At 34.9% G+C, this 72089-nt stretch overlaps 2 protein-coding genes across 2 annotated transcripts; one reads left to right on the top strand and one right to left on the bottom strand.

The window, feature by feature from the left end:
- Positions 1 to 36820: 36820 nt before the first annotated feature.
- On the bottom strand, positions 36821 to 38628 carry LOC131048241 (allene oxide synthase 1, chloroplastic). The gene has a single exon (XM_057982131.2). The coding sequence runs from the start codon at positions 38533 to 38535 to the stop codon at positions 37111 to 37113; it is 1425 nt and encodes a 474-aa protein (XP_057838114.2). The 5' UTR covers positions 38536 to 38628; the 3' UTR covers positions 36821 to 37110.
- An 18237-nt stretch (positions 38629 to 56865) lies between these two features.
- Positions 56866 to 60556, top strand: LOC131048240 (linoleate 9S-lipoxygenase). The gene is made up of 9 exons (XM_057982130.2): positions 56866 to 57197; positions 57342 to 57628; positions 57723 to 57963; positions 58055 to 58384; positions 58495 to 58580; positions 58695 to 58802; positions 58915 to 59219; positions 59314 to 59577; positions 59747 to 60556. The coding sequence occupies exons 1-9, from the start codon at positions 56966 to 56968 to the stop codon at positions 60519 to 60521; spliced, it is 2628 nt and encodes an 875-aa protein (XP_057838113.2). The 5' UTR covers positions 56866 to 56965; the 3' UTR covers positions 60522 to 60556.
- Positions 60557 to 72089: the final 11533 nt, after the last annotated feature.

The following is a 72089-nucleotide window of genomic DNA, read 5'->3' as shown; positions in this document are numbered from 1 at the left end:
CTCGAGGAAAGGGAAACTACCTTGTACCCCATGTTTTGTGTTCATTATCCTTGGAGTTATTCCTCGATTGGGGGCTAAATCCTTACGATAACATGCTTTCACTCTTCTCTCTCTCTTGGGTGTATCCTACCTTACAGAAATCACTCCCGATAAGGCGCGCACAATCGCTTTAACGTGGGGGCATACACTCCGCTCATATTTTCCTTCTTGATACTTAAAATTACTTAGTGAACTGTGTTTTTCTTTGTAATCTTTAGTATCCTTGCTTTCATGACTCATAGTGAGGGGAACTTTGCTACTTTCAATCATGGTTCTTCCCTTCCCTATCTTCCCCTTTACTTTGTCAATCGAAGTCATAAGATCCTAAGTCCACTGGGGGCTTGGTGCATCTTGCCTCCTTTACGTGGTAAAATTCTTTCAATCTTGTTTCCTTGTACTTTATTGGCAGTATTGGCGTACGCTCATACTCCCGCTAAAGTGGGGGATAAATGTAGTTTCATAAAATTGTGACCCTAGCAATTTTTGACCGCATTAGGGTCCTCACGCACTCGAGATTGAATCCCCTAGCCTGATCGGAGACTAGAGACTTCTCAACCCTCAGAATCTGCTTCTCCCTTGGCCTCTGCACCACCTTGTCTGTAGTCTACCCTAGAGAAATGGGCAGAATAGGGGTGTGGCACCCCTATCCCTCCTAGGATAGGGGTGTGGCGCCCCTATCCCTTCCCTATTTTGGGGTAGGACCTTTCCTAAAGCATGCATTGTAGGTTGTGCAGTGAGCATGAAACCTTCCCCGATGTCGGCTTGTGACTTCCCTTGATGTGATTTACATTTCGGTCTTTCATTTACATCTACTTGCAAGTACTTTCTTTCATTACTTGGTTAATTCTAAAATTGGGGTTTGACCTGAAGGCAAACCCCCAATTCCAACCCATTTTCCTCTCTTTTTTGTGTGTAGGTTGCAGACGCGCAGTTGTACTTTCAGATTTGGGCTCCATTTGCAGAGGCAAAAAAACCCTTTTCATTTCGCAGATTTTTTGGAGGATCGTGTACATTCCCGCCACGATCCGGATGACTTTTCCTCAAATTCGCAGGGCAACTTCATCTTGACATATTACTGCCAGATCCATGTGCAGAGCTTCATCCCATACTCTGATCTTGAGTTATAATCAGTTCTTTGTCACTTTTGCACTACACAATTCAATCAATTCCTTTCCATTTCAAATAGGAAGAGGGGATTAGCTTATCATTCCCATTTCACTCAAAATTCCATCTTCTTCTTTGGAGATTGAATTTAGTGAATTTTCCTCTCCTCTTCCAATGTAATTAGATGAAAAGTGTTTTAAGGGAAATCCGTAGTGAAACTCTCATCTCTCCTTGGAGGGAAAGGGTAGTTTTCCTCTTGATCTCTCATTCACACATTTTTCACCCACCATTACATTTTGGTGACATTACAGTATCTTTGCAACTAATTTCCCATCCTTCATATCTTAGACAATGTTTTATTTGATATTATGTTCATTATGAAGGTAGATCCCGATAAGGAGGCATGTAATATTATTGTCATATTTGATCATTAAGTAGGAATTAAGGAAAAATATAGACACAACTTCACACTGTCAATCCTAAATTTAATTCTAAATCATTATGTATCTGATTTAACCAACAAATGTTCTTGCTTATCTGCCTTATTTTTCTCGAAGAGCCTAATTGTCTTTCTACCCATTTTGTATCCTTCGATATCTTAATTTTAGTATCGAGGCAAGCCCTTTTGTTAGTTCCTATTGGCAACTATAGTGGATGCTTCCCCTCATAACTTCTAATTAAACAAATTGCAATAAGCCAATTAGAACTTTTTTTTCAAATATTTTTTTATTCCCTTATGTGCATCCTTAAAGTTGTGAATTGCTTATGCTAAATATTGATGTCAGTATTCTTGGCGCCTATTGATTGGGGTTGTTGGCAGTTTATAGAGGTCTGCTCAGTTCTCAATAGGAGAGAATGCAATAAAAACTAGGTCTCTATTAGTGCATTGTAGGGTTATTATTCCAACCACAAGTTGACACTTTTCTTGACTATGCTTCCACATTTTGTGTACCCATCTAGAAATGGTGAGGGGTTGTGCTTTCTAAGTAGAATGTGAAGTGCTTCCTTCAACCAATCCTCTCTACACAATTTTGTTTGATTCAGATGGATTGTCGATGATATTGTTCGCTTATAATGTGTGTTGATATTCATTCTACTTTTCCCAAACTCAATCACTATCATCGATTTTGTCCTCAAACATGGTACAATAGCCATTTATTTTTCTTTCTCTATATAATATGACTCATACATGGCTTTCCAGATTCAAAATCGTTTTACTACCTTGGTGGAGTATTTCACCTCCCAATTCTGAGATTCAACTCCTCCGTGATTAACATCTTCTCAATTTTAGAGCTAATGAAAAAGGGGAATTTGAGTAATTATACTCATAGGTTTCTCTTCAAGGTTCTAACCCATTTTAGTGGTCATTTACAGTCCCCAAAGCTTTGAAAATTTCTACATCTAATCCACTTGTCTTGTTTTCAAGCTTGTATTCCTTTGTGTGAACTTTGTGAGTGGGTTTGTGGTGAGATTCAAGCCTCTATAATCATGGACAAAGTTGTTTCTTATGGTTCTTTTCTTTTCAGCAGTATGTCTCATGTGCTAGACATGAGCTTTGAGCTTGTCCCTATCCATTTAACTATTTTTCTAGGACTTGAGGATTTTTTCGGTGGAGTTTTTCTATGATATTGAATGCCTTTCTCTCTTTTTTGGGTTCGCTTGAATAAATTATCCCTTTCAGAGGCAGTCTATGGCTTAGATGCCACAACTAGGTGGTATCACATCTATTAAAGTTACCTAGGGAATCTACATGGTATCATTTGTTGGATGCATTGCATCTAGCTTGTTAGAGCGTTATTCTTCTCTATCTAGTTGCTACCTACACTACACCAAATCCAAACACAACGAGGACAATAGAGATGGATTTGCCAAGATGTCATGCTTTAAATATTTGGAAGAATTTCTTAGAAAAAGAACCAAAAACACTCCTTACATAAGCCTTGACAAGGTGGTGGTGGCACCTCTACCTCTCCATGACCATTCTTATGCTCATTTTTCACCCAAGAGTATGAATTTTGATTCCCTTTTTATGTACCAATTTGATAAATAGGCCCAAGAATGTAAAACATCATATGGGGTTTATCAACTTTTTTTGAAAGAGACCATTTACAATTTAAATTAAAAAAATTCTAAACATATTTTGATTTCTCACACAATAGTTTGATTAGCATTGAATTTTATCATGATTGTTGTTATTCTTGTTATTGGCCTTATGGCTACGTTTTGACAAGCATTTTGTAATAGAAAAGATTTTTCTATTTAACTACATATGAGATCAATTTTTCTTAAAATTTCCTAAGCAGTTAGGGTTTGTCTCTTGATGTGTTGTCAACATAATCCTTAGGAACAACACCAGTATCTATCCAACACTGTATCTACAAGTACTTTTTGCAGTTAATATATGCTTCCATATTTTGTACACATGTCTAAAATGGTAGTTGCAAATACACTAGACAAAATTCCTCTATTATTTATGGTATGTTCAATGTTAATATCTTGCTCTAGAGCCCCCAGTTTACATAAGCAGAAACTACAAAGGGGAGATTACCAAGTAATAACCTTTTTTTTGAGGGATTTTTCCAAATAGTTCACGTGCCCTATTTATGCTTTCGTATTTTGTATAGATATCTACTTGGGCAATCACAACTATAACATTTAACAACAATCCCATTTACATTATGTTTTGATGTATATCAATAACTTGTTCTAAAGGTCCCATTTTAGCACATGCTGGAATTATATTGAGAGGTGTTGTCAACTCTGGCTTTACATCTACCACTTGAATTTGTTTAAAAAATTCTAGGGCCTTTCAACAAATCTATTTTGTAGGCTTTAGAGGTATATGACTTTTTGTTGCTGTTTTGAGTGTGTGGACTTTGGTGCATCATTTATTTTGTGTCAAAATGATGTTCATAATTTATGATTCACAAGCCTATGCTTTATGCTATTTTTTTTAATCTTTTGATCAAAGACTTTGGATGCTCTATGCTTGAAATTAATTATGACTAGTGAAATCAGGTCATGTTTTGTTGAGAGGGTTTGTGTATACATTTTCTAATATTGGGTTCTCTGCTTTGGTCTAAATATATGTACACCTTTGTTTCTTTAATGCCATGCAAGTGTATTTACATATATACAAGCACTAAAAAATGTAAGAGTGTACCTCACCAAAGAATCTTGTTTAGTCTTAAAGGTTGGGGATCTACATCCCATGAATAGATTGACACATTTGCATCATATATTTATCCCCCCTATGCATTGTATTTCATTGGTTATTTAGTTTTTTCTTTTCCACTCAGTTCATTTCAATATACTTTCAAATTTAACTGTAATACATCAGTCTGTGCCATGAAATCTTTTCTTGTAGTCAGCCTTAAATTATCTGCAATCATTGCATATTTAATGGATCTATTTCACAATGGTTTCATCTTAAGTGCACCCATTCCCCTTAAAGATTTAGACACAATTTTTGTAAACTCAGTCCTTGCATTCTTCAATAGGAACCTTGTTGCTTTGCTGTTGTTAAATTGGGCTTTTACTTATAGGCTTCTATCATCACTCAACCAATATTAATTTAGACTACTTCGATAATAACTTAGTATCGAATTTTCATGCATTCACTAACCATTCTTTAAACAATGTATTTTTCAATCCTAACCATCTCATATCATACAATAATTAGATCATTGACAAAGGACTCTATGAATTATGTGAGTGGCCCACATGCCGGAAACCTAATTACCAAGTCTCTACTAGTTTGCACTGAAAAAAGTCCTCTTTTTTGGTGAAGTTTTTTTTATTAAAAGCATTGGTTTTCGTAGAGAGCTCATATATACCCTAATTCTCTTAAAATATATTTGGTTGTTACTTTGATGTAATCACTTCCAAACCTTACCATCTATTGATATTCGAGTCCATAATTGTGTCTTCCTTCTATGTAATGCCATGTTTTACCAAGTTGCTATTAGCCATTTTGGCCTCACAAAATATAAGACATATGGTGAAATATCCTATATAGCTCAGATGATCCCATGCCAAATTGACCCAGCTTGAATCTTGCATACCTTTTCTAATTATGAATTGAACACATAGTTGTGAATCACCTTCAAAATCCATATTTTTTAGATTTTTTTCTTTACACAAACGTAGCCCTAAAATGAGTGCTTCCATTTTAGCTTCATTGTTAGTGACACTACCAACCATTTTTGAAAGTGCCCACAAATGTTTGTCATTAGTGTCTCTTATAATGCAACCCAATCTAGCCAAGCCAGGGTTCCCCTTTGTAGTGCCATCAAAGTCAAGCTTGAACCTCTCTAAGCCAAGAACGATCCAATTTGCTTCAATTATTTTTTATATTTTGTCCCTTATTTCCCCTTCACCATTTAAGATCCTTCCACTTGTCATGTACCTCCTTATCCTTGTCCCATTTGGTAAAGAACATTCATAATTTCACCTTACATTTTGTGTTTGCTACTTCACATATGCTTTCTTTTATTGTTCTAATTACCTCCTCAACTAACTTGTACATATTGTTAGAGACTCTTGTGTTCCTTTCCTTCTAGATCTACTAGACAAGAAGAGAAGGTGAGATAATGCATACATCCACCCATAAGGCATGTGTTTTAATCCTGGACAACTTCTCATGACCTCCATAATATTCCCTTTTCGAGGCCCATACCAACCTAGTGAAGGTTGTACCCAACCGCAACACATATATGCAAATGGATATTCAAGTAGAAGATGGTTAGGGGCACCTCGATGGACCACAAATATCAATTGAGGCAAGTCTTTCAGCTGTTAATATTCTTTTGTGTACTACTATATAGAATAAAGCCCCATCTTTGGTCAAAATCGAGGTATGCTAACACAAAACTAAAGGCCAATCCTTATCAGTTTGGATTGCATGTTGAATTGCATAGCCACACTGTATTATCCCATTGCTTTGGTTGTTCAAGAGTATCTTTCTTTGAGATAATCCTGATTGTAAAGTACGCATGATGTCATCAAGCATCGATAGGTTTGCCACATTGATCCATTCATACTTCTCACCCAGACAGTTGGAAGCCATAACAACATAGTCTGCTACCTTTGACCCAAACATGCTTGTGCATTTTCAACATGGCTTGCCACCCCTTCCAATTACCTAAGAGGATTATGACCATTCCAAGAATCAGTTCAGAAGTCTTCTCGTCTACCATTGACAATCTTGCACCTAAGGTGATTACTGATATAACTCCTGCTTTCCCACAAAAATATCCATATTGCTGAGACACAATTAGAGTTTCCAATTGTTAAAATCCTACTAGGATCAGTTCCATCCATATACATTATTTAAAAAACATTGCACCAGAGCTGATGTGGTTCTCTATACATTTTCCATGAAATATTAGCACCTAGGGCTAAGTTTTGATACTTCATGCATCTCATCCAAGAGCCACCCATACATTTTGGAGCACAATCCTTTTCCCAATAAATTAGAGGTATTTAAAAAAAAAAAAATCTCTTTTAACGCCTGCTAGAGAAATTTCTTGAGAAAGCTTTCCAGATTGGATTCTATCTTGTGTGTGATTTGGTAGCATGACACGAAGTAAATGGGAACATTGAACAAAATAGATGTAATCATTGTTATGCTTCCTGCAAGAGAGAGCCATTTTCTTTTCCACACAACTATTTTGCTTCTGCAATTTTCCATGACCTCCTCTGAGTGGCTTGATCTACAAGTCCTAGGAGAGATTGGTGCACCGAGGTATTTGATCGGGAGAGAGGAAATAAGGAAATCAAACAGGTTGGTAATTCTTTTTTGTACCACATTCTTAGTGTTGAAGAAAAATATTTCTGACTTTTCTCTATTCATGGTTTGGATAAATAGTTTTGAATATTCTTCCAAGGAATCCTTGATAGCTTTTACCTCCTTTATATTGGCTTTGCCAAACAAGATAACATCATCAACAAATTGGTCATCACTTATAGGATCAACGTTGTTAGCAAGCTTTGTACCTTTCCGTAACCCACCATCGCTGCATTTTCTAAAAGATCTCCTTATTGCTTTTGCCAAGATCACAAATAGAAAGGGGGTAAAAGGGTCATCTTGCCTCAGCCCATTTGTAGCCTCAAAGTAGCCACAAAGAGACACATTAACCAATAGTGAGTATCTTATTGTAGATATACATTAATATATCAGTTCCAACCATTGATCATTAAAACCAAACTTACTCATGACTGATCTCAAAAAAATCCTAGTCAGCTCCGTCATAGGCCTTCTTTACATCCAACTTCACCATCATTCCTTTTATCCTCTGTCTTCCCATTGGGTGAATTATCTCAGTAGTCACAACAATATTTTCGATGATTTATTTAGTTGGTATAAATCCATTATGATCCAATACCTTAGAAATAATTTTATAAATTACACAGCAGAGTGAGATGGCTCTATATTCATCGAAAGAATTAGAGTTCATTTTTTTTGGTATGAGGGCAATTGCCATGTTATTGATATCTTTGACAAATTTCTTCTTGCTTCTAATTTCCTTCACAGTATTCCACAGATCAATGCCAGTAAAAGACCAACACTTATGATAGAATTTCACTAGAAATTCGTAAGGTCCAGATGACTTGTCGGAATTCAACTAAAATGCAACAATTCTGACCTCCTCCATTGTGATTGATGCATTCAGCATTTCTTTATCTGCCTTCAAAATAAGCTTTGAGATGTAGTCTAAAATCTGGTCAATGGTACCCTCTATACGGCGAATCTTGTTTCCCAACAGCCCCTGAAAATAATCCATGGCTTCTTCCTTGATTTAAAAACCAACTTGATATCAGTGTTCAGTCTGATTTCTTTATAATTTGATCAATCTTGTTCTGTGCCCTCTTGGCTTTGGTTGGTGCATGGAAAAATTTCGTGTTCCTGTCACCAGACTTTAACCAAACATCCCTTGCCTTGTCTCGTTGATAGATCTTTTCGCACACAAAAATATTCTTGTGCTCTTGCTTCAGTATTTGTTGTTGCTCGAAGTCAGCTTTGTACATACCATGGGTGCAATCACTTTATTGTTTAGCATCGCTAAATATTGTTCAATTCGTTCCTTATTTTCGAAAATATTTTTAAAGACTTCTTTATTCCACTTCTTCAGTTTCATTTTTAAGTATTGCAATTTTTTGGTAAATCTATAACTGATTGTTCTTGTCACCTAGTTTAGTATATTCTCATCTCACGACCACATGCATTTGAGTTTGAAGTATAGTTCCTTGGCTTCTCTTCCATTTTGATTTCAAGGGAGATTGGGAAATGGTCTGACACTTACATGGAAAGAATCTTTCCCTCTATACTCATTGTTTTTCTTAACCAATTTGATGAAATCAAGAACCTATCAAGTTTTTCCAAAATGTTAGTGAATCCAGCTCGCCTATTAGTCCAGGTAATTATTTCATTCATTATAGAATAGTTAATCACCCCCACATCCTCAATAAAGTTCCTGAAGTCTTGGATTGATCTATTTAACTTGTTAATGTTCTCACTCTTTTCACTTAGGCTGAGAATTGCCATAAAGTCAGCATCATGTATGTAGGGGAGATCATGCACATCCTTTATTTTGTTTTTAAGTGGCCATTTTATTCTCCGTTTTGGTTGGACCATAGATATTCAACAAAAGGAAATGAATGTTCGAATTGATACATTTTATCTGACACATCATCCAATTCGTATGTGTTTCTATCATTTTGATCGAAAAACTATTTCCTCTCCATAAGACACCGAGACCACCAGCTGAGCCACATGCCGTTTGAAACATCCCCGACAAAGTTTGGCTATATTTAACGAATTTTGTTGCTTCTCTATTTCCAATTTTGTTTTCTTGTAGGATAGCAATGTCAACTAGTAATTTCTCAAGGTGACGCTTAACTAAGCATCTTTTGTCAAAGGTCATTTACACCCTTGACATTCCATGTTACACACTCTGTTTATTTCCAAGGGAGGCCTCTCCTCCCTTGGATTTGTTCATAAATTTCTTAATGTTGGCGAAGCCCTTCTCTACTGCTTCTTCTTCTCTATTTTGTTCTTTGACTTCTGCCCTTTGACTTTCCTAGGTTTTGATGCTCCCAAAGCTTTTGATGCAGATTGGTTGATGCACCTTTGTTATATGATTGCCAAATCATCATGGTCTGATTCATCCTAGCCATTCGAATCATCTTCTTCCTCAAACATTCTTGCTTCCTCAACTAGTTTACTCTTTTATTTGATATATTCCATTCTACTGATCACCTTTGGAGTAAGATTTATCTTCATTTAATCTTCATCTGATCCATGATTTATAATCTTTTGTATATAGTTAATGGGCGCAGATCACCATCTATTAGTGCATCTTCCTCTTTAGGATTGTCTTGTGCCACTCTGCAATCACCACAGATTTCATCTGTGTAGGAATGATCGCTACATGAATTGGGATTCCCTACAACAACATATTCAAAATTTTCAGAGCCAATGGAACTCTCGTATTCTTACTCTACATTTTGAGAACCTACTTGTTAATTGCTCTAGGTTTGATTTCGAAATCTTTCTCCATATGTTCTTGCCTTTCATAATGCATACAAAACAATTTCTTCTCTTCGATTACTATCTATTGAGTTAGTGATCCCCATCCCCACAAAGTCAATTTTCTTTTGGTATCTGTCTAATAGCTAATATTTTTAATCATGCGAATCGGTATAAATCTCCCTCAACAATGTCTACATCGATATCTATCATAGTTCTTAATTATCAAGCGATCTTCTCAAGACAATCTTCTGGCCAGTACTTGATAGCAAGATTATAAAGTCGAATTCACAATGGCCTATAATATGAGTTTAGTTTAGCAGAATTAAAATTGGGATACCATCTTTGCATGCATGACAGACTCTTCTCCATCATCCAGAGTCCACATTGCAGCACTTTCCCTTTCCTCCAGTGAGAAAAAAATGGCAGTGAAAAACTGTTTGGCCATGAATTTAATGATCTCTCAAGTTTTCCAAAATTTCGTGATCCAAACCCTAATTCTTTCTCTGTCCATCCTCGGCCCAATAAAATGGAAAATGCTACTAGTTCTTCTAGCATTCCGACATCATTTGTGGTCTAAGTCAACATCAAAAGTTTATAATTCTTTGTGTTCCTCTGTTTTGCCCTTGTTCTAGCATTCAAGTTCTTATATTTTGAATTTCCTTGCGAATTTAGATTCACATTTTCGCCAGCTTTCCTCTGCTCCGCCATTTCTATCTTTCTTTTTTAATTAATAAAATTTAAATTATAATATATATTAAATATTTAAATTGATTATAGTATATAAATAATTGTATAATAATATATGAATAATATTATTTAATTTAATTAATTATTATATTACATTATATTAATTAATTTATTTATAGATTTATTAAAGTATAATAATTAAATTTAAAGGAAATATTAATTCAAACAATATATAAAATTTAAATTTAACATATATATATTTTTTTGACCGATGATGCTCGCACAACACGCCCTCCGGCTTGTGAGCACAGTGGCCCAGCAAGGATTTGAACCTTGGTGGCCGCTTCACCAACGAAGTGTTTTAACCGCGACACTACATGTCCAAAGACAAATTTAACATATATATTAAATAATCTATTTAATTTAAGTATAATTTTTAAATATTATTCAGAATACATATAATTTTAAAAATATATAAGTTAACTAAATCATTAATATATCTTATAATATTGGTCTATGTCAAAAGTATGATGTACAAAAAATTGCCTCTATTTTAAATCCACAATCGATAATCGATATAAAAAATTAATGTAAGAAAATTTAATTAATATATATATATATATATATAATAAAAGCCGAGAGATATCAATTGGGAATATTTTATTTACCTTAAGATTATTTTATTTTACTTTAAATTATATTTACTACATAGAAGGACATTTAAATTCTATTGTATAGATACATTGTTTATTTTTTTCCTAATACAATTTTTTTTATTTTAATTTCTAATTCCATTTTAATCTTTTATATTTAAAATTTAAACTTCTTGTCATTATTTAAAAAAATCATTGAAAAATAATAATTTCTAAAATATATTTTTAAACAAAATTAAGTATTCCTCATATTTATTAATATTTTTTAAAAAAAATTCCTATACATTGCAATTATGAAATGGTTGATTTTTTTTAATATAATTTTTTTTTTATTCTATATTTATACATCTATCTAAAACTTATAATTTGATGTAGTCTTTATTTTGAAAATATTATTTTAATATTTAATATTAATATTTTGATATATAAATGGTTAACAAATTTAAGATAAAATGTAAGAGTTTTTGTTAGCACACTCACATTCACATGCTCATGCCATTACACTCCACCCCTTGGTACCATCACAAAATACCTGTCGACATTAACAAGAAAATTTGAGTGAATTTAATTGAATTGATTTGAATCTTACATGATTTCATATTTGCGAGAATTGAAATTGATTGAATGAATAGATACAAGCTTACACTAAATTAATTAACATCAAAAGTCACTCATATAATAGATCTCACATAGGCCATTTAGTTGTCCAATATGGTCAACAAATGAGTTGAAATGAACCTTCTAGGATTAATTTTGTTTCTTTTCAATAGGAGTGGACAATCTTCATTCACTTAGAGTTATCTATGCTAATCCCACCATCAACATATTGAATTCGTATTTAGTAGGATTGGGTGGAGATGTAATCTGATTCTAGGGGGTTCTTTATGATTGAATTTAATTTTCCTAGGGATATGGATTCTATTCTAGATGTTGGGCCACCATTGTAATGCCTTGCTAGGAAACCCCGAAGGGATAAAGCTAAAACACACAAATGGAGTGCAAATAATTAAAAACAAATAAAATAAGATAACATAATGATACAATGAGTTATCAAAAGCTCAGATAACACAGCAGAAGACTAAACAATACCTAAGGAGTTTCCCAACGTGATTACTTAATTTAACATCTAACTCAACTCACGACATTTGGTCCAATTAAGCAAGTTAACTTAATTTCATGTTATTACTTTAAACCAAGATATAATTTGTTTAGTACATTAAAATTATAGATAATAGGATGTGTTTGTCCATTATGCTTGAAGATGTAGCTAACATGAGGAAATTCACCCATTAAAATTAAAATTAGATTACATGATGAGTTTATCCATTAAGGTTAAAATATAGATGGAACAATGAGGTTCATCCATTAGAGTTAAAGCTATGGATAACATGACTAAGTTCATCCAATAACTTTTAACCATTCATTATGTTCAATCTTACATTAAACACATCCCATGCATCTAGTTCCATAACGTACTTTAACTTCATCATAAACTAATGAATACTTTCCATGCATACTTAATTGCGCTATCAATAACTGAATATATTCCAATCAAATCTAAATTTTTTTATGATCCCTATTACTGCATTTAATAAAATGACTACATGCATTTATGATTAATTTCATCTAATCCCCATTATACATTTTAACATAAAGCATCCATACATGACAAATTAAAAGGTAACATAAGAATGGAAAAACACCACATAACAACGAAATGATCTCAGAGTTCACCCCTAGTTGGCTACATCTTCGGGTCTGCTCAACTGCAAGACCCCTCTGATACTTAATTAATAGTGAAGAATACATAAGGTTCACATCATTTACAATCCTACCATCAAGGCGAACATAACCAATAATACATACGACCACATTGGTCAAATAAATACATGAATGATCCTTGAATAGGAAAGGATCCAACTGAACATAATAAGAAGCAATTATAAAAGATCAACTGGAGCATCCACGAAACTAAATCTTTGCAACCCATCATAAGCATCCCATGGTCTCACATGAATATCAAGTTCTGATTAGGGCAATAAACATCAGGACAACTCCACAACCGTGCTCCTATCAAAGGAAACACAACAACACAATAGCAAACATATTCAAGCAAACTCCTAAAACCCAAGAATACACAAGGTCAAGAAAACGGAGTTCAATATGGTAGGATTACCCACTTGGTCAAACTAAACTTTATACGGGGTGCACTGACTGACAATACTCTAACTAGAGACGTGACCAGCTCTGGTCTACAACAAATCAATATTAAACACTCGCACAAAGGACATGATCGAATACAAACCATCACATAAAAACAATCAAGATTCAGGATCAAAGACTTAAACCAGTACCCAAACCGACAAACGACAATAACCAACAATTACAAACAAGGACTTGCCATTCCCTAAGCAAATGCAAAAACATAAATTTAAATATGCACAGGCATAACCCAGAGAAGACAATTTTTTTACACATTGGTTAAACATTACAATCGATCCAGTTTTCTAGAGGATCTAAGTTTGATTGCAGTAATCTACCTTGTCTAGGAATAGGCGTTGATGGGTTTCTAACTCCCTAAAGTTTGATTACATCGTACAATAACATAAATACGTCATCATGAGTTTTCAAACCATAAATACATTAATATAGTAAGCAGAGCACCGAGTGATATAAAATCAATTATTCTTTAATCACACAAACATATGATATTCATTTTCAAAATAAAACATCATTTTTATTTTAACTTGACACAGTTTATCTATACTTATTGTTTTAAAAAAAAAACATAAAAGTAATACATAATTTCAAAAATCACTAATTATTCTATTTAACTTGCAAAACAATGACAGTTACATCCATACGACATATACAAGAAAATTTACTCTTTTACACAAAATTGAACCAAATAGCTTTCAATTCACAATTGAATGAAGAAATGTGCATAAGCATTATGATTTCCAAACAACCATTTTTTTTCAAAAAAAATAAAAATAATAATAGTCAAATGCCATAAATTAATCTAATTAAAGATTTTGGTTTCCCAACAAACTCATATTGACTAAATTGCCTATAAATGCAAAATTAAATATAAGATCCATATATCATTATAAATTTCAAACAAATCATATCAACTTAAATTTCATTTTCTATCAGCCATATAAAAATCTCAAGTCCTTATATATAGAAAAATATATATAAATAAACACAGTCACACGGTTTCTATCATTTATCAAAAACCCAGAACTTGATTTTTATGCAATTTATACAGAAGTTAGAATGCAAAGTCACTAACAAACCCAAAACGTTTCGTAGAAACCCCGTTTATAAATTTGGAGATATTATTGACATTCTGAAACAACATAATAAAAACTTCTACGGGGGTTTCTTTTTGGAACAAAATTTGGCAGCATAACAACATGCCAGGGAAGAATTTTTAAACCAAAATAATTCCTTTTGGCTTAAGTTTAATAATAGAAATAAAATATGAATCAAAACTATATTCAACCAGAAATTGGAAATCAAATAACAAAATCATGAAAAGTTTTCCTGTCCATTTCATTTTTTGCCTGATTTTAAAAAAATGGAAACTGATTAAATTTAAACACCCAAATATGTTATATCAGTTAGATTTATTTATTTATTTTTATTCTCAGGCAGATTTAATGAACAAATTCAAACAATCAAAACAATGAAACAAACAAGAATTCACAGAGAATATTTCATTTTCCATTTTTATTTATTTTTATTAAACAAAACAACAGATCAAATAATCCGACCTGGTTAAGCTTTCCTGGATGAAAGTTTGGGAAGAGCTACCAATTTTCCAAACTGTAGAAATCCTTCAACCAAATTGGTTAATCTATCCTGGATAAAAATTTCGAAAGAGCTACCAATTTTCCCAACTGTAAAAATCCTTCAACCAAACTAAAAAAAAATAACAAATTTTGGAATGCAAAATTTTCCTCCAAAAGTCCTTCTCCAAAAAAAATCCCCCAAAATATTTTCAAACCTAGGTTAAAATGGAAGAATATTTGACCTAATCTCTTATCTTTGAATTTAAAACACTTTCTTTTAAATAAAATGAAAAATCATTCTTTTCAAACTATTCAAATATTCTAAACTTGCTTTTCTAATTAGAAAAATCAAAATGCTTTATCTTCCTCATTTAATTTTTAATTTTCTCAATATTAACAAAACTAACTTTTATATTTCAAAATATTAATGAGGGTAAAATATTTTTCATTAAACTATAATCCCCAAATTCATTTTTTTCCAACTTTATCAAATAAATATATATTAAACTTGCTTTTCTAATTAAAATTGATTTTCTTTAATAATTGAAATCAACTTTTCTATTTTTAAAAGGGCAAAGAGATTAAATTAATTCTATTAAAATTAAATTTAAATCTTTCCTTTCCAAAAGCATAAACAAAATAAATTAATCAATTAAAATTAATGATTTAATCAAACTTGCTATCAACTTGAATTGAGAAATTCTAATTAACGATTAATCGCATAAAGGGAACTTATTTAATTTAGTCAGGCTTAATTACTAATGTGTAAACACACATTAAATCAAATTAAATATTAAGGATTAATTACTCAATTTAACCACACACAAACATGCAACCCAAGAAGAGCAAAGAGACAGATGACCTGCATACCCAACCAAAGGGAATATCGACGATGACTGATGACGCTCACTTGAGCATGACTAGGGTCAAATGAGGGTCTTACGACCACCTAATCCAAAATCTAAGGACCAAAGAGGTACACTCAAACCTATGAATCCAGGTGGAGACGAACCTCGCACCCATGCGGTACTATACCTAAAATCTCCTACAACCAAGAGTCATACATGCATATATATTTAATGAAAGTGTTAGCCCGAGATTAATAACATGAATCAGGAGACCTAATAAGCTTACATACAAATTGATGAGAAAATCACATTAACCAGTACACACAATAATCAAAACATCTGACTATAACATTATAACATGATAAACTAACCAAGGTCAAACCAAAATTAGAATCTGATTAGGGCAGGGGTACTACAACCATTCTCTATTAGTTTGGACATAAACTCAATTAAATTCTTTGATCAATTTTACTAAAATTATGCCAATTTGGGTTAGATTATCTTTTCTACCCCTTCAATTTTGGTGTAACTTTTCATTTGACACTATCAACAATGTCCTTGGTTTGTTTCTAAATTTTGACATAGTGTAGCGTCATAAAATTGTGACCCTTTTAATTTTTTACTGCATTTGGGTCTTTGCATTGGCAGATGAATCCCTAAGCCTGATCGGAGACCCAAAACATGCTCATGCCATCAAAAACTTGCATTTTCCATCATTCTGCATTGTCTCTTAGTTGTTGCCTATCCTAAATTAGGGCAGGACAGGGGCGTGAAGCCCTTGTCCTAGCCCTATTTTGGGCCCCCCTTTGGTCCTATCTTGCATTGATCTTGTCAATTATTGAGCAGGGAAAGTTTCTCTATGTCGGCCTAAGGTGGGAAATTATCTAAACACCCTTAATTGGCAAGTATATAAGGAGCACTTCCTCTCCTATTTGCATAAGTTCAATAAGTGGATCATAAGTTGATAAGCGAAGTCGATCATAAGCAATCAAGAATTCATTCAAACATTGAGAATTTCAAGTCTCCTTTCAAGGCTAGGTATTGCATTGAAGTCAAGGATTCAACCATTGAAGATGAGATTTCTATCAACACTCAAGACATCCTATTTCACATATCCTTTCAAGAAAATTCATCAACGTTTCAATTACATCCCCTTCTTGAGGTGGATTTTACTTCAGACGTTTCCTTTCATTTACTTGCAACATAATTTCCAAGCACTTGGTTAATTCCAAAATGGGGTTTGACCTAAAGGTAAATCCCCAATCCCAACAACATTTTCCTCTCTTTTATGTCTGTAGGTTGCAGGCGTGCAACTATAATTGTAGGTTTAGGCTTCATTTCTAGAGACGGAAAAACCCTTTTCAGTGCGTGGATTTTTCGGAGGACCATGTGCAACTTCAACATGGTCCCTGCAACTTTTGCTCAGATTTGTAGGGAAGCTTCGTCTCGACATTCTACTGCTAATTCCAGGTGCACAACTTTGTCCCGCATCTCTATCTCAAGATATAATTGCTTCTTTGTCATTTCTACACTTAGTCTCAATTTGCTTAATTCAACTAGTCTATTATAAAAGAGGGTTAATTTACTTTCCTAATACATCCCAAATTTCCTACAATTCACTTAGTATTCAACTCTTTCCATTGGGATTAGATCTAGTGAATTCAACCCCTCTTTTAAATGTAATGTGTGTGAAAAATTGAAGGGAATCCTTTGTGAAACTTTCATCCCTCTTTTTAGGGGAGTAAAGCTTTCCACTTGATCTTCCCTCATCACTTTTCACCATATTACACATAACCACTTGAAGCTATTCTCAAACTGTTTTTACTTGTATCTTGGGGGGCACTGACCTTGTGTTCAACCTCTTCCTAGGGATCTTATATTACAAATGGGAGATAGGCCTTACACTTCGTATATCAATTATGAGGGTATCCTTTTCTACTATAGAAATTATGTTACAACAAGGAGTTTGGATTTTAATTATCATCATTTATTTATAAGTTAACCTATCCTACATGGTGGATAAATTACCACCACCTTATAGTTTTTCCTAAGAGTTTAGACTTTAACTTAGAGGATTTAAATCATTTTAAGCCCATCTCAATGATTTTGATGTGTGGGAAAAGTAATCTTATACTAACATGTGTATAAACCTAGGTTAATACTTCACATTCACACAACATTAGATATGCGAGTAAGCTTGGTTTCTTTCCTCATGGAGGAGCCAAACTATCCCACACTCACACTTGTATTGATTGTATATGATATAGATTGGCTAAGTATGTGAAATGAAATAGGATAAAGAAGGGTCAATTGAACAAATTTAACATAATGCAAGAAAAAAAAGATTAAAAGATGGAAAAGGATCTAGAAATGAAATATAGAGAGTAACCCAATGCTAAAATTTTGAGCTAACTAGGAAAGAATCTATCATTTGGCACTAGTAACATGAAGCTATGAAAATAGGAGCCAATTTTAGAAAAGATATGAATATAAATCTAGTCAAATATCCTAAAAAATCAAGCCAAATTGGAAGGACAAAAGCATTGGGTACTGATGTCCTCAAGTTTTGTGTTGTTTTGAAAGGACCACCATAATCTCAAATTAATATAATTCAAAAAATACACAAAAAAACATAAATCATTTTCACGTGTTCAAATATACAAGGTTAGAGACATGAAATTAGATTTTTCCATAATTCTAAGTACATAAGTTAATAAAAAGGAAAAATATAAGGAAACATATTCCTTTATAATAGACCACAAGACCGAATACAAATAATACATAAGGAACAAATCATGAAGACCACCATGTTAGGAACTCCCAACATCTGTCTCCCTTACGCATGCCACAAAAAAAAACATTGTCAAAGCAGTTATCTACCCAATCACAAATTATTTACACTTACCTATAATTCTTCTTGACATGAAGAATACCTAACCTAGCACGAGGATGCCTAAGAATGCGATATTGACAAGAGTAATGAAATTTGTGCAATATGATATACCTACATGTAACACTAAAGTAACTATATGATGAGCACACAAGATCCATATAGCATAACATACAAATACAAAAGAAACAATATTTGCTTAGCTATCTAAAATAATTTTGAGATCTTAGTTCCATTTTAACCATATTTATTCCAAGAGTTAAACATAACATTATTTTATCTCAAACATGGAGAAAACACATGAATGCCTTCATGCATACATAAGCATATAGAAACCACATGAGTATTAATAGTGGACCTATTTCTTTGTAGGTTGCATTTTCTCTACATAGTGGTTATGTTAGTAGTAGTGGTTTTATTACTAGCCTAAACACCTATTTCCTTTTGTCATATGTTGAAGTTGTGAAATATAATAAATTTCTACAAAGATAATTTTAGATTGTCAACAATCCTCCTTGTAAGTGTCAGAGATTCCAATCTAGAGTAAACATACCTTCATTATTATCTAATTTTAAGATTCGAATTTCATGTCCATTTTATCCACTTACCTTTATAGATAATTATGATTTTACATGTTTTTGTTGAATATATAATCAAGGATTTTAAAATAATGAGTTTCTAGATAATTATTATACATATTTCATTAATTGAGAACTTTTAATTTTTATTTTTTCCATGATCTATTTATTGTTATTTATCTCTTAGTTGTTTATCTTGTGCTTATTATTGCCTAGAAAAGGTGAATGATGTGTTACATCTAGGTGCATGATATCATAAGGTGATGAATTTTTTTTCAGTATTTCTTAGGTTATTAGAAATCTTTTTTATGTTTTTTTTCATATTCATTCTTATGAACATTATCTAGATATCATTTTGAATATTTGGGGAAGATGGAAAGTGTCAGCATATTTATATATATTTCATATTGAACCAAATATTTTAGGTCTTTATATTCAATCTATTCCTTCTAAATGGTGTTTAATCTTATTAAAAAAATTATTTATGTGTCCACGCCCTTTATATATATCCTCCAATTATGTGTTTTAACAAAAATACAAAATATTAGGATATCACACATTTTGTCATGCTCACATAGAACTCATATGACTTTCCATATTTTTTTCTTACCCATATCTCTTGTTTCTTCCTATGTGTTTGTTTAGGATTTATGGTTTTGTGTTTAATATTTAGGATTTTTTTGGTGTATGGTGTTTAGGTTTCAAGATTTAAATGTAGACTAGTTCATTATTGATTTCATTTATAAATCATAAAATATAACAACCCTAAAAATTTAAAACTAAAATATAAACTTTGATATCTAAAAGTAAACCTAAAGCAAGCAAAAAAAGAAAAGAAAAGAAAGAAACCCTACTTGAAGGTCTTCACAATCAATAAGGCTGGGAGGAGGAGTTAAAAAGTGTACAATGTTGATGGCAGGGGCACATAATCAGGGGCACATTCATCCTTTCCATCGGATTATGTTTCTTGTAAGAAAAATGACTTCATAATCATTTTTATAAATAAATAGGTTTGAAAATGGGTAACCATTTCGGCTAGGATCTTGAGTATAAATGAGTAACTATTTTTATTTTTGGCTCAAGTACTCAAATTAAAATGAGTATCCATTATTTTAAAATGGATACTTATTCTTGTTAGATTTTTTACTAAACACTCCCCCTCTATGTGGACATAACTTCTTGCAAATACCCTTTGATATTTTCCTTATTGCAAACTATACCTTTGCATAGTGTTTCCAAATATTGGTGTCACAATATATAAATATGTGATAGTTTGGAAAATAAAGATATACACCTTAAATAATAGATAATTTATCAAACATAAGTTCTAATGAAATAGATATATTTGGACAACTTTGCTAGTATATCGTAAACTTAAATATTATAAAATATACCAAATCATAACTAAACGAAAGTGTTTCTATTTTATTTATTTTTTGGTATTAGGGTGACGACAAGTGAATTTTTCATATTGGTGTTGATTCATGTAGGACAACAAAGTCATGTTTTCATTCAAATATGTAGTTTACCAAAATGTCAAAGGGAAAACTTAATGAAAATTCAACTGAAAACTATATTTCCTTTAGTACATAAAAAAACAAGGTTCTACACATAATTTATTAAAATAATTAAATTTTTAGAATATTAGTCTAGGAGTTAACTTAGCAATGCATAGACCAACCTACACAACTCTTTGCAAGGTTTTTACTCATTTAGCTAGGCAACTGATCACAAAAAAATCTTGAAACAAACACAATGTTAATGGAGACACCCAAACAAGGTTTATTATATTGTAAGTGAATTGTCTCTCCACGAGGTTACAACATTTATCTTGTACACAATTTATATAAACACATCATTAAATTACAATAAGCGTGTCTTTTGCTTCACTAAAATGGAAACCCTAGGTTTCTATAGTTGATTTTTGTCCCTTGTTCCTTTCCAACCGAATTTTGAATCCTTTGGAAAAAAAAATCCAATGAGTATATACTCCTCTTTAGGTCACCCAAAATCTAGGAGACATGTAAACTTGAGCATGGGTTTTAAAAACTGACTACTTTTGGATTTGCAAGTAGTGATCTTGTTTGACTATGAGGGGTTTCCATCATTTTAGTACCTAAAATTAGGTCAAATCATATTTTTATGTACCTATGGAGTATGGGAAATAATCATACTCCATGTGAGTGCCACTTCTAGCCATTAAAGGTTCTCAAGGATGGAGGGATAGTTGGTGGGTAAAATTTTGCTAGTAGGTGGGTGAGTGAAAACACCCAAAACCTGTAGCATTGCATCTGGTGCTCAAACTATTTTTAGCAAATAATCAATCATCTTATATCACTTTCTCGTTGATCTAAATTAGGCCTTCATCTTAATTACAAACTTACAATGATTTTGGAAGCCAAACCTAAAAATAGCATGCTATGGGTGTCATTCTTTCTTTATTGCATGCATTCATCCCTACTTTGTGGAGTTATAAATGAATAGCATTATTTTACATCCTTTTGATAATTCCATAGATTTAGAGAACCATGTCCAACTTTTTCCTTACACAAAATTCCACCCTATTTACCATTTCATATGTTGACATTTTCCATTGGCAAAAAAGAATATGTTAGGAATCATGGGTGGATAAGAAACTACCTCAATCCTTTCTGCATAATTTTTTTGTTGACTTAGCTTGTTGACTGAAACCAATATTGGGAACCTATGGTAGTTCCAAAATCACTAGAAAGTTCCAAAAACCACCAAACCATCACAATCTTTGCAAGTTATAAGAATTTTATCAAGACGATAAGGTTGCAAAAACCTTGTTGGCTCCCAACAAAGGTTATAAAACCAATCCAACTGACCAATGTTTTTTTACACCAACTTTTTCATCTTCAATTTTGATTTTTCTAGAAATCCCATTGGAAGAAGAATCCACTTTTGTAAATAAATTTGTTCTATTACCACTAAAAAAATATTATCTAAGATCCCCAATTTTGCCACCTTTAAAAGTTATAAAGAGCCTATTGGGCTCCAACAATGTTATTTAATCCTTGCTAGAAGACAATAAAGGTTTCAAAAGCTTGGCAAAATGTGATGCTCAGCTTAGCCAAATTTTGGCAAACAAAAGGAGGTTAGGAAAATAGTGTTTGGTGCCAATAAGGTTCTAAAAAGCCTTCCTAGCTCCCAACACAAGTTTTAGGACCTCCTTTTTAAGCCAAAATAAAGGATTCTAAATTGAGAGTAAAATTCAGCAACTAAAAAAAAATTCAAATAACAAAAATTGCAGACAAACAAATGAGGTAAGAAAACAAGTAACAATTTATAGAGAAAAATAACTCATAGATACATGACATATGGGGTCCCAACATCCTCTTAAACTAAAGCTACCTAGATACTTTGAGATATATTAGACTATGTAGTTCCAAAGACAAGAATAGTCTTGGTATAAACACCTATAGGGGGGCAAGGATATATGGAGCAAAACTAGCATAATTAGACATAGAGGTATTAGGGCAAGAGTCAATAGTTCCAAAATCGCATCTGCATGAACAAAGTCATACGAAGCAACATTAGTTTTAGTTCTTCATATTGTTGATTGAGATCACGACTTTCCAATCACCAAGTATCTAGTTGTGAAAGCTAAAGTAATTTCTTAAGTTGTAGATGGAGCAAAAGTTTATATGGGTGTTTATGACTAGACTATATATAGATCGTCACACTTTCTATCCATTAGTCCAAACAATCTTATTTCTTACCTCACTTATAGACAACTAATAAAATTATTGGGTCAAAAATGATTGACCTGACTAATTAAATACTCAACTCAACAATTCGTTATGTTAATTCACCAATTTATTCTATTGTTGATCCATATGTCCAAATGCATGAAACATATCATTTAAAGTTACCAGAAGATCTCACAAGAAAAACAGCTCAACAATAAAATAGATCATAAAATCAAATAACGCAGAAGACAAATTTAGTGGGTACGACCTTTCATTAACTAATCTGCTTGTACAGTTATGGTTTATTTCTACATTTATATTTTGTTTTGCTGTACAATATGAGGGGTTTTCTTGGCATCTGTTTGGAGAAAAACAATATAAACACCATTCAAATAAATGTGTGTCATAGTTTTAAGTTAGATAATGAATTCTTGTCTATCACATGTAATATGATTCACTGAAAATGATTTCTTAACCAATCAAATATGATATGATTGACTGCCAGGTTAAATAAAAGATTATAAATTATAAAACATTTCCTGTGCTTGTTTACAGACAGTTTTCAACTGCAGATGACCAAGTCGGTGGCGTTTTAGACTAGATATGTTGTTTAATCCCCAGTCGTATAGGAAACACTTCAACGTTCACTTGGGAAAAAAAGAAGTTCCCAAGCTGTACAACATAACGTGCTGCCCAAGATGCTTCACCTTCCCACACTCTGCACATGGGAAACCCTAAACCTTATACCATTAATATTATGAAGACATTTCTCCAGCCAGACCCTTCACCGGGTATGTCTCCACATCCTGTCTTTTCTGAAACATACTCCACACACATATCACGGGTTGAAAATTTAGTACTTACTACTTCCAAAATATTTCCATTACAAATCCCCTACAGAGGCTCGAACGATTCCTGCACGAGACAATGGTGTACATGCAATCCAAGCTATGACAGAATTGGTAGGACAAAAGATAATCCGAGGCGAATATTTGCAGAATTGTCGCCATTATTCATTATATTCCTGAGTGGGGTAAGCACTGTATACATCAGGAGACAGTACAAGTTACAAGATAGGCTGGAAGTTGCAGTTTGAGAGCTTATCCATAGCGAATATTGGTCAGAAGTGACGCCATTTTTCACTAAAAATGGTCTTGTCGGTTTGTTTTTCTATACGTTGTTCAATCGCTTGTTAACATCTGGTAGAGTTTTATTCATCAAAAATCATGGTTGCAGTAGCAAAGCGGTGACACAGTTAAGCTGTAAGAGCGCAGTAGCGAGCCTAACGCCGTGTCTGAAGAGCGTGAGGTTTAAGAAGCCCAGGACGAGATAAAACAGAAAGCCATTGGCTTCCTTAATGACCGCGTCTTTTTCGTTGTACTCTGTTTTTTAATTTCTTATTTTAATAACAGTGTCTTAAAAATAAGTGTTATTCTTAAAATACGATCATTAGCTGATAGACTTTAGTGTGGTCTTTCTAGCCTTGGAAAATTGTCATATCCCAGAAACCAGAGATTGGAAATCCTGTCCAGCTTACGTGCTTGCTTTTATATGTTTTATCATTTATTACCCAGCAATGGAACTGTACGATGCCAGTTGTCCTCTGCCATCCCTGAGAACCTTATTTCTGTGGCTGTTAATTATTATAATTAATGCTGAAAATCGTAATTCCTTCTTGAACTTGATCATGCCCAAACCAAAAGAAGATTTGGTTTTGCGTTTTCTAAGATCCTCGAACAAAATCATCACCAAGGTAAAGTTCCATGTTTTTTTAGTCTAAATCTGCCAGATAAAAATTTCTTTTGTTGCATAGGTTAAAGCTGAACTACAACCACAGATTTCAGAGGGTTACTCTGTCTCGGTGGTTCCATTTTTTTTCTTTCTTTAAGGTCAGTTAGAATTGCATGGTTTGTGAATACAATAATATGGCCTTTTTTTTTTTTTTTTTAAATTAACAATTGGAAGTTTATGTTGAGCTTTTCTCCTCTTTTAGATTGGATTTTCTGCATGCTAATGAGGTAACATTGTTGAATCTCTTACTAAATTGCAGAAGGTGATTCAAATGGAGCACTTCCGTCATTCAAAAGATAGCGCCAACACAAGCGAGGGCGTTGTCTGCTTATGCTCACTCCTTGAGCCCTATATCATGATACCCTCTCTCAGAATAATCCGAAGGCAAGCGAGATAATTACAATTCTAATTATAATTACCTCTCAATTTTGCCACCAGTAGTTCCCTATATAATGGGAGGGCCCCTCCATCAAAATGCACATTGGCATACATGACGCATCAGCCCACCCAACGAGATCTACGAGGTATACCCCTCATAAGAGGTTTTCTATTATTTTTTCAATTTTTCTCTAGAGAAGAGGAAATGGGTGTCCCTTCATTTTACAAATTTTACTAATGGTTGGCAGACAAAAATCCATTGATCGTGGTGGATGTTATAGAAGAAGAGAAATAGGAAATCAATGGTGTTGATGTTCCAGTTGATACCAGTAAGCCAAACCTTAATAAAATGTAGTTCGATAATCTCAACTTGGACATGAATGGCATCATTCATCCCTGCTTTCACCTTGAAGATTGGGTATTTATTCTAAGCTCTTATTGATTTTTAATTTTTTTTCTTTGATGGGTTTTCTTATGCCGATGGCCATAATTCCTACTATTAAAATAGAAACATATTTTAATGTTATATTTGTGCTGGATGCAATGTAAAAAATATGTAGTTTTATCTGGTGAGTTTTGTGCTTTGGAGCCAAAAATACAGTAGTTATGTAATATTTATAAATTCAAGGATAGGATAGAATACTTATTCGACAACCAAGTGTAGTGTATAGGGAGATAGGATACAATTGTAAGTGTAAGTTGCAACTTGAAACAATGATCGAAATCAACAAGTCAGGGTTTTGGTGTAAAGATTCACAAAAACTCAAAAATGTGTGGTATTTTTTGTATGCTTGCTATAAATGAGTAAGAGTTTTGCTTAGTTTGTTGACGTGTTTTATTTTGGGTTTTTTATTTCTTCTTTTCTTTTCTCTCATATTCCCTTCATTTTATGTGTCTTCATTTCGGTAACTTAGTTTAAGTCGTTATTATTGTGAGCAGTTTCATTGATTTCGTTGAACACTTTTTGTTGCTATAAGGTTTGAGTGAACCAAATTTTTTGAGTGGAAGTGATTTCTTAGAAATTTTCTAGAATTTATTTGTGAAAGAATTTTGTTGAGGTAATGGATCTTACTGTCATATCTTTAGAATTTTTTATTTTTATAAATCTTTTTTGTTAATATTAATGCTAAATGATTTAGATTACTTAACACGGACCATGAAATTTGATATGCATTTTGAGTTTTAGTTATTAGTGAGAGCTTTTAGGGCAAATGTTTGATACTTATAGAAGCACCTATTAATATTCTACAAACCTAGCTTTTAGAACACAATGAATAATTTTCTTGAAGACAGTAACGTAAATTTTTGTTCTCTTTTTCGTTTTTTAAATAGTTTCTCACTGAATGTAAGTGATAATTTAGAGCCTTTAAATATTTAGTAAATCCTTGGAAGTTTAGAGGATTATTGTAATTTTTTAAAGGATTTTTTAAATATTGTTGTGTATTTTCAGGCTTTAAATTTTTTTGTGAACATCTTGCAAATCTTTGAATTTTTTTACATAAAATCTTATGCATGTCATTTATTTTGTTCTTGTCACATAAACCATGCAAAAAAACTACAAATGTAACACCATCTAGTAGAAAACCTATTGTGGACATTTTTTCTTTCAATTTGAGAGCCAAATGTGATTATTTCTTAACACAAAGACCCATGATAACTATATTATAAGTTGCAATCTTATAATCCTAATCATTATGCAACATTGTGATTTTTCAAGGCTTGGCTAAATATTGTAGTGTATATTCAAGATTTTAAGTCTTAGTGAACATCTTGTAAATCTCTATATTTTTTACGTAAAATCTTATCCACATCATTTAGTTTATTCTTGTCACATAAACCATGCAACAAAGATGCAAATGTAACTTAATCTGGTAGAGAACCTTCTGTGAACATTTTGTCTTTCAATTTGAGAACTGGTTGTGATTTTTTCCTAGCACAACGACCCATGATAATATATTATAAGTTGTAGCCTTATAATCCCAATCATCATACAACATTATATAAGAGATGGTTGGAAATTTTGTGTGCACACTTTGTTCCAAGTGTCCTAACTACATGTTGTTGGCCTTCCAGAGTCCATAAATAAGTATATTATATGTCACTTCATTATGTATAAAACCCTTCTACAACATTTCATCAAAAAGTTCTATTGCTCCCACAATATTGCTATCCTTGTAGTACCCTTGTATGACAATGCTATAAGCAACCTCATTTAGGTCCAGTCCATTTTTTTGCATGTTCTCAAACAACACATGTGTTTCTTGCATTTTTTCTTCTTTATAGTACTCTTAAATTGGTGCATTGTAAGGGATAGCATCCTCCTTACACCCTCTCCTTGCCATTTGATTAAACAATTTCACATCCTTAGGTGTTTTTAAGTTTGCAATATCCATCTATGGGAGCAGTGAAGGTGAAATTATCATGAACCAGTCATTACTTCATATTTTGTACAACACATGAACATACATGTTTCATTATACCTAACTTACTATAGCCTTTTATCGTTTCATTATAACCAACAATTCTTGATCCGATGCCCTTTCCAAACATAAAATGAAATATCTTGATGTCTTCACTCTTTTTACCCTCCCTACAATACCCATCTATTACTATAACTTAAGTAAAGTTATTTGCAAGTCAACCTTTCTCCAAAATTTCAATCATGATTTTTTTGCATCAGCCAGAAGAGCTTCCTTACAAAGTTCACTAGTCAATGCATTGTAAAGTGTAGCATCCGAGACTTTTTGCCACTATTTTATCTCAAATAAAGAAGGCCTTATGAACCTTGCCCAATACAAATAATCCAATGATAAGAGAACAATAAGTGACCACATTAGGCTGATGCCCCTTCTACAACATTCTAATCAAGATATTAGTTTCTTTTGACATGTTTCCCTACTTGAAATATCCATGGATTAGATAGGTATAAGTAAACTTGTTGGGCACCAAACCTTGACACAACAGCTCATTCACAAGTTTCTTTGACTCCTCTGTCTTCCCACACTCAAAGAGTGCAATGATAAATGAATTATATGTAATAAAATCAAGCAAAGCACCCATATCAAGCATTGTATTCAACACCTTATATCCCTCAACCAAGTTACCTTCCTTGTTGTACCCATCAATAACAACATTGAAAACAAACTCATTAGGCCTTAGCCCACTTTTATCATTCTAGTCAAAAGCCCCTTTGTCTCATCAAAATTCTGCTCCTTAGATTATTTCACTCATTGTGGGCCTTTTGGGTATGACCTTTTTTGTAAAAAAAATAATATAAAAATAACTGGGAAACATAGGCTGCATTTTTTGTTTTTAGTGGAACCTCAAAGCATTTAGAGTCATGTATCACAGTTGTGTTGTCACTATTGTCATAATAAATTTAATTGTTGTTAGACTATTATCATGATATATTTATTGCTGCTATTATAATGTTGGCATGATATATTTAATGATCTTCTTTTGTGTTATGATGAACAAATGTTGTTTTGCAAAACATTATAAAACTTTTCTTTGTTGTATGGGGTGCTTGGTCATTCTTAGGACAGCTTGGGTGGATGTCTGGGACATCTCTAGCTACCTTGGGGACAACCGAGTGTTCCCTTAAAATGGGGGTGCATTTCTAGAATTTGTTTGTTCGGAGGGAATTGCCAGAGGACTTAACCTACTCTTCCATCTCCCTGAAATGCCTAAGGGGAAAGGGATGAGCGTTTAAGGGGTGGTTTTGCATTCCTATGTAACACATATTATTGCAAGAGATATAGATCCATATGAATTATATTTTATTTGTGAAGAGTTTATCTTTGATATCTTCTTCATTCTAAGATCAAAACAAAGAATTAACACATTAAAAAAAATCCAATTGAAAATAATTGTTCTAAAAACAATGAATTAGTTCACTTATTTATAACTAATCTAAATCAGGTTTATTCATATTTTAAATTAGGAGTATTGTATTTCACCCACTATATTTACCTAGGATGCATATGATGGAGGGGAATGGGAACAATGGTGGGGTTCATCCTTTACATATTGGAGTCTTACAAATAACATCCAAGGGTATGCCTTAGGTGTTCAAAGGAAGTCAAGATTTTAGTGATTTTTTCAGTTACTGTAAAGGGGAAATTTTGATTTTGCAATTTGCAACATAGAAGGAGAAATCACCAAATCAATTTTTTCTTTGGGTAGGAATTCCTTTACATTCAAAAGAGGGGAGGAATCCACTAGATTCAGCCACAAATCAAATAAGGATTGAATACTAAGTGGATTGATTGATTATTATGTGTTTTTCCCTTTTTTGTAAGTTGAAATGCTAATTTAGGGTAAAGTGCTGAAATCGAAAACAAAACTAAGAAAATAATGAGCTACAGGTTAGAGATTTTGTTGTGCACCTTGATCTGAGTAATATAATCTGATTCGGATCTACCTTGCAAAAATGTCTCGAAAAAGCAGGGAACGTGATACAACAACACGGTCCTCCAAATTTCACTAAAAAAGGGTTGTTTTGTCTCTGTGTCTGAATCTTATTCTAAGAAGTATAGCTACACACCTATTTCCTACACATCGAAAGAAAGGAAAATAGGTTGGGAATAGGGTCTTGCCTTAGCTCAAGCCTTGGTTTTAAACTTAACCATGAAATTGAGATAAATGTAATTGAAACGACTAAAAGGAAAGGTTCTCCTTTTGAGGGAGATGATGAATTGTGAATGAAAAATTGAATGATTATACCTCCTTGTAAAGTTTTACTTGCCTCCACATGGAATTAGGGTTTCATGAAATCGGATGTAGATCTCCACTTCAATGCTTGAATCTTGACTTTATTTTTGCTCCAAGGCTTGAAGGAAGATTGAAGATGCTCAATTGCTCTTGAATGCTTGAATAATTTATCTCTTGTGATTGTCGGATTCTTGATAGATATATCACATGTATATGGATGTTCAAATGAGAAGGGAAATCCTCAAAAATATACTTGCCCATTGAGAAAACAAATTAATTTTCTAACATGAGTTGACACAGAGAGGGGAGTCTCGCTCAAATTTGAAATGTGAAAATGGGTTTAAAGAGGGCCCAATTTAGGGAGGACCATGACACCACGCCCTGGTCTCGGTGAGGACCAAGGCATGACACCCTGGTTCTACACTATTTTGGATCAGGACCAAGGTGCCCAAGGGGGTGCCAATCAAGTTTTTTGATGTTTGAGATGTGCATGAGCATAATCAAGTCTTTAATTAGGCCAAGGGGCACAAACACTAAGGTGAAGACCCAAATAGGGTCAAAATTTCAAGGATTACAATTTTAGGATGCTACAGTTACCAACTTTGGTTGCGTTATAGTAATGAGAAATGAATATGATAGTAACATATTTACTTAAGAAGCAAGATAGTTTCGATCTACTAATTTTGCTTTATTTATCATTGCTGATATTTTAAAGACAATGATTGATTGAACATGCATAATTTCAGTGAACTTTGAAAGAATTCAATTCCTTTGATAGATGGCATATTAGGCCTTAATGCTAAAATAGACATAATTTTAGGTAGTGTCAATTAAAAATGATTAGATATGACATCATTTATGGGATCATGATGTAAGGAATGGATTTTTTATGGTGGTAGCATCTTATAGATTTTTTTTGTTCCTTGTAGAATTGAGGACAATGAGCCATGATCACAGGCTTCATCATTGTGATTACAATTGAACACTTGCCAAAATACTTGTGGAATATGCTTCTGCACTAATATGGATCTACATTGCATCTACTTTATGTAGTAAGCTAGTTCATTGAAATTTTTGAAATATCTTTTCAAGAGATTCTATGATATTTTAAATGTGTTGAAATAGATTGTTTTAGTCTGTCCAAAATATATTTGATGCACCTTGACATCAAGGTTTTTGTTAGAATTATCAATACAAACTTTGCATATATTATTACTTTTAAAATTTGATATTTGCATAAATTTATACAATCTAATGAAATAAGACTGGGAAGGGAGTCCAATAATCAGTCATTTGACAAATTACAATATCCTGCAATAGGAGTTTCACAAAGTCCAACAAGTAATAGAAAGTATTGATTGAAAAATTATGTAGGAGAAATACATTAGACTTCTTACACTCAACAAGATCACTTTCAGAATCATAGGCCTAGGTTCTTTTCCATCTAGCTGATAGCATGGAAGATATCTTATCCCTGTGAAATTTGATTACAATTTGGAAGAATAAAATGTTTGTTGTGATTAACTCTTTTATTGATTGAAATGGTTGATGATTGTAAGGTAAGGCTTGACTACATAGTACATTTATATACCTTCAATAATATATTAAGTTTATATAACATTTCATTCCTAATTATGCAATAAATATAGTGTTTGTAGATAATAAACGGGGCATATCCTAACTACTACTAACAGCATACAACAATAACCCAATGCATGTATGAACAACACTATGGTAGGGTGGAGCAACCTATATTAAATATAATACATTATCAATAAATACTCCCTTGACACAAATATAGAGCATCTCACCAAAACCTGATCATGGAACATATACAAAGAACAAAGCATGTGGACACTATGATAAAGGAGATAAGCTTCATTGAGCCATCCCTGATGTAGGTAGTGCTTTCAATCACCTATCATAGGCTCTGCAATGCAGTCCGTTCTCCTAAACCAAAACTAATTCAACCATTGGAACCACTCGACCCAATGTAGGGTCTTAAAGCTTACAAATTTATCTTTCCATTTTGAAACCCCTTCTAAAATTGCTTTGAGCTTCCAATTGGGGCAGTAGTCCATATTAACTACATTCGACATTATTTACAAATCCCCTTCAATCACCCAATTCATCTGACCAACTAGATGGATAAGTTGAATCCTTGCTATAAGGGCCTCCTATTTTGCTTCATGATTGGTTTTGACAGCTAAATTTAGTGCTTCAAATTTAAATGATTACATTTTTGCACGTGACAATGGATATCTATATTATGTTGAACCTTTTGTTGAGGCTTTTCATTAAAAAGAACAAGCACATAATAAGTAATTTAATGTTTTAGGAATAAAAAGTATTTTACTACTATATCACCAAAAGACCAAACAAATACCACTTTATAAGGTGCTACAGATAATCTTTTATATTGTTGCTTATACATGTGCATGTTCAAATATGATGTCATACTACTCATTGCAAGGCCCTTTTAAACTCGATAAAGCTACCCTTTTTTCTTCGTTCATTGTCCACTAAGAGATTTAACTCTTAAAAGGGTGCATCCATTTTATAGATTATACAACATTAAGTTGGACAAAGTTGATACTAAACAATAGATACTATGCACACAAGACAAATTTAATGCCATATACACTCAATTTTATTGATCTAATCCACAATCAGTATATAAATTATACATAGAAACCATGAAATATGCCTACAATCTACTGATTGATTATTGAACAAACATGATGAATATGTCAAGCAATGAACAACTTGGAGTAATGTTTAGAGGAAGGATTTAGCATGTAGAATGAGTAATGGTTATGATATTCTTAGAAAGCTAATTCACCCAATGTTGGGAAAATCCTTAGTAGTTAGTAATAAGAGCAATCAACTTAAACAACGTAATTTTCCCTAGATGCACCACAACTGTATCAATGTAGGCAATAAATTTGAGGGTTATCTCAGACAACCTTCAAAGAAACACCACAACCCATTGAAAATGAAAACAAAACATTACCTGTCAAGAGCCTCGTAGACTCAAACACCACACAACCAATCTCATGTCATGCAGGTTTACGTGGCTATAGGTAGCTCTCGCACAGTACAATAAACCTAGCGCTAATAAATCACGTGGCACAAATGTATCTTACAAGCAACATCACAACTCTATAGTATTTTTGTGTTTATTTGCGCCACTTAGATATTTGCTCAAAAATATATGGAAATTTGCAGTTCTCGGCCTTATTTTTGTATGCTTCCCCATTCATTCCTTTGACTACTAAAATTCATGTGTGTATACATATGTATGTATATTTTGTGCTTGTATGTGCTTGTTTACATATCTCGATATATGTGTGTCTATGTGTGTGTGTGTGTATAATGTATATGGAAGTACATTCACACACACACACACACACACACACACACACACAAAAATTAAAACCTCCAAATAAAAAAACAACAACCAGGTGAGATGGAATTAGCAAACAGATTTTATAAACATTGCATTGCGTACCAGAGCAAGAACACCAACACAAACATAGGTGAACATAGCAACCGCATTTAATGTTTTTGGCTTTCATTTATTTACCTAAACATATTTCACCTAACCATATTCTAACAATTTCATTTCTTCTATTGCAGATAAATACATTTGGCTATCCACATATGCACCTCTCAACTGGTTGCTATATTCAGCTGTGTTCGTGTTGGTTTAATTCAGGAAGAAAAAAAGAAAACCAATAGCCATCCCAACTGCTTGATGTAACATTCTGCTACTTAAGGTTACTTAAGGTTTCAACACGACACACCATATAACAAAATCTATTTTGGCATTCATCCCAATCCAAAGAGTTTTGAGAAGAAGTTGTTTCAAATGACTGATTTGTTTCAAGTATTATAACAAATCTGATATTTTTTGGGCTGGGTAGGGTATCACTATACTGGGCATTGGAAATCAAATAGAAGGTTTATAAAACCTGTTTCATGTGACTTATTTGCAAATAAGATAACAAAATTTCTTCAAATTCAAATCTCTTATACATGTAAATGTGTGTATATATTTTGATGTGCCAATTTTAATTTCATATGATTTTCATATTTTGCTAAGGGCTCTTTACACACAACTCTCATTTGCTCGTGGAAGCACACGCCATATATATATTCGAAGCACACGAGGAGATCTAAGGGAGGAGGGTTAACCCGGTCCCCCCATCTATTCGAGGTTAGGTCCCCTTCATTAACGATGTTAGGTCCGGAAGTTCAGTTATCCTTCCCGGGTAAGCTTCAATAAACGGTTTGTGAGGAGGATAAATAGCAGTAAAGGAGAGGCCTATCGGGGACCCTACTATAGAGAAGTGAACTGTCCATTTATCCGGTTGCTACTTACCCGGTTCTCCCATTCGAATCGAATCGGTAGGCATATTTATCTATCCTTCCATTGGTTCAAATCCCAGTACAGAAAAGAACCTGATCAGCCGGTCGCGCCGAAACCAGGACCATTATAGAGTAGGGGCCAACCCCACCAACCATCAAACTAAGCGGTGGTGACTTCTATGCTGCTCCCGTGTATTCTGTGCAGAAATACCACATGGCGTCGAATGAATGCTGACACCAATTACAAGGTGCTCCACCGATGAACTGCTTGCACTGCTCTAGTGTTCTGTATGTTCAAAATGACATCTGAATCGACCGCTCGCCCTATGGACCTTCCGCCCACCCACCCCGAGGGTTGCGGGATAGTTCTATAAGCAAATCCCTCCCACCCAATGAGAAGAGTTAACAATTCAATCTCCTCCGGAAGTCCAGTTCTGAGAAGAGAAGCAGGACAGGAAACAAAGAGAAGAAAGCAACATCACTATCACCCGGTCAACTATTTTGTGTTGGAGTATTGTTAACTCCAACTAAGGTTGTCTTAGCGCATGCAATTCAATTTTTTGTTTGACTATCTATTGTTCTGTTCTGCAGTAGTAATCTACAGAGAAGATGGTGCATATGCATTTGTGCACATGTTAAGTCTAACCAAGGTGAACAGTAGATTAATATTGTTATCTCTACCCTTTTTACTGCATGCAGGCTTAGTTCAATGTAATTGTCACCTCCATGATTTACACTGATTGGGTTTAAGCTAACAAAGGAAGAGTGCATGTTCAACTAATGCATGTCCTCTTTAATTTCCTATTCCACCGTAATTTCTTTGATTATATGGTGGTTCTCTTTCTATAAATATGTATTTGCATAATGTAATTACATAATGAATTAATATAATTTCATTCTCACAGTTCTGTTTTTTTTCTCTTTTGCTCTGCAAGTTTGTTTTCTTTTTCCAGCTAGATCTGTATTCTGCTATGCAGAAATTTTAACCTTTTGAAGGTAGGGCGGATCTTTTCTATACGTAACATGCCAACTATCATCCACCCACCCACCCATGGGAAGATAGGGCTCTGCCTTTCTTCTCCAATTTCTGGCACGCTCAATTAATATGCAACTTCTATCTCCCCTCGGTTCCAGAGCAAGCAATTGATTCCAAATCAACTGCTGCTATGGTAGTCGCTTCCTCTACTCCCCATGCCCTTACCCCTTGCTACTAAAACCTTTGTTTGATCAACCCGACATGGTGGCTCAATGAGATCAATAGCTTCAACTGTTATATATATAAAATATATTCTAACAATTTTGTTTCCTTTGTTGCAAATAAATAGAATTGGATGTCCACATTTGCACCTTACAGAATTACACATCTTATTCATATAAATGTATGTAGTTATGTATACATGTACGTATATGTTTTTTTAGATACACACAAAAACAAAGATTAAAAATACACATTATAAGACTCTCTGTGTATTGCAAAAAAGATTAAATTCTTATTGTAATCTGCAATAGAAAATATATGTGGGAAATTTGTATTCAATATCATATTAAAAAAAGAATCATGACATTTTGAAATTTGCATTCAATTTAAAATCGCTTATTGATTGGGACCCATTGATGATTCCACCCTCGAAGATGTTTTGGGAAAACCAAATGATAAAGATCTTCGTTTGTTAGTAGTTGCTTTAGCTCAATTTCTATTAGACTCGGCATGTAGTTTTTGTTTACATGTTCTTAAAACTAAACCCTTATGTTAAGAATTGTAAATTTATCTCTCTAATATATATATATATTTTTTTTATGGAGGTCCAGACTTAGAAGTACAACAGCCCAGCAAAAGGGGCACAATACCGGCTTCATCTCTTATGATGTTGGATCCTTTACACTCAATAAGACTTGATTTTTGGTGGGTTCATTTGGAGCCATTCAACTTCATCAATAGACCAAGGACCCATTCGTTCTATTAATTTTTTAACGAATATTATACTATTTTTTTAATTAATGCAAAATTATTCATTTCCCCACACATTTGGCTATAGCATTTCAACCAACTCCTAACTTTAAATTGAAGAATGTATGTCGTTAGATTTGTTTAGCTTTTAATAAGCCCAATAGCAATGCTTTCAAAAAAAATGAATATGTGTTCTTATGCATTGCGACTCAATTAGATAGGTGAGAAAGTGGATTTATATTGGTACATGCTATACGGACGGAATGAAATAGTGTCGTATGGTCCACTAGCAGATGAGGCGAATATAGATTGGGGACATTCATTCCTTGTTTGGTTATGTGTTCTTATGCATTGTGACTCAATTAGATAGGCGAGAAAGTGGATTTATATTGGTGCATGCTATACGGACGGAATGAACTAGTGTCGTATGGTCCACTAGCAGATGAGGCGAATATCGATTGGGGACATTTATTCCTTGTTTGGTTATGTGTTCTTATGCATTGTGACTCAATTAGATGGGCGAGAAAGTGGATTTATATTGGTGCATGCTATACGGACGGAATGAAATAGTGTCGTATGGTCCACTTTTGGTAAGTCGCACGAGGTTTGTATGGGTTGTGTAGTATTTGCTGAGCCATTTTTTCAACGTGCAAAACGTCAGCAACCGACTCAAATGGTTTGCAATAGTGCAAGCCACGTGCCATGAGACGACAAAGGTGGCGAACTACTCGAAGGACTAATATTTTGGGCTTCAATTTCTACTGTTGAATGCAAGTGTAAGTGGTGGTATTCGTTTCTTATTACTCCGTGGAGAAACGTCAAAAGATAGAAGGTTACGAAGATTTGAATAGCGCCACAAATTGTTTGCTTTCACATACAAAGAAAGATACATTAACTTGGAAATGAAACTATCGGTCACTATCACCGAATATTAAAATGCAAGTGGTCACCCATTCTGTCCTATCCCGGTCCATATTGATTGACATCAGGTACGTCTTTATTAAGTAAACCGATACAGAAAGACTAGACAGACATCCGTGACGTTGAAGACAGTGACAGATGGGAAATTAAGAAGTGGCCTTCTGCAGGGAGGTAAAAACAACTTCGGTGGTTTTGTTCGTGTCGATCTCAAAGGAGTCGTAATGAGCGAACAGATGCGCCACCAGCAGCCGTGATATCATCACCACGAAGTTCTTCCCTGCACACTGCTTGTTATGCGCCGTTGTCTGCTCGGTCTCCGGCCCATTCGACCACAGCACATATTTCAACAATTTCTCCCCTTCCTCTCCCATGAAACGTCGGGGAACAAAATCCTCGGGATTGTCAAACACCTTGGGATCTCTGGTGGCAAACGGCTGATACCCACCAAGCATCTCTCCCTTCTTCACCGCATATTTCCCATCGTGCGACTCCACCACTAAGTCCTCTTTCGCATGTCCATACTGAAACGGCACGGGCGGCTCGATCCTCAGCGCTTCATACACCGTCGACCGGACCAACGCCATGCTCTCCAGTGCTCTCATGTTCATTCCTCCGTTATCTTTAATGGCAGCTCTTACTTCTTCTGCCAGATCTGCGTGCAGCTGCTTGCCCGCCGCCGCAAGGTGTTCTATGAGGCTCGGGAAAAAAACGAACATTCCTCCGAAGGTGTTGAAGCATATGTTGAACACCAAATTATGACACGCCTCGTCTCGCTTCAGGCCGAACTGCTGCTCCGCCGCGTCCAGCGCCTCTTTTCCATACGTCCAGAAGAAATCGTACACTTTGTTGTAATCCCCACGCACAAGCAAGGACGGTAGAGGGACCGCGTGGATTGTGACCTCCTCCAAGATCTTGGGAAGCACGCCAGTGCTTGCAATGGGAGCGAGCTGAAGCCCAATCCACTTCTGAACATAAGTAGGCCCATTCGTTCCCAGACTGGCAGGCCCCGAATCTGCGGGATTTCTGTTCAACACCGACCTGCACAGAAAATTAAAACACATTTGCAAATTCTCGCTGCTGAATTCGGCCTTGTTTGACTCGGCAAATTGTTTGTCAAGCTTAGCCCACAGCTCTCCCGTGGCCCGTTCGAACTCCGGAAACCATTTAGTTGCGTTGCTCTTGAGTACATGGAAGCAGAAATTCTTGAGCTTGGTATGATTTTCTTCAGAAGGGTCCAAATACGAGAGCACCCGATAGCCTCCCGTAAAGTTAGTGCTGGGCATGTAGACGCCCGTGAAGACGTTCTTCTTTTCCACTTTATTTACATCGAAGAGTATGGGAAAACTCTTGGCGTCCAGCAGAATTATGACGCGAGGATCGGGAAACAAAGGCGGACCAGGCGGCATATTTACTCTGAATACAGTGCTCTTATATTTCTCAATGCGGTTTTTAAAGAAAGTATCTACACCTTCCTTCACGAAATAGTCGAAACGATCTGCAATGGCTCCGAGGATAGGCAGGCCATAGCTTCCAGGGACCTCTTGTACTCCTTCATTGCTCGAAGAAGCCATTCTTAGCCTTCTCTCAAATTTCAAATCAAACAATAACTTTGGAATCAGAATGCTACAATAAGAGAAAATGGCTTGGATAGATTGGAAGACCAACACAAGTATTTATATAGCTTGAGAAGTTGTCCGGGTTAAAAAGTCTGAAAGGGTGGTAATTCGCCGATTCACCTCTAGTACACTCCATTATTGAGTTTCAGATGCCGACCGGTGAACCGGAAATGAATATATTAATCGTCTGAGTCTCTATTATTGAGAGAGGTGGGACATGCTGAAAATTTGCGCACGTTATGATCGATCTTCCTTCGATTTCCACGATTTTATTTGGTCATTTAAAACGTTACATATCGACACACATCGTGCTTGCTGCTGATATTTAAAATTGAATAATGATGCTCGTGGAGGACACGGACACATGCCCCACGTTATGCATACGAGTGTTTCTAAGCATGAATTTCACGTCCGTTGTATTTTTTTACTCCAAGTAGAGAGATGTATTTTTGACTAAATGTAAATGTTTAATTTTTTATACTTTTTTTATTGTTCATTAAAAGTTTGAGCCATTATTATAGGGTCTAATGAATTTAAGATATTTTAGTTGTAAATAAAAAATCAATGAATGAGGAGTATGGGCTATGGTTTGGAATGGGAAGATGATATGGATTATGTGGATGGAATATGTAATAGTGGTGATTATTGAAGTAATAGGGTAGATGTGGGAAGAATACTAGAAGGGATGGATGTATTTGGAGGAATAATGAAAGGTGGAGTGTAATATTTGGATAAGATGTATTGGGAGGGATAAGGAAAGGTGGAGTGTAATGTTTGGATAAGTCTTGTTGGGGATTGAGGTCAATAGGGAATGAGTTGAGAATAGTGAAAGTAGTAAGATAACATTAGGGTTGATGGTAGTGGTAGGAGTGGAATTAGAAGAAGAGAATGGGTTGGATACACTATTATAAAGATTCTTTTAGGATCCATGGTGTTACAAAATTTATGTTTCATAAAGGCATCCTATTAATGTGTTACAAAAAAATATTGTCAATTGATAATGATAGTGAGCTTGTTGTAATGCATTTATAAATGTTTATCTTGTAACTCACATATCTTGTTGGTGCACATATGCATCATGGTCATAATCCTCTTGGTCACCTAAGTTGCTCTCAATATCACCACCATCAAAGATAGAATTGTTCAATTGGAATGCACAATCATATCAAGGTTTAAAGATGCAATGCAATCATATTATAATTTAGAATAAATTTTGTTGCACAAATGAATGTTGTTAAATACCAAGACATAGTCATAAGTCACACAAACATATACCAAGCTAACTCCCAATGGCTAATAGAAAAAGGAAAGAGTTAGGAATTTTTAATTTTTGGTTCAATTTGGAGACCCTTATGATTGAAATTTAGTGCCACAAGATTGACCTAGGATAGTAAAATATAAATTTCAAGATTGGGAACATATACAGGGAAGTCTAGGTTGATAATATATCAAATGTATGAAAAATTAGTGCAAATAGGGTTATGATAAGATGAAATGTATGTGAGTATGCACACATAGGAGTAAATGGAGATGGACAAGAATCCAAAAATGAATAAATCTTAACACAAATTGTGCTACTTATTAATATATAATTATATTAAGTCATTCCATCAAAATTTAAGTCATGAATATTCTTTTGGCCGCATAATGGCTCATGCAATGCATGCAATTAAAAATTACTTTAAGCACAATAATCACCCAAAGACAGGAGGTGCAAATGTAAGTGGGAAGAACCACAGTGCCAAGGATTGTCTACACAAACCTATAGCTGCATCTGAAATATTCTCTAAGGTGGTAGTTTAATGTTTTTTGTTTTATGCATAGTAAATTGCACTTATCTGTAGAGACTAGTTATTGTTCCTTTGTTGCTTAAAAATATTCATGTACTTAGAATATACAATATAGTCTTTTTTCCTTTAGTTTGTTGTAGTTTTCTTGAATTCAGACCCATGCTTTCAATGTAAGTTTTGTTCCTTTTTAAGAACTGGTTGTTATCAAGAATTTTTGCTATTTTTAGCTCATCTTCACTAGAATATTGAAACCTTGTAATTCTATTAAATAAACTTATTTATATGTACTCAATTTAGTTAAATCTTTCAAGAATTAATAATACATATCAGGTTTGTATTTGGTTGTATGCATAGCTTGGAGAAATATTTTTATTGAAGTGCTTTATTAAGTAATTAGTAGTTGAATGTGATATTTTTATATTGTAAGAGCTTAGTAATCTCTTACTTCAATTGGTATTAGCTGTTGGTTGCAATCTGCATACACATAAATATGGCTTGAATGATTAATTGGATGCAAAGGTTATTTAAATATTCCTCTATTAGATAGTTGAATTCCCCAATTTAATTATTGTGTAGGAGAAAAAAAGTGAAACTAAGCAAACATGCCCAAATCTCACTTTCAACCACACACTTGTGGAATACGAAAGAGCCTAGAGGTATCACACAATTGGCTACTTCTTTTTGTGGAAGAGAGAGCCACGGGATACCTATTAGGATTTCTATTCCCTTGTTGTAATTGAAAGATAAAATGATGCAAGTTCAATCCCTAACCCCAAAGTGCAAGTATGAACTAATAACAAGATTACAAAATTGAACTTAAATGATGGAAAGCTGTAAACACAAGGACAAGACAAGAATGTAAATGCATACTCGGTGTTAAAATCTGAGTGAAAATGTTCGGGATGGGGGCACGGGCGCCACTGTCCTGATTCTGCTCCTGAAACTGTTGTTTTTGCAACCTGAAAAGCTGTCAGAAAGTGCTGAAAATGCTGTCTGTCAGGAGGACCAGGGCGCCCAGCGCCCCTGTCCTGGCAGGACCAGGGCGCCCCACGCCCCTGTCCTGGTCTTTTGCTCTGAGATTTAGTGTGAAGGTCGGTCTCAGTCTGCTTCTCCCGGATCTGCAACCTGCGGCGTCGTCCGAGTCCCGAAACCTGCACTTATATCTGAAAAGGTGTGGTGGGTGGCTATATAGGGTTTTGCCTTAGTCAAACCCCCGCTTCGGTGATTTCCACCTCCACGAATAGCCAAGTTGTATTGTAAAATGTATTGTGTGTGCAGACCTAGTGTGTGTGCAAGGTCCTTAAATGCAAGAAAGCAAACTAGAGCAACCTAGAAAGTAAACCCTAATTGCTTGTAAATGATAATGTAAATGCTCTAAATCAAGATGCAAAGTGATCTAAAGCATGAATAAAGGATATATTGAAGCTTATGCAAAGACATGAAAACAACATGAAATCATACCCAACCCTCAAGGGAGGAGTACAAGCCAATCTTCAGTCGGTAATCTCCTATTGTTCTTCAATGTCTCCCAAGCCCTAAATGAATGAAATTGATGAATGCTTGATGGATGGATGTTGAATGTTATTGAAGTCTTCAAAGATCTGCTCTTTCGCTGCATATGAGGTTCCCTCGAAAGCCCCAAAAATCCGATCCTTTCAAATGAAGAAAGAGAGCTCTTATGTATGAAACCCTAGGTCGTAATTTCGACTTTAGGCCGACTTAGAGATTGAATATCCCACCAATTTCTTGGGGTTAAGCTTTATTTTATGATTGGATCGCGCTCCTAAAATTTTGGGAAAAATGTCCGGGACCATGTTGCACTCCGGGCGCCACGGTCCCGACAACTTTTCACCAAATTTTCAGGGCCGTCGGATATGATGATTTTAGAGAGAATCCCGAAGTTACAGGTGATTTTGAGATGTTTTGACCCCCGAAATCAAGCCCCCAAGTTCAAAATAGGACCTAATTAGGGTTTTTGATTAAATGATGTATAGGAGGAATAAAATGAAAAGGGCACACTTTAATGAAAGGGCCCAACTTTATGATGTGGGAGATGATAAAATAGAACCTTAGACTTAATTAAATTAATTAATTAAGTGCTAAAGGGGAAATGCAATGCAAAATGCAAAATGCGCTAAGGCGGGTGCTAAACTAGGTGTGAAATTGTACCACCCTAGCAAGTGCGTACAATTTACGACGCTACATTTAGCCCCCACTTTAGCGGTGATATGAACACTACGTGCATATGCAAGCTAAAGTACAGAAAAGTAAACATTATTTGAAAAAGGATATATCCATAAGTCTGTCGAACGAAGCCCCCAGCGGCATCTGCAGTACACAGTTAGGAACCGCACCCTACAAAACCACATGTTAGATCACAAAATCACCTAATGCTTACTAAGGAAGGTGATGAAAATTCGAGGGTAGCTATATGCCCCCCCCCCGTTTCGGCTTGCTAATTTTAGTGAGTTGAAACAGGGTATCATGTTTACCCCTTCGAATTGTTAAAGAAAATTGATGACAAGTGCTCACAAGAAGATTTGATATGAGATCAAAAACTAATGGAGAATCATTTGGTAAGAAAGAGGACTAAATCTCAATTCCAACGCAACAAAGAGTGTGAGGTTTTGAGAGTTCTCTAACACAAGATGAAGGATGTAAATGGAAACAAAATGCAAAGAGAAGAAAAGAAAGGAGAAAAGCATGAATACACACATTGGTGATCCATGAGAAGAATAGTGAGAGAGAAAACATGGACTTCTCACCCCTAGATCTTGTCTAGGTGATCCATGGGAAAAGGACATGGAAAACTAGCCCCTAGAGTCTGTCTAGGTGATCCATGTAAGGGAGGAGAGTGAGAAAGTCTAGTCTTATGCCGCTAGTTCCACTCAACCTCGTGCATGTGTGTGTAAGTGAGGTTAGAAGCACCTCATAGGAGTCTATGCCCGAGTATGCTACAACCTATATATGTATAGTACAAAAGCGTGACATCTCGCTCTAAGAGTCTGTGCTCTAGTTCTGAGAATGACCCATTGCTCAAAAAGTGTAATGTTTATGTCATAAGCAAAGTAGAACAAGGATACCTACCTTCATCACAAAAGAAGATACTCCAAAAATGCAACAATGTCATAGATCCAAGCAAGAGAGTTTTACACTCTTTAAGCAAGGATAAGATAGTTGAGAAGGGATATCTTGTAGTATGTGTAAAGGAGATCCTTAGAGGAGAAGAGATCTTTGTACAAAAAGACACCTATCCCCGAGAGGACAAATATAACATCTTCTAGAATAAGACAAAGAAGAGAATAAGAATGCAATACTTCCTTCTTTTGCGAGGTGAAAGTGATTCTTAATGAAGGATGACGCTCTTTTTAACCCAATCGGGAGAGTGAATTCATTATGGATGTATTTTACCAAGTGCAAAAGAGGTTGTAGTCAAGGACTTACACCTCTTGTAAGAGAGAATCCTTGAACAAACAACAACAAATGCGTAAAAGGCATAACATCAAGTAATAAAGTCCACACCATCCACAAAATAGGAAAAAGTGGATCCTTAGATAAAAATAAGGAAAGATCATTGCCTCCTAAGGATAAGGACAATGAGAAGGACTTACACAATCTTCTAGGGAGAGATTTGGACATAAGCAAAAGAAGAGATGTATGAAATCACTCTTGTCCCCATAGGAACAAGAAAATTAGGCTATTATGTTGCTTCAAAAAAAAAAATGATTGCACTTGAAATTGTAACATCATGAATGACAATGAGCCCCCAGTAAATGAGCTACCAATGTCACATAATGATGAGCAACATAATAGCCATTAATGTTATTTAAAGACATGATAGATTGAATAAGGTATTTGAATATGACATGTTAAATGCTCAACTATAAGTGAGATCAAAAACATGTATAAAATGATAAAAATTGAAGAAGAAAAGTCACATGAAATCTTAGAAGAGGAATGAGTGTAATTTATTAGAGCCTTATCCCTAGAGGAAAGGACTTTATGATGAATAGGAGATAAAGATTCATAAGTGGATTTAGAAATTTGAGGGGATTCATAAAGAGATTTGTTCATTGCCAAGATTTCCTTATGAGGGGAATGAGAGTTGATAGAAGTAGAAGATGATTTAGTTGAAGTGAGATCATCATCACTACTAAATATAGCATTCACATTGAGAGATGATCTTTTAGATGCTTTAGTGCGTTTGCAGGGATTGTAGCCAAGTCCAAAGGCATAATTGTGAAAATTAGTCTCTAGAGGAACCTTCATCCCTTGTTCATGAGCGCCACAACCATTTCCATGATACCCATGCTTAGCAAAAATGCAAAAACCACGACCATAACGATCAGCCATTTCAGAAAGAGAAGGTGGTTTTTCGTAAGACAAAGAATCAAACTCTTCATAATTAGAGGTGTGAGGAGAAGAAGTTTGAGAAGCGGCCACAAAATTATTGCTCACAGGTTCAGGTAAGATTGATTGATCTCTAGTTTCTTCCTTCTTTTTAACTTTAAACTCTCTAGGAGGAACCCTATACTCACCTACAAAGGTGGGAGTGAAATCAAGAGATCCCCAATCATCTTCTGCGAGAACCTTCTCAGGATCAAAAGCCTCTTCATGTGTAGATTCAAGTTGAGAAGAATCTTCATCCAAAGAATTTTGATTATCAGAGGATGATGATTTGTCCATAGGTAAAGAGTCATCACTAGAAGAGGAAGATTTAGAAGAACTTCCTTTGGAAGTAGATGTTTGCAAACAAGGTTGAAAATTAGTATCACCTATCAAGGTATATGTCTTATTGTTATAAATAAATTTAACTTGTCTATGCAATGTAGAGGGGACAGCTTGCATACTGTGAATCCAAGGTCTCCCTAGTAACAAGTTGTATGTTAGATTTCCCGACATAACATGGATAGGAGTAGGCAAAGTAACAGGTCCCACTGTGATGGGTAAGGTGATAATACCTAATGAAGACTTAGCCACATTATCAAAGCCTCGAATGGGACGAGAGTCAGGCTCAATAAGGGATGTATCCACATTCATCTTATGCAATAGATTAATGCTACACACATTAAGGCCAGAGCCATTATCTACCAGTGTTCGTCTTATAGCAGTGTCATTTATGATAACCACAATCATCAAGGGATCATATTGATGTTGAATTTCACTAGTAGGCAACTCATCTTGAGTAAACACAATTTGAGCTTTAGGATTCATCACAGAGTTAACCAAAGACACTATATTACTAGATGTATTAGGTGGAGGAACATTCAAATCTTTCAAGGCATCTTGTAACATTCCATGATGAGCGGAAGAAGTTAGGATCAAATCCCAAAGGGATATCTTAGCAGGGGTAGCTTTAAGTTGTTCTATGAGATCATATTCCTTACCAAGAACTTGTGAAATACGAGGAGCTTGAGGAAGAATAGGTTGGGAAGGAGGAAGTGAAGTTGGGATAACTAGAGGAGGATTAGGTTGCCTATTGTTTCTTGTGTTATAAGTATGGGCAACCGCATGATAACTCTCTCTAGTCAGTTGCTTAGCATACTCATAAGGGCTCTTAGTAGAATAACCTCCTTGCACAGTAATAATAGGTTTCTTAGGAGTGCAAAAAGAATCATTAGCATAACTGCCTTGAACCACTAAGATAGGCTTATTTAAAGGTTGAGAATTTTGAGAAGAACAAGCACCTTGGACAGTAAAAAGAGGTTTGTTAGGTGTCTCATTCACATGTATCAAATTGATTGAGGATGGTTTAGAGGAATGAACAAAAGTGTTGGGAGGATTATTGATAGTCTTCTCTTGCACTAAAATCTTATCACGGATCAAATCAATTCTAGGAGAGAGACAAGGGATAGGCATTGATGTTCTAGTAGGAAGAGTAATACTAGGAAAGGTCATATCATCCTCGATCATCAAAGGATCTACATGGGAAATAAACTCTCTAGGAGAAGGATCAACATTTCTCTCTAAAGTCTCACTTTTGAGAGGGAGATCTTTGAAAGAGATGTTAACCATCTTGCTTTGAACTAGGGTTTCCTTATGAGTAGAACCAAGTTGAGGAGAGGGAGATGCTTTATTTTTAGAGGGAGAATAATTGAGATTCAAGGAAGGTGATAAACTATCAAGGGAATTTTCAATCTTGATTTCATCCCCTTTGGCTAGGGGTAGAGAATAGTCTATACCTTCTTCTAATGGTTCATCCCAAATAGTGAGGTTGTTGAAAGGAATGTTTGAAGTATTGTCAATTTCGGGAGAGGAGATAACATTGTTTATTAATTTCTCATCCTTAGGAGGGAGAGCATCAATAGATGTGTTAAAATCATCCTCTTTCCTCAAAATATGTTCAATATGATCTTTAGGGGAGAGAGAATTAAGGAAATTGCTTATTATTTCATCTTCTTTCTCTAAGGGATGCTTATGGGTAAGACCAACTTTAGGAGAAGGGTAAGCATTTATCATTAATTCATCATCTCTAGTGGGAATTTTGTTGGAAAAGGAAATGCCATCACTAGGAAATGTAGGGATAATGTCATCTTCTTGCACAAAAGGATCCTCATTAAGGGAGTGTTTTTTAGGAGGAACATGAACATATTTCTCCAAAGATTCATGCTTAGGAAGGAGATCTTTGAAAGAAGTGTTCATAACCTCTTGTTGAACTAACATGCCCCCATTGGAAGGACCAACTTTAGGAGAAAATAAGTCAATGTCCATCAATACCTTTTCACTTAGAGAGGCATCATGGAGGGAAGGTGAAGTAACATTAAGAAAGGTGTTTATGATATCATTCTCTTCCTCTAGGATAGCTAAATAGGAAGGGCACATTTTAGGAGAATTATCAAGATCACTCTTAAAGACTTCATCCTTAGAGCATGGGAGAGTCTCAAAGGGATTGGTAGAAACTCTTTTAGGCACTAAAATGTTGTTATAGATGGGGGGAGGTTCTTTAGAAGAAGGAAAAATTGAAACAAGGGAAGCTAACCCATTATCACATCTATGAAATGAATGCATCATGACAATAATTTTCCTCTTTCAAATGATAACACATGCAAAATAGGAGGAAATGTTTAATTTTAACCAATGCAAGCACTTAGAATGTAGATTTAGAAAATGAAATTTATGATTCAAATGAGTTCCTAAATCAAATTTGAAATTATTGATCCCAATTAAGCTATCCACAAGTTCAACTTTGAATTGAAAAATTAGGGTTTTAGCAAAAATTTCTTCTAAATTTTTGAATCTTGCAAGAAATTAAAACTTTTAAATACAAATTTGAATTTGAAAACACTCAAATTTGAAAACATAAATCAGAATTAGAGAAGATTGGAGTTCACGTCGGGTTCACCAAAATGTGTAGGAGAAAAAAAGTGAAACTAAGCAAACATGCCCAAATCTCACTTTCAACCACACACTTGTGGAATACGAAAGAGCCTAGAGGTATCACACAATTGGCTACTTCTTTTTGTGGAAGAGAGAGCCACGGGATACCTATTAGGATTTCTATTCCCTTGTTGTAATTGAAAGATAAAATGATGCAAGTTCAATCCCTAACCCCAAAGTGCAAGTATGAACTAATAACAAGATTACAGAATTGAACTTAAATGATGGAAAGCTGTAAACACAAGGACAAGACAAGAATGTAAATGTGTACCCGGTGTTAAAATCTAAGTGAAAATGTTCGGGACGGGGGCGCGGGCGCCACTGTCCTGATTCTGCTCCTGAAACTGTTGTTTTTGCAACCTGAAAAGCTGTCAGAAAGTGCTGAAAATGCTATCTGTCAGGAGGACCAGGGCGCCCAGTGCCCTTGTCCTAGGGACCAGGGCGCCCAGCGCCCCTGTCCTGGCAGGACCAGGGCGCCCCACGCCCCTGTCCTGGTCTTTTGCTCTGAGATTTAGTGTGAAGGTCGGTCTCAGTCTGCTTCTCCCGGATCTGCAACCTGCGGCGTCGTCTGAGTCTTGAAACCTGCACTTATATCTGAAAAGGTGTGGTGGGTGGCTATATAGGGTTTTGCCTTAGTCAAACCCCCGCTTCAGTGATTTCCACCTCCACGAATAGCCAAGTTGTATTGTAAAATGTATTGTGTGTGCAGACCTAGTGTGTGTGCAAGGTCCTTAAATGCAAGAAAGCAAACTAGAGCAACCTAGAAAGTAAACCCTAATTGCTTGTAAATGATAATGTAAATGCTCTAAATCAAGATGCAAAGTGATCTAAAGCATGAATAAAGGATATATTGAAGCTTATGCAAAGACATGAAAACAACATGAAATCATACCCAACCCTCAAGGGAGGAGTACAAGCCAATCTTCAGTCGGTAATCTCCTATTGTTCTTCAATGTCTCCCAAGCCCTAAATGAATGAAATTGATGAATGCTTGATGGATGGATGTTGAATGTTATTGAAGTCTTCAAAGATCTGCTCTTTTGCTGCATATGAGGTTCCCTCGAAAGCCCCAAAAATCCGATCCTTTCAAATGAAGAAAGAGAGCTCTTATGTATGAAACCCTAGGTCGTAATTTCGACTTTAGGCCGACTTAGAGATTGAATATCCCACCAATTTCTTGGGGTTAAGCTTTATTTTATGATTGGATCGCGCTCCTAAAATTTTGGGAAAAATGTCCGGGACCATGTTGCACTCCGGGCGCCACGGTCTTGACAACTTTTCACCAAATTTTCAGGGCCGTCGGATATGATGATTTTAGAGAGAATCCCGAAGTTACAGGTGATTTTGAGATGTTTTGACCCCCGAAATCAAGCCCCCAAGTTCAAAATAGGACCTAATTAGGGTTTTTGATTAAATGATGTATAGGAGGAATAAAATGAAAAGGGCACACTTTAATGAAAGGGCCCAACTTTATGATGTGGGAGATGATAAAATAGAACCTTAGACTTAATTAAATTAATTAATTAAGTGCTAAAGGGGAAATGCAATGCAAAATGCAAAATGCGCTAAGGCGGGTGCTAAACTAGGTGTGAAATTGTACCACCCTAGCAAGTGCATACAATTTACGACGCTACAATTATATAATTCACTTTTCCATAATTCCTCTAAAATCCCATTCACCCTCACCCACTTTCATTTTCCTACAAATCCGCATCCTCACCCCCTTTTCCACCTCATCAAACACATTAGCATGTGACAAGTGAAAATAGCTTTTTTGCAAATAAAATTGGTAAAAAATACTCACATCATCTAGGTACTTGGACCATGCCCCTAGGTACTTAGACCATGCCTCTAGGTACTTGGACCTACATCATGGGTACTTGAACCTTGCTTGCTCCATGCTTATTTAATCAGGGTTGTTTCTTTGGCCTTGACTTAGCAATAAATTATCAACCCCCATCTACTTGGCCTTCCATCATAAATGATCTTTGCATCCTCACCATCCAATTATCCAAATTGAATCTCAACCCTTGATTCCATACCACCTCACTCTTGGCCTTGGAAAGTCTATAAATAGAGCCATTTCCATCATGTAAACCATTTCTTATTTTTGCATCAAACTAATGCTCAAAGATCTCTAGCGTATGCATCATTTATTTCATTTTAGTTCATTTTAGCATATCTTAGCATAGAATCATGGATCATTTCTATTTTAGGCCTTCAGAGCTTGTTTATATCATCATTTTAGCTCAATCCTAGTTTTTTACATCTTGCATTTACTCTCATTTTAGCTTAATTGCTCATCATTGTAGAAATCTCATTTTCTAAGTTGTCATTTAGTTAAATAATGTGCATAATATGAGAGCACTAACATTGTACATTCATTAAGTCCTTGGAAATAGAGGACAATGAGATGCTCATGAGAGTTCTTGTATTTTCATTTGGTTATATGATTTTATTTGAATCCCTCATACTAATGTCTCATTGGTACACTTAGGTACTAACTCCGCTTTTCTTGTGTACACAAGATTTTTTTCCTTTGTGCAGATAGTGATTTCTTCTCCAAGAGATTTCATAATGGAAAATGGCAATAGCATTTCATTTTAGCTTCTACTATTAAAGGAGAGAAGTATGAATATTGAAGCATAAAAAAGAAGATCGTACTATTATCCCAAGAACTCTGGGAATTAATAAGAGTAGGATTCACTAAGTCTATGGATTAGAATGTTTTGAATGCATTGAAGACAAATCACAAAAATCAGTTGAAAGAAGAAAATAAGGACAATAGAGCTCTCTTAACCATCAAATTTGTATTCGATATTTTAAAATTTTCCCATATTGTTGGTGTGATGAAGTCAAAATATGCATGGGAGGTTTTAAAAATTGCATACCAAGGATCTAACAAAATAAGATTGGTAAGGCTACAAACCTTTCAAAGAGATTTTGAAAATATAAGGATGAAAAAAGATGATTATTTTCAAATTTTTATCACTAGGACTCATGGCATTGAAAATCAGCTCAACGCTGAAGGAGAAACTATCACAAAATAGAAAATTGTAGAGAAAATTTTACGATCTCTTCTTCCAATGCTTGATCTAGTTATGATAGCTCTAGAAGAAAGTGAAGATCTAATTGCCTTCAAAGCTATACAGTTGATAGGTTCTTTGTTGTCACAAGAAGAGCATATGCAACGTGCTATAGAGAGCTTACTATAAGCTTTCCAATCTACTATAAGAGTTAGATCAAAGTCTTCAAACCCTCCTTCTCACTCAAATAAATATAATAGAGAGTCTTCTTGAAATAGATGATGTGGTAGAGGAAGAAACAAAGGAACAGGAAGAGGTTATGTGGATTGTAGAAACATCTAGTGTAGGTATTGTGAATGACATGGACGCTATGAATTTTAATACAAAAATAAGATAGCTAATTTGAAAAAATCAAGACATTTTGAAGAAGCCAAGAAATCCACATTCTTTGCATGTAATTTGGAAAAGGAAACTCAAAATAGTGTGTGGTTCCTAGATAGTAGTTTCTCAAATCACATAATAGGTAAATCTGATCTCTTTGTTAAGTTAGATAACTTTGTAAGAAGGCAAGTTAATTTTGTTGATGATAAAGAGATTGATGTAACATGGGAAAAGGTACCCTTGCAATGAAATCTAAGAAAAGAGTTACTACTTTAATTCATGATACTTTGCATGTGCCAAAGTTAGAGCAATAATCTCTTAAGTATTGGGCAACTTCTAGAAAAAAAATTATAAGGTTGTGTTTGAAGATAACTACTACAAAATATTTGATAAATAGGCTAACAATCATCTTGTAGCAAAGGCCTGTATGATAGAGAATAGGCTTTTTTTCTCACATTGGATTCTACTAGAACATGCATGCTCATAAAGAAGCCACTTATTATTCAAGGTTATGGCACCAACAATATGGTCCTCTAAATTTCAAGGACTAAGTTATCTTGAAAAGAAGAATATGGTGAGAGGATTTCCAACAATTCAGGAAAAAGAAGAAGTGTTCTTAGGGTGTGCAATTGTCAAGCAGCATTGAGATAGCTTCTCGGTGAACAAATTATGGAGGGAAAAAACTCCTCTAGATCTTGTGCATGCTAATATTTGTGGTGACATGCAAGAGGAGTCCTTGGGTAAGAATCTATATTTTTTGGATTTTATCAATGATTTCTGATGTCACATATGAGTTTATTTTCTCAAGAAGAAATTTGAAGATTTTGCATGCTTCAAAGAACTTAAGTCTTCAACAAAATTTAGTAGAGTGGGTATTTTCTCAAAATAGTTAGAACTAATAGAGGGGGAGAATTTACTTCAAAAGAATTTTCTTATTTTGGTAGCACTAATAAGATTAAGAGATAGCTTACTGCATCTTGTACCCCCAACAAAATGGTTTTGTAAAACGGAAAAAATGTATGATTATGGAGATGGCACGAAGCATGCTTCGATCCAAAAATCTTCCCAATTTCTATTAGAGAGTGGAAGTAGCCACCGCCGTACACATTTTAAATAGAATCCCTACAAATTTTCTTAATAATATCACTCCAAAGGTGCTCCAAAGGAGGCTTGGAGTGGTCACAAGCCTTCAAGGATCACTTTCATGTATCTGGATGTCTTGCATATGCTCATATTCTAGATCAGAAGCGAAAGATGTTGGATGCAAAACCCAAAATTTGTACCTTTGTGGGCTATTCAGATGCAACCAAAGGGTACAAATTCTATAATATTGACACAAAGAAATGGGTCATTAGTCGAGATGTGGTTTTCGATGTATGAGGAGTATGGAAATGGAAAAAAGGTGTTCAACAAACCACCTCAAGTGGAAATTCAAGCTCGAATGATAGCTCAAGTTTGAACCCTCCAAGATTTAGTCCACCAAGTTCTCTACATAGCACAACATCAGTTGATAGTTTAATTCCAACATCAAGTCCCAGCTCTTCCCAAAAGGTATGAAGTTTAAATAAAATTTATTAGAGGAATACTAATACGAATACAACTGTCAATTTTGCTTTGTTTCCAGTTCAATTCAAGTTGAACCTTTTGTGTATGAAGAAGAAGTTAAATAAGAAGTATGGATTGATGCAATGAATAAAGAGATGCATGCAATTGAAAAAAAAAACATGGGAATTAGTGTAACTTCCTAAAGAGAAACATGCAATTGTTGTTAAATGGATCTATAAGGTGAAATATAATGCTAATGATTCTGTGAAAATATATAAGGCATGATTAGTTGCATAGGGATTTTCACAAACACTTGGAGTAGATTGTTAAAAAAAAATTGCTCTAGTTGCAAGATTTGATACAATCAAAGATTATTTTGGCTATTGTTGCACAACACAAGTGGCTAGTTTATTACACATGGATGTCAAATCAGCCTTCTTGAATTGTTATATTGATGAGGAAGTCTATGTGGACCAGCCTAGCGGCTATGAAATTATAGGCAAAGAATGGTTGGTTTACAAGTTGAAGAAATCACCCTATGGGTTGAAGTAGACAACTGTGGCAGGTATGGCTACTTCATGGAGTAGAAAGAAACAAGCAACAATGGATTTTTCTTCAAAAAAAGAAGGGTATATTTTAGTAGCAACAACAACTTGTCAAAGGATCTTTGATGATCCTCATTTGGTTAAAAAATATTCAACCACTATCTTTTGTGATAACATCAATACTTTTGCCATGACGAAGAATCCAATATTTCATGCAAGAAGGAAACACATTGAGATCCATTACCATTTCATACATGATTTAGTTCAAGAAAGAAAGTGGAATTTTAGTTTTGTCTTACATTTGAGCAAGTTGCTAAAATATTCACTAAAATTTTCCTACAACTAGATTTTGTTGAATTAAGAAATCAGTTGGGCCTCATCCCCGTTGTTCATCTAGGGAGATATTGAAGATATGCATGTTCTTTTGGCCTCACAATGGCTCATGCAATGTGTGGCATGAAAATTTTCTTTAAGCACAATATGTTAGGAAATAAAGTTTACTTTCAATAATTTAATTAGTTTGTAGTTAGGTTACTTGGGAAGTTCATTCCCATAAGTTAGTTTTGAATGGGGAAATGATGGTTTTATAAAGCCAATACATTGCATGTAATGGTTGAAATAAATGAATCTATTGAATATTAATTTTAGTTTATTATTTATGTATACAATGGTCGATCTTTGATTGCAATATGTTAACCATTCTAACATTAGTATCAGAGCAATACTTGTACTTGTCCATTGAAATCTATATAGGAATATGTGATCCTTGATAATTTAATGCATTATCAATAACATCTTGGTAGATGTAATTTTATATTGCTAGATCATATTCATATGCTAAAAAATACAATATTTTGACTCCAATAAATATTACACGAAAGTTGAAATAATTTTGGAAACAAAAATTCAAATCAATGCAGGGTTTGATGTGCATGAAAAGATCAATGGGCATTTAAACCACATTAAATTTTTCTATTTTTCTATTAGGTTCTGTAAATGGCAGCAATTTGTAGATGAATTGGGAGCACATTTATTCAGATATAGAAGTCTATACTCAACACAACGAAGAGGAAATGCGAAGAAGTTTGAAAGATAAAATATGTTGTCTTGCTATCTTTCATTGAAGAAGGTGGAAGCTTTATGATCTTAATATTTTATTTTTAATGTTGTGGTTTTAATGAGCATGGGCATTTTTGTATAGTCAAAATCAACAGAAGCTATTGAAGGTGTTTTTAGGATGAAGCTATTATTTGTCCTTAAATTAAGAATCTTAATTGGAGATGTTTGTGATCTCAAATTCATCTAGAATAAGATTTCAGAGACTCAAATACTTGTGCTAATGAGGATTCTAATGAGACATACAATGGATAAAGTGTAAAAAGGATTTAATTAGAGGTTGGAGGAAATGGAGGTAGGAGGATATCTATCATCTCAAGCTAGGTTCTCACTCAAGGATGTTTTGTTGTATGAAAAGAAATAGTACTTTTGTTGTTTGAATTCCTTCATATAGAAAGGGCTTAGGGATTGTATTTGTTTTGGTTTGTAGATAATTCAATTTGTCTCGATGTATAGAGAAGTCTTTTTAGTTTGTAGATAGTTGACTTTTTCTAGATCTGTAGACATGGTGAGTGGTATCTATGGATCATTGATTTTGTCTCAATTCATAGTTTTGCAAATGTGTTATTGTGGATGATAGAGTTTGTCTCAATTCACAAGAGAAGTGACATGCTTGTGGATAATTAAGTATGTCTCAATCCACAAGTATTGTTGGATAATCAAATATCTGCCTAGATTGGGAAGTTTAGGTTGATACTAACGCAAAGTTGGAACATTTACCCAGACACGAGGAGTTTTGGTTAATGCAATGCAAGGCTGGATAATCAGGCCATTTGCTTAGACTAGGAAGTTTAGGTCAATGCTAAGATACTTTTGTTCTTGTTTTTCTTCATAATGTTAACCTTAAGGGTGCATTGTTAGGAAACAAGATTTACATTCAATAAATTAATTAGTTTGTGGTTAGGTTAGTTGGGAAGTTGATTCCTGTAATTTAATTTTATACGGGAAAATGATGGCTTTATAAAGTCAATACATTGGATGTAATGGTTGGAGTAAATGAATCTATTGGATATCAATTTTATCTTATTTTTTTTCCTGTATAGTGGTTTGATCTTTAATTGCCTCTTAGGTAGTAGTTTAGTTTTTTTAATTTTATGCATAATAAACTACAGTTATCTGTAGTGACTATTTTTAGTTCCTTCGTTGCTTAATAAATATGCATGTATGTAGGATATACGATGCAGTTTTCTTTTCTCCTTTAGTTTGTTGTAGTTTTCTTGAGTTTAGTTTAATGGCTTTGTTGCAAGTTTAGTTATTTTTTAAGAACTGGTTGTTATCAAGAGTTGCAGCTATTTTTAACTCCTCTTAGCTTGCAGATTGTAGCTTTGTAATGTTGCTAAATAAACTTATTTATGTGTACTTAGTTTAGCTAAATCTTTCAAGGATCTATAATAGATCAGTTTGTATTTGGTTGTACGTACAACTTGGAATAATATTTTTTATTTGAAGTGCTTTATTAATAATAAGTGATTGAATATGATTTTTTTGATAAGTATATTCTAAGAGCTCAATAGTCTTTTCATTAAAAAATAAGCGGTAAAACAACGAAAATTATTAAAAATATTCAAAATTCACCATTAAAATTGCACAAGAAAATTGAGAAATACTATTTTACAAAAATTACAATTCATTAAAACATTTTTCATAATTTATTTAATAATAACTAATTAGAAAACATTAACCCATAAAATATACCACGACATAAGATACCGGATCGTTTGCAGATACTATGCTCTAATCGTTATTTAAGAGCATAAAATTGTTTTAAGCAAGCATAATTTCAATATTGAAATCAGAGGCATCTGTACAATATTGCAATATAACCTTTTTATTTAGTTTCAAAACTTGCTGTCACTGCTCCCACCCTAATCAATGCATATAAAACACTAGTGGCCTGTCTACACGTAGTTTTCCACTACGGAAAAGTAATTAAGTGAGTTTTTAAAATGAACGATCTCATCAATTCCTAGGTCGTATGACACATTCGACACCAATTTGGAAAGAAAACAATTCTTGAAAACAGAAATCGGGACACGTCGAATCTTTTGCTAGGTAGGGGACAAATGCTACTGCTGCCCGAGGACGCTTCCATCCAAAAGTTTCCCACCAACTACACTGCGCACATGTGAAAAACTAGAATATTATCAGTAAAAAAAGGTTTTCAGTTTCACCATGCACTCCCCGTACTCCTGGATATCCTTCGGCCTGCCTAATCTAAAATAGAGTTTTTGAAAATTTAATGTAATCACTCATCACATTTATGAGTATTAATGATTCGAACCCACCTGAGTGACAGCATGGATAAGATTGAGATCAGGATAGAGTGCAAGTTGCAGTATGAACGATAACTCGAGGTGCAGAAGTGACGCCGTTTTCAATTATTTTTCCGGTGAGGTATTAAGGACGTTTCTTTAATTGGAGAGAAGCGGCCATTACCGTCGAAGCTCGGCCGTTTGTGTATAAATAGACGTGTGGAGCAGCGAAAGTATCTCAATCTCAATCTCAAATAGTGTGAGTGTTTTAAGAATTGATTTGATCGCCAGCTTACACGTTAAGCCTTGGCGAGAAAGAGTTCGAAGTAAGATAGTTTTTAGGTATAGCCAAGATGAGTTTATTTGGTAACATCTCTGTTCCAAAAATTCCAACAATTCCAACCATTTCATTCCCCTCTAAAAATGGGAATGCAGGGGAATTTGAAATCAAAGGAGAAGTGGTGTTAATGAAAGCATATCTTGCGGATGTTACCGACTACTCTGCCACGGTTGCGAACGCAGTCTCTGAATTAATCGGACAGAAAGTCTTTCTTCGGCTCGTCAGTAGCGACAAGATTGATCAAGGTAATATGATTACGAGTTACTATTATTATTAGTTATTAGAACATATTACTATAGCATCTAAGTGGTTGTATTAATTTTTCTTTTCTTCACCTTTGGTACAATTACTGTATAACTTTGTGTGACCTACGGTGGGTAATGGTGTAGATTCGGGATTGGGGAAGAGAGGAGAGGAGGAATCAATAAGCTGGAACTCACTGGATGGTCCCATGGCTGGTGACTCGAAATTATCCGTCAGCTTCACATGGAAGGCTGAACTGGGCGTGCCCGGTGCATTGCTGGTCAGGAACGCGCACCCGAGGGAGTTCTTCTTGAAATCGCTCTCTCTGTTCGCTGTACCGGGCAAACTTCCAGCACTTCGCTTTGTCTGTAACTCCTGGATCTATCCTTACTATTTCTTGAACGAAACCGAACGGGTCTTCTTTTCTACTCAGGTATAGTTTGAAATAAATAATTTGAGAACTTGGAAGTGATCAAATAACCACGTATTATTAATGTGCATTGTACGCTGTACATTGGTGATTTCAGAGCCATCTGCCCAATGAAACACCGGTGGGTTTGTTGTCGCTGAGAAAGCGAGAGCTGGCTAGTCTGCGAGGAAATGGTACCGGAGAGAGAAAGTTTTTAGAACGTGTGTATGACTACGATTTTTACAATGATCTCGGTAACCCGGATAAGAATTCCGATCTCCGCAGGGAGGTGCTTGGTGGGTCGCAGGACCTTCCTTATCCCAGAAGATGTAGAACTGGCCGTGCCCCCTCCAAAACAGGTTCTCTAAATATATAGAGCTTCGAGCTTCTGTGTAGCGTTAATTGATTTTAGTTTAAATTAGTTCGATGATAATGTTTTTAATTTGACAGATCGGAAGTTCGAGGGCTTGCCTCTGTTGCCCACCACCCAAAACTATATTCCGCCAGACGAGAAGTTCCCTCATGTCAATCTGTCCGACTACAGGGCTAATTTCGTGAGAGCCTTCGCCAAAAAGGTGATACCCACCATCAAGGACATATTTGGTGACGAGTTCCACTCGCTGAAAGAAGTGAAAGCTGTTTACAGCAAAGGCATTCCCAAGGCTCTCAACAATGTTATGGATCTTAGTCGAGACCTGATGCCTCTTCAAATGGTTAAAGGACTGCTCAGCACACAGGACCAATCTCTCATTAATTTCACAGTTCCCCAAGTTATTAAGGGTGCGAGATCAACACTATTTATTTAATTAAGTGATTGCTTCTAGTATTACTTATCGAGTAAATAACATATAATTGATACTTAATTTCAATTTTTTATTTCTGATTTGCAGTGGACGAACTTGCGTGGAAGAAAGACGAAGAGTTTGCACGCCAGGCCCTTTCCGGTCTCAATCCCATGGCCATTCAATGTCTGCAGGCAAGCAAATTGAAATTCTCCTCGTTTTAATCTAATTAGTGCCAGAGGTTAATTTCGTTGCTTTAGTTGAATGCTGATTATAACACAAATGCTCTTCTCTTAAACTTGGAACAGAGCTTTCCTCCAACAAGCAGCTTGGGCGCCGAGTTATATGGCCCTCAGGAGAGTTCTATAGCAGCAGAACATATCGAGAAAAACCTCGGCGGCCTTACAGTCCAGCAGGTATGTTGTATTTATACGGTGATTCAACTAGTTCCACAAGATATCAAAAAAGATAGAATTCTGATCCTCTTACCAATCTCATGATGGAATTAAATGTGAATGATTTGATTAGGCTGTGGAAGCAAAAAGACTCTTTGTCTTGGACTACTACGATGCGTACATGCCTTATATCGAACGCATTAACAAAGAATCAGATGAACGTAAAATGTATGCCTCCCGCACTCTTTTCTTCCTCAAAGACGAAGGAACTCTGGATGTTGTTGCGATCGAGTTGTGTTTGCCTCACACCAGTCTTACCCAAGCTGAAAGAAATGTTTATACCCCTGCCCAAGATGGAGAAGAAGGTGCTCTGTGGCTGCTCGCCAAAGCACATTCAAGAGTTAATGATGCCGGTTATCACCAGTTAATCAGTCATTGGTAAGATCACTGTTGAAACAAGAGACAGTAATCTTATTTACATCAAGCAGACAAATTAATGTCACGATGATTAATTTGTCCATTCTTCATGCAGGCTAAGAACTCATGCTGTCATCGAGCCTTTCATCATTGCTACTCACAGGCACCTAAGCAAAATGCATCCCCTTCACAAATTATTGCTCCCTCATTATTTTGACACCATGGACATTAATCAATCTGCCCGGCAGATTCTGATTAATGCAAATGGTGTTATTGAATCTGGATTCACACCCTACAGATACGCCATAGAGTTGTCCTCTAAAGCATATAAAAACTGGAAGCTAAATGAACAAGGCTTGCCCGCCGATCTAATCAAAAGGTATACTGTTTTTATTTATTTTTTGCTCTGTTACTCTTTAACGCCATTATATCATATAAATCATTCTAAGACTCGCCCGCCGATCTCATTAAAATGTATAATACTCTCTGCTCTGTATCTTTCCTATAAATAATTCTAAACTAGGAGATGTACCTATATGCAATTGTAGAGGGATGGCAGTTGCAGACTTAACGGCACCTCACGGACTGAGGCTTTCGATAGAAGATTACCCATATGCAGTTGACGGTCTGGAGATCTGGGCTGCTTTAAAGCAATGGGTGAGTGATTATCTGTCTCTCTACTACAAGAGCGACAATGCAATCAAGGAAGACGCAGAAGTGCAAGCATGGTGGAAGGAGGTGGTGAACGTGGGGCATGGAGACCTGAAGAATGAAAGTGGATGGTACGAGATGGAGTCGGTAGCAGAAGCGGTGGAAGCAATTACAACCATCATTTGGATTGCATCTGCTCACCATGCAGCCGTCAACTTCGGGCAATATGCGTACGGAGGATACATGCCCAATCTCCCCACTCTCAGCAGACGCCTCATTCCTGAACAACATTCTCTTGATTACGCTGAAATGATGAAAGATCCAATCGACTTTATGCTCTCATCTGTGTCCAACCCCAATCAGGCCACCACGGTGATGGCGGTGTTGGAGCTTCTGTCGAAGCATTCAACAGATGAAGCATACTTAGGGCAGGTGAAGGGATCCACTCATGAATTGACTGACGATGACGGCATCGAACAAGCGTTTGGGAAATTCTCTGCAGCTCTGGCGGGCGTGGAGAATAGTGTGTCAGAGAGGAACAAGAATTCCAACCTGAAGAACAGGTATGGGCCGTCACAGGTTCCATACACACTGCTCTATCCGAACACCACCGATATCACCAGGGAGGGTGGATTGACTGGCAGGGGAATTCCAAACAGCGTTTCCATTTAATCTTTTGTTTTGTTTGCGACAACGTCAATGTCGGATCCATTTAATTTACAGGTGTTTGTTTAAAATAGCGGCTGCGACGATTCTACATCGTTGTCGAGCTATTTATTTAGTCACTAAATGTAATGTAGTTATGTAACGCATCTTATTTTAATAAAGAAGTGTCTTTTCCTTCTCTTGCTCCATAAATTCTTGGTAATAACATTGAAGTAAAAGAAGTAGAGATTGGTCAAATTGGTTCAAATTTCGAAGTTCAATTTCAGCCGACAAACAATTTTTTTATTCGTTAACAATTAACAAGAGAGTAAATTTGTTGGCTGCATAGCCATTTTGCTGGGTATTCAGCCATATAAAATAGGTGGCAATCCCATGGTATTATGACATGCATCTCATGACATAAATATATTTATTACGTTAAGAGGTGTATACAATGGCAGTAATCTCTGTAAACAAAAGCACTATTTTTTTTAATTAATTTTTTATTTTATTAAATTTCATATTTTCACATTGGATAATTATGCAATTCATTTTTTGCATGGGATAAATAGTAGATTTTGGATAAGGATAAGATTGCAGCTTAAAATGGAGATTAAATTTAGATCACTGGAGTAATTTCATCCGGTCAAAACTCTAAACATTTAAAAAATCAAAGGTTTGTGTAGGGTATATTTATTTCTGGAGGCTATCTGCACCGATTTGTGTAAATTTCTTTTAAAGTTAAAAGATCAAATTTTGATTGTTTAATCAACAACTAACAATTTTCAACAATTTTGAAAGGTAAAATGTAAATTTGGATTTGGATTAAATTATTCCTCGCAATTGCAAGGCTAGGGGCACTAGTTGCAGTGTCATTCATTTGAAGAAAAACAAAAAGATATTTAAGAGGTTTAAGGTTGTTTGTGAAAATCTCTATTTGTATGAAATTTTATCACTTCTTTGAGAAGTCAAGACTAGATTAGACCAAATTGTGGCTTTTTAATGACTAAATTTCATGAGTAGATTTAGTGCATCCACTTTCTTTTGGTACATTCATAATCGATTATATGTAAAGTAGATCAATGGGTAAGATTATTTTTTTTGATGTCTATTCATTAAAATAATTTTGTCAAGCTTTATTCGTACAAATAATGCTGAAACTGTAGAAGAAAGGAATAGCATGTAGGACCTTTCCACCTCAGCCATGCTCACACCTCCCAAACACAAAGAGCAGAAATTATCCCCAACAAACCCCTCACAAATCAGACAAACAGGCATAGGGAATTGTGGCTATGGTTCCCCTAACCTGGACAACAAAACGTAGCTCATATGAATGCCACCCTCCACTTATTTGGGTACTCTACAATTCATGATAATTAGCTTTTATTTTATTATATTTAAATAATTAATTTTATTAAATTTACAAATCATTGGAAAATTACAATTTAGTTTATAGAAGGTTGCTTTTAATTCTGGATTTTGGAATATAAAATTATTTACATAAAAAAAGAAAAAGTTGCTTTTAAATCTAGATTTTAATCTTTATTTCATTCATATGTATCATTAATTACTATAATATAATTATTGAAATTTAGATAATTTTATGAATTTTAGAAATCAAGATTTAGTTTAATTACATAATGAAACTTCATGTTTAGAAAATATTGTGACAATTTTCTTATTTATTTGTTCTTGTTAGTTCTTGCCATAGACATAGAACTATTGGCAAGAGCTATTCTTTAACTACTTATTAATAAATAAAAAATTAACAAATCAAATTTGAGATTTTTTTCTACCCCAAAAAATATTAATCCTTATTAAAGTATAGATGCAAGTTTTTTAATTAAATTTTTTAAGAAAATTAATTATCTTCAATTTAAATGGTTCTTAAATTTTAGGTGGGAGAAATTTCTATTGTAAATCTTTTTTAAAGATTGCATAATCATTTTATGCTTTCTTCCCTTAAAATATTGGCTCAAATGACTAAATTGAATAAATAAAATTGTTTTTTTCGAAAGATTACTAAAATAATGAGTTTATTTGTTTGGAAAATATTAATGATTTTTTTAAAAACTTATTTTTAATATTTAAATACTTATATATTTTTAAATATTTCATAGGATTTTTTTTAATGGCTTTTTAGATATCCTTTTTTATCAGGTAAAATAGGTTTTTTAGATATCATTAATATTTTTGAACAATTTAATTTTTAAACCATTGTGTAGAAAATGATTTTTTGGATTATTTTATCACTCACTCTCACACACACACATAGTTTGACAGATTAAACATAAAAAAACTATTATTGATTATTTATTTTGAGAGCTATCTTACCTATTAATTTTATTTATTATTAATTATTGTGACTCATATAGAGACATAAATTTTTTTGGTATAAATGTATTTTAAAATAGTTCAAGTTACATATCTTAATATATTTTAAATGTTAAGCACTTACAAATGTTGGAATTAATTTGAATTTTATTAGTGTGAATAATTCAAAAGTGGCTTTATTTAAATATCAAGTAAATTAGTTAAATCACAATGGTAAACAAATATGACCTAGGTCAAACAATAGTGAATTGGAGAAATAAAAATAGATGTAAAATTTCAATATAGATGGAAGAAAATTGTAAAAAATTTGAAAATGATATGCAAGTAAACTTGGTGTAAAAGTGCAAAAGTAAATTCTAAATGTAATGTAAACTTATGCGTGCAAAGGTAAATCAAACGTCCCAAAATCTAGACCAATAAATGCAACTAAATCTCCTATTTTTTGGCATAAATCAATTCCATTGTCTCCTTTCTTTTGTTTCTTTCTCAAAAGAAAGAAATAGACCTACCTCTAAACTTAATAATATTATGTTGGATACATGTAGTTTTTTCTACAACAATATTCAACAAAAAATTTTCAAACCCTCTTTAATATCACCATAACCATGTCATAACAATTAAACTTCTCATATCCTCTTTAAGGATTTAAAAAGGTCTGGCTGGAATCTGACTCACTTAACATTACCAACTGTTTGAATGGGCGTATGGATCCTAGCTGGACTATTGCCAACTTGATCAAAGATTGTTGTGATATGATTAAAGAGTTGGATGAATTCAAAATCTGTCACATTTTTCAGGAAGGCAATAAAGCAGCGGATTTATTGGCCAAAATGGCAATGGGATACGTGGCAGAAAAATGGTGGAGCAATTGGGGCTCTTTCCCAAAAAACTTGTGCGACCTGGCATATGATGATACAATCCACTTGGGGTAATTAATGAAGAACAATCATGATTTGATTAAGTTGTTGGCGAAATGGTTTCCTTTTGATTTCCCTATTTGAAGATCTAGAAACTTCCCTTGTGCCTGAATTTTTTAGTATTCTTGTGTGGCCCTTGTCCTACTCCTGTTAGAAGTCTTGTGTGGCCCATTTCCTACTTTTGTTTAGTGACCTAGGCCATTATGGCTAGGGACAAGATTAGGCAAGAACAACCCACTTTTGATAAATGGAAGAAAAATAAGGAGGTGTGGCAGGAAATTGTTGATGGGGCAATGGTTCCCTTCTTGGAAAGACTCAATGACCCTTCTCCTTTGCTCATGGAAACATTTGTCAATGGATGGAAGAAAGGGGTTTTGAGGGCTTATGGTGTTGAATTTCAGGTGGATGAAACCCTGGTGGCTACGGTTACGGGTTTGGCTATGAATGGCAGAAGGTTTTACAGAGACAAAAAAACAGGGGAGGAAGACACGACAAATTTTTTTGATAAAGATAATGAACGTTTAAGAGTTAATAAAATTGTGGATGGTGGCTACAACAGAAAGGACTTAATGGCTCCCCGGGCAGATATGGCCAAGTTCATTATGAGGTACATTACGCTTGATGGCAGATATGCCAACATCTTTTCTTAGCATTTTACCATTTTAAATCACTTTAGGCATGGAAAAGTTATTTCGATTCCATTCTATCTAGTTTCTTCTTTGGAGAATAGTCTTGAAAAACATGCCGAGAATCTGAATAATCTGGTCCTCCATGAAGGGATTATTGTACTCATTATGGAGTACGCCAAAGCCCATGAAGTTGTGCCCTCTTTGAGAAAGGCCAAATCCCTATCACTGATGTTCAAGATGTCTCTGATACGGATATGGAGATGGAAGATAGTGGGAGTGCCAAACCTCTTATTGACCCTGATTACAAGCCGGTTGAAGAGGGTGAGATGTTGGTCACCCTTGGAACCCATAGTAGCAAGACTCCCCCAGATGGGCTGCAAGTAAATATAAATCGACCAGCAAGATGGTCTCTCAAACTGAGCCTTATTTCAAAAACAAGAAATTCGTTGCTAAAGACTACGGTCCCAAGACCTTTGATCAAGAAATCAAATTGGACATTCCTCTTCATGTCCTGAATGAGAAGCAAGGGACTCTGTCTAAAGATGTGGATAGTGGCTTATAGAAGGAAAGTAATTTGATGAACCTGGTAATGGAAGCGACTAGAAGCCAGGAGAACTATTGGAAGTGGGTGGGGAAGGAGATTGACACCCTCAAAGAGGGGATTAAAGAGATAATTGATATCTTCACTGATTTGCTTAAGCCTAACAAAACAGAGAAGCTCATGATCATGACCTAGAAGCTTTGCCATGATGTGGAAGCTATGAAATGCAATCATGAGCAAAGAATTGAGAAGGTTGAGCAGTCTATGGAGGAGATCAAGAATAACCTTAAGAATCTAGTTGACATAAGCAGAGAGGCCATGAGAAATAGTATGGAGGGGTTGGAAAAGATCAATGCCATGGTGGTGGAGTACAGATCCAACCCTATTGACAGTGACGATCTCGGTGACAGTAACAGAAAGAAAGAACTAGGCGGTGAAAACTCCGTTGTGGGTGGCAATAAAACTACGGGCCCTAGTTCCAGGACCAAAAGTGGGAGCAGCAATAAGGGTACCTCCAGGTTCATTATGGAGGACTTGGAGGAAATCAACAAGGTTGCCATCCAGAAGAGCAAGGAGCTCGTGCACTCGCTGAACTGAGTGCTTGTCTGTGCTTTGTTTTGTTGTCTATTGTTTCTTTTTGCTTTTGAGCTCGGTCTGGGGTGTTCCCATGTTTTGTTGTTGGTTTCTGTTTGGTTGGTTGATGGCTAGTTTCTGTAAAAATTTTGGTTTCAGGTCCATGTAAAACCTGTTTGTCTTTATCAAAAACAATTTTCTACCTTTCTAATGGCTCTTGCATTTTAAAATATTATTATTTATTACTTATTCAAATTAAGAGGTCAATACAATCTAATTGAATGCAAAGATGCAAAAGTTGGGATCTATTTCTCCTACAAGCCTATTAAACATATTTAAATCAAAAGCTCTCCTATGTAAAATATCTTATGATCTATTTACCTACAATTTAGTATAATTTTATGAAATAAAATGATTTGGGTGTAAAGAAAAAAAAAATTGAATCGAAAGGGTGATATTCTACATAGATTTTAGTAATGGTTCAATTATTTTAAAAAGAATATCTAATTCTATATAATATATTTATATTAGATAATTAATATAATTGAATTGCTTATTACAAAAACTAGATAGTTAATATTTTGTCAATTTTAGAAATTTCAGCTCATGTAATAATTTTGGATTTAATTCTAAGCTTTAAAAATATTGTGGTGAATTTATTAATAATTTTAATCCTAATAATACCTAATCTCACATAGAAATATAATTCTATTTAAAAAAATGTATATTTTAAAATATTAATTATTGAACTAATATTTGAGACATTAGTAATATTAAGCCTAATATTATTTAATTTCACATTGAAATCTATCTCTACATTAAAAGACTTATTTTTATTTGTAATATATATCATTAATATCAAATTTAAAAATTAATAGTAAGGCATTATTAATTCTAATCCTCATAAGTTTAGTATCACATAGGGTTAGACTCATGGTTAGGGTTACTATTAAATTATAGTTATGATTAGGGTCAATAAGGGGTTATGGTTGAGATTATGGTTATGGTTATGGTTTACTATCCAAAAAGGGTAATTATTATGGCCAAGATTATGGTTCTAGTTATGGTTTACGATCAACAAGAGTAACTATTGTTAATAGAGTTCAATAATGGTAAGTGTTCAACTATGGTTAAGGTTAAGATTAACTTACACTCCAATTGGGTTAGAATTATGGTTATATGATAGATATCAGGGTTAGGATTTGGATTCATATCCAAATGCTTATTTTTGCTCAAAATATTTATCATTAAATTTATAAATTAATATTAAGAAATTAATAATTCCAACTCTAATAATAATTAATTGCACATAGAAATAGAATTCCACACAATATATAACTTAAATGGATTAAATTAATTAAAAATAAAGCTAAATAATATAATAAAATAGATTTATAGAAACTTCAATTAGCTCTTCCAATGTTTCTTTCCCAACCTCCAAAAGCTAGCTTGGCTTCCTGCAAACATTTAGAGCATCTTAATATTTGGTGACATCACATTGATTTATGGCCTCTTGCTCCTAGTTATCCGCCTCCTCCTTCTCACTGCTTTCGAAATCCTTCCAAGCTCACTCAAACATATATTTTTGCTAGGGCTAGCTCTTTTTGGGCTCCAAATTTGTGTGATGTGGTACTCAAAGGCATGCAAAAACCTTCATATTCTTTTGTGACTACTCTAGATCATTATAGGCCTCGACATGGGCTGAATAGGTTAGATCTAAAGATTCTCTAGATGGCGAATGGCAATCCTCCCATGCTAGACCAAGCAAGTTCTTAAGCTAGCTAAAATCCCTCTACAGATTGGCTTTGATAAGGATTTTTTAGAGGAGGTTGATGAGAATGTTGATTTTTTTGCAAAGTATGGTTTGATTGGGAGATTTCATGGGCTGTGATTGTGTCTTGTAGAGCTACATAAGTGGATTTTTTATACTTGGAAGCCCATTATGGAAGGTGATTTGCAAATCTACCTATTCTAACAGCTTGCAAAGGAAAAAGGAAGAAAGAAATGCTAAAATGAAAGGAGGTGATGCACCAAGTTAAGAGATGTTCCTCTCCCCACCATGAAATGATGCAAATAATCAATCAAAATCCATGTAGATGCACAAACTTTAGTTTCTTGAATGACCCCAAATACATGTATGGAGGTCAGAATTTATTGAATGTCGAAATTGGAGAAGGTTTCGCACAAGTTACAACCAAAAAAATTTAAATAGCATATACCTGAGGGAAATCCACAAAATATACACTTATAATGAAGGTAACAAAAAATACACAACATGCATAAGTTGAAGAGAGGCAACAATGATGATTTCAATTCATTCTCAGGCCAATGGAAAAACTTACAGTTGTAAAAATGCCAAAAATTATACAAATTTTCAAGAAAAATGAAAGAGCATAAAGTAGCTCAAGCTAGTAGGGAGATAACACATTATAATGAGGCTTAACAATTTATATATAGAAAATTGGTCGCAAAGAAGAGACCAATGGGAAAAGAGGGGAAGTGTTGACCTTGGCATACATAGAGGAATGGCATTATGGGAAGATAGGGAAGTACATAGATCTGACATGGTTGTGCATCAAAGAAACCCATCCATACCCTAACAAGGCAATCATAAGAAGAAAAGTACTTCTAGAAGGTAGACTACCTGACATTCCAAATTCAGAGCATACAAATCTGACATGAAGGTCAACCTACAAAAAATAGTAAATCCAACCTTGTAGCCTCATGGATGAAAGTAGACAAGTTGCAGGAGTTGGTTGAGCTTTAAGAGCCTTGAGTGTTGATCACGCCATCTAGAAGTGTTGTAGATACTAGAGGATGGATGTCAAGCCTTCATTAAAATGTTGCAAAGGGAGAGGAGTCAGGAACCTTAGAGTTTGAAGGAATAAGAGGGAGGAGATAGAAGGAATTTAGATTTTAGGGTTTAGGGAGACAAGATACCTCTTCCAAAAAGGGAAGGTGTAGACTAGTTCCCCAAATCCCCAAATCTGGAAGGAAAGGGACGTTTGGGTTTAAGGGTTCGGGGAGACAAGATACCTCTTCCCAATAGGGAAGGGGTAGATTGGTTCCTTGAATTGTGAAATATGGAAGGAAATGGAAGTCCAAGTTTCAGGGTTTGGGAATACATGATATCTCTTCCCAAAATGAAAGGGGTAGACTGGTTCCCCAAATCCTGAATCTGAAAGGAAAGGGAAGTCTAGGTTTTGGGGTTGAGGAGATAGGATACCTCTTCCCAAAAGGGAAGGGGTAGATGTGTTCCTCGAATCCAAAATTTGGAAAGGAAGGGAAAGCTTGAGTTTTAGGGTTCGGGGAGACAAGATACCTCTTCCCAAAAGGGAAGGGGTAGGCTAGTTCCCCCAATCTTGAAATTTAGAAAGGAAGAGAAAGTTTGAGTTTTGGGGCTCAAGGAGATAGGATACCTCTTCCCAAAAGAGAAGGGATAGACTAGTTCTCCGAATCTTGAAATTTATAAAGGAAGAGGAATTTTGAGTTTCAGGGTTTAGGGAGATAGGACACCTCTTCCCAAAGGGAAGGGGTCAAATAGTTCCCCAAATCTTGAAATTCAAAAATTAAGAGGAAGTTTGATTTTTAGAGTTTGGGGAGATAGGATACTTCCTCCCAAAAGGAAAGGGGTAGACGGGTTCCCTGAATTCCAAAATATGGAAAGGAAGGGAAGTCTGGGTTTCGAGGTTTGGGGAGACAAGATACCTCTTCCCAAAAGGGAAGGGGTGGGATGGTTTCCCAAATCCCAAAACCTATAATTCCTAAGAAGGAAGAGGAAAGGAGAAACCACTAATGTACTCCAAGCTACGAAGGCAAGATGCAAGGGTGAAGGCCCGAAGCCACCTCTTGACAATATAAAACTTCAACATCTTATTGATTTCTTGAATTGGTGCTTGATCAATTGGGGCATAATTGTCCCATGAAATATATCTTTGAGTGGTTTTCACTGATAGACCAAGAGTGTCATAAAATGTCAGCAATTAGTTTGGCCTACATGGCCAATTTGTGTACACAAAATTAATTTTTTGTGGAGATGACAACTATTTACTACAACCTTGTTATTATTAATGACAGATGGTACAATCAAATCATCATATAAGGTGATTCGAAAAGTAATATCCTTTTTTTCTAAAAAATGAAGCTATTCTAGGCTAGAAGTGTGAAGACCTTATGGACAAGTATAAGGCCCTCATTCATGGGATTACCCATGTTCGCCTTTGTCATATGATAAGGGAAGGCAACAAAGTTGTGGACATGATGGCCTCATTAGGACAATTTTCTATGAATTTAAAAATCTAAACGAATATGTATGATATTCTAGATTTGGTTCATGCGACAATCTTTGAGGACATAAAGTTTAATAATGGAGTATAATCCAAGGATCACCTTTTTCATTAATTTTGTTGTCCTTTTGGGTAGTCATTTTCTATTATGGTGTTAGACATGTCTTTCCAAAATCAATTTCACTTCCCCTTTTCTTGTAAGTGTTGTCATGCTCAAACTACTGGTTTTTGTTCTACCCACCTGGTTTTTACTTTAAAGCTCTTTATGATTGGTATGGAAGGAGAATTAATTAAAACTAAACCTAATTCATGTAACAAAATCAAAGATAAAATGAAGATATGGTAGAAAGTGGTTAAACAGAACCTAGATAATTACGTTGAAGGCATCTGGAGGGTTTCAACCTGGAGCTCTCCAAGAATTTTGCTCAGGCATGGAAGGAGGGGGAAGTGAAAATTGGGAAGGTTGCCTTCAATGTCACAACGGGTTTGATTATTTCCATCACTACACTTCTGCAAGATGGAATAACTTCTACAAGAAGTCAAAAGGGTCTTATAACGAGGAATTAAAGTGAGTTTTCAAGGGGGGAGAAGGGGTTTCTAGGCTACAAAGAGGGTATTGTTGGCAATTGACAATCATCTGGTGGCTTCTGATGGTTTATTATTGGTTGAGTGTTGTCATTGATGGAAACTCTTCATGGAGATTTGATCTAGTAGCCTTAATTCTTCTTAACTGGAAGCAGATGTCAACCGATAGCCAGTTAACTGGTGTTTTAGGAAGACTAAAGCAGTTTTTAGTTCGAAAGCTTTCCAGTGATTGCAGTGTACTAAATCATGTTTGGGTTGTTTGGGCTGACATTGAAACATCATTTTATTATTTTTTTGGTGATCCACATTTATCTTTTGTGATCCGGTCAAGCTGACATGTGACTACATGTTACAGTAGTAGGTAGACATGGTAAATGATCTATTTTGTGATTGTTGGTATATAAGTTTGATGTAGATGATCTTTTGATGTATGATATGATTGTATAAGAGCGAGTGGTGATCAAGAATCAATTTTGGCATAGTTTCATGTGCACATTCTTGATCCAGCAGCTGATTTAGACAATGAACATGGTAGAACAGAGCAGATCAGTGGAGGTGACCCAATCAGTATATTTGTCACTCAATCAGAACTCATCCAAGCATTGTAGATGCTATTTTAGAGTTTATTTTGTTGTAATTCATCATTGTAACTAAACAGTAAGGTAGTAAGACTTTTAAGATTGTAGCCCTTATTGTATTTGAGTAGTGTGCCTAAATGCTTGTGCATTCCCCATATTGAAATATTGCTTTGCTATTGGCCATAGTGCAATAATATTATGGGTATAAACCCCACTTTGGTTTGTTACATTTGGGTTTCCATGTAAAAATCTGATGTTATGCTTTTCTAGTTGTTTGCTCTATGTTTTTGCACTTCAGTTTTATTTGTATGCTTCCGGTGGTTTAAAGTTAAGTTTGAAAATCTACTAACCGGTAGATCACTGACTCACCCCTCATCTCAATGATCCTTGAATCCAACAATTGGTATCAAAGTATAGTTCCTTTGAGGAAGCTTAACCACTTGAGGAAGGTCTAAGAGATTGACTCAATGGATTCTAGTTTGTAGAGATAGCTCAGTGTGGCACTTGAGGATCTTGAGGCAGCAAGAAATGATATCAGTTCCTTGAAGAGAAACTTGAATGTTAATAATGACTTCATTAATGACTTCAAGGATAAAGTGAGCACATCAAGAGACAAGAGGAAGGAATTAATGGACAAGCTGAAGGAGACAAAATATCAAATCATGGAAAATCAGGGTAAAGCTGATGAATGTGACAAGCTTGAGAGAGAGAATGTTGCCTTGAAGAATGAGATGCAATCCATTATGATGAGACTGACTAAGGAGCTTGAGGACTGGAAGAAAAATGAAGATAATCTGGCACAATCATTGAAGGAAAGAGCAGATGAATGCTTCAGGCTTACCTATGAGAATGATTAGTTGAAGCTTGAGTTGACACAGTCAAGGAATAATGGTCAAGAACTTGAAAGACAGATTGCTACCTTAAGGGTTGAACTTGCTATTGCTAATGACTATAAATACAAATTCAAAGCTATCTCAGCAAGGCTTGATGAAATACTGGAAAGTCAGAGACATGGAAAGGACATTCGAGCACTTGGATTTGAGAAAGGTGAATCCTCTGGATCTGGACCAAACAATGCAAAACCTTATCAGAAGAAGAGCAAGAAACCTACGGTAAGATAGCCTAATTCTCATAAATTCAATGGTAGATTCT

The sequence above is a fragment of the Cryptomeria japonica genome, chromosome 1, assembly GCF_030272615.1.
Source record: "Cryptomeria japonica chromosome 1, Sugi_1.0, whole genome shotgun sequence".
NCBI lineage: Eukaryota > Viridiplantae > Streptophyta > Pinopsida > Cupressales > Cupressaceae > Cryptomeria > Cryptomeria japonica.
The sequence above is the reverse complement of the archived record's forward strand: the minus strand, read 5'-3'. Positions and strand labels throughout refer to the sequence as shown.

Bases quoted from the DNA above. Each gene is read 5' to 3' on its own strand.
- LOC131048241 (XM_057982131.2), bottom strand. From the start codon at position 38,535: ATGGCTTCTTCGAGCAATGAAGGAGTACAAGAGGTCCCTGGAAGCTAT.
- LOC131048240 (XM_057982130.2), top strand. From the start codon at position 56,966: ATGAGTTTATTTGGTAACATCTCTGTTCCAAAAATTCCAACAATTCCA. The intron at 57,198-57,341 runs GTAATATGATTA...GTAATGGTGTAG, and splicing joins TAGCGACAAGATTGATCAAG to ATTCGGGATTGGGGAAGAGA. The intron at 59,220-59,313 runs GTAAGATCACTG...TTCTTCATGCAG, and splicing joins CACCAGTTAATCAGTCATTG to GCTAAGAACTCATGCTGTCA.